A 72,089-nucleotide genomic window follows, 5' to 3' on the forward strand; every position below is an offset into this window, starting at 1 on the left:
ATGCTCCTTTAGATCCTAATGACATGCCACTATCTTCCTTGATTGAGAGTAGCAACGCTAGTTTGGACGTTAATTTTGTTGGTAGGAACAATTTTAGCAACAACAATGCTTTTAGAGGAAACTATGTTCCTTGGCCTTTTCCTAGTAACTCCTCTAACAATTATGGCAATTCCTACAACAACACTTATGGAAATCACAACAAATTACCATCTGATTTAGAGAGTAATATCAAAGAGTTCATCAACTCTCAAAAGATTTTCAATGCGTCCATAGAGGAAAAACTACTCAAAATAGACGATTTGCCTAAGAGCGTTCATAGGAAGTCTTGTGATATTGATGCTTTGAAAGTTAGACGTGCTCCTGCCAAGGTCAACTTGGATGAAACTTTAAAAAATGCGTGTCTCCATGAATGAGAGCAAAGAAAGAACCGCCCAAATTTGCGCTAGGCATGAATGGTTTAAAAGGGTGTGTTCTAGTGATGCAAATCACGAAGATCTTAAAGTGCTTGGTATGACTCCTCTTGAATCTTTGTTTTCGCGTGTCAAACCTATTGATGAAGGGGCTGGATATGAATTCACTTTGGTTGAAAAACGCCCCAATGATTTGGAGTCCACCTATCTTGATGATAAAGGTGTGGAGAGTGGAGTAGAAGAAATCAAAATATTGGGTAGTAATGAAACTCTCACTTTGGATCTCAAGGAATTCAATTATGATAGTTGCTCCTTGTTTGAATGCATTTCTTTGATGCAATCCATTGCAAACTCTCCACATGCTTATAGCCAAAGCAAAGCCTTTACCGCACATATCGTAGATTCTATGATGAAATCTCTTGAAGAGAAACTCGAATTAGAAGTCTCTATACCTAGAAAACTTCATGATGAGTGGGAACCTACTATAAAAATTAAAATCAAAAACTATGAATGCAATGCTTTGTGTGATTTGGGTGCTAGTGTTTCCGCGATTCCAAAGTCTTTATGTGATATTCTTGGTTTTCATGAGATTGAAGAGTGTTCTCTTAATTTCCGTCTTGCGGATTCTACTGTCAAGAAACCCATGGGAAGAATCGATGATGTTCTTATTGTTTCAAATAAGAACTATGTACCCGTGGATTTCATTGTACTTGACATAGATTGCAATCCTTCATGTCCCATTATTCTTGGTATACCTTTCCTAAGGACTATTGGTGCTATCATCGATATGAAGGAAGGGGATATTAGATTTCAATTTCCTCTAAAGAAGGGCATGGAGCATTTTCCTAGAAAGAAAATAAGATTGCCTTATGAATCTATGATGAGGGCTACTTATGGTTTGAGCACCAAAGATGACTATACGTGATTCCATCACCTTTTGCCTAGCTAAGGGCGTTAAACAATAGCGCTTGTTGGAAGGCAACCCAACGAATATATCCTTTTTCTTTCTGTTTTGTGTTTTCCACACTTTCATAATTCTGTTATGATTGTGTTTTTGTGTTTCTTTTGCGTTTGTGCCAAGTAAAACCGTTATGATTAGTCTTGGGGATGATCGTTTGGTCATGCTGGAAAAGACAGAAACTTTCTGCTCACGAAAAGAATTTTCTTTTTTTTTCTGTAAGAGCTTTTGAGTTGATTCTTTTTTGCTTATGATTGCTACACAAATTCTTCAGACTGTCGTAATTTTTCAGAAGTTTTCAAGTATCAGAAGTATACAAAGTATACAGATTGCTACAGACTGGTCTGCTGTTAACAGATTCTTTTTTTTTAGTTGGTTGCTTATTTTGATGAAACTATGGATAGTATCGGGGGATATTAGCCATGGAAGATTGAAAATAAAGTAACCCAATATCAACATAAATAGAATTTAAGTTTGCTACAGTACCTAAGGAAGTGGTGGTTTTGCTTTCTTATACTAATGTTATCACGAGTTTCTGTTTAAGTTTCGTGTTGTGAAATTTTCAAGCTTTGGGTGAAGTTCTTATGGACAAAAAGATAAAGAGTGGCCAGAGATCAAGCTTGGGGATGCCCAAGGCACCCCAAGCTGATTCAAGGATTCCGTAAAAGCCTAATCTTGGGGATGCCCCGGGAAGGCATCCCCTCTTTCGTCTTCAATCCATCGGTAACGTTACTTGGGGCTATATTTTTATTCACCACATGTTATGTGTTTTGCTTGGAGCGTCTTGTATCATAGGAGTCTTTTATTTTTGTTGTGTCACAATATTCCTTGCTGCACACCTAGAGAGAGACATGCACTCACCGTGATTTTGTCGAGCTTCACTTATATCCTTTTGTTAGACAATTCAGCTCACATGTGTTTCACTTATATCTTTTGAGCTAGATGATTTTGCTCTATGTGCTTCACCTATATCTTTAAGAGCACAGCGGCACGTGGATTGGTAGTTGACCTATGCTATGAAAGTAGTCTCAAAAGGGGTAGTTATCCAAAGGGATATGAAAACTTCCACCTTCATGTGCATTGAATAGTTAGAGAAGTTTGATTCATCTCAATTAGTTTTGAGTTGTGGTTGTGGTAATATTGAAGTTATACTAGTAAGGTGTTGTGGATCTAGAAATACTTGTGTTGAAGTTAGTGATTCCCGTAGCATGCACGTATGGTGAACCGCTATGTGATGAAGTCTGAGCATGATTAGTCTATTGATTGTCATCCTTTGTGTGGCGGTCGAGATCGCGCGATGGTTTATACCTACCAACCCTTCCCCTAGGAGTATGCGTTGAATGCTTTGTTTCGATTACTACTAAAACTTTTGCAACAAGTATATGAGTTCTTCATGACTAATGTTGAGTCCATGGTTTAGATGCACTTTCACCTTCCACCATCACTATCTTCTTTAGTGCCGTGCAACTTTCGCCGGTGCACAAAACCCACCATTAGCCTCCCTCAAAACAGCCACCATACCTACCTACTATGGCTTCTTCAAAGCCATTCCGAGATATATTGCCATGCAACTACCATCATGACATGTGCCACCACTTCTACATTGCCATTGCATGATCATAAGATAGCTAGCATGATGTTTCCATTGATGTCTATGCCATGCTAGATCATTGTCACGGTACACTACCAAAGGCATTCCATATAGAGTCATCATTGCTCTAAGTTTTGAGTTGTAAGTGTGATGATCATCAATGATGGAGCATTGTCCCATGTGAGGAAATAAAAGAGGCCAAAGATGCCCACCCAAAAAAAAAGAGGCCAAAGAGCCCACCAAAAAATGAGAGAAAAAGAGAGAAGGGACAATGCTACTATCTTTCCACACTTGTGCTTATTAAGCACCATGATCTTCATGATTGAGAGTCTCTCGTTTTGTCACCACCATATAGCTAGTGGGAAATTTTCATTATATAACTTGGCTTGTATATTCCAATGATAGGCTTCCTCAAATTTGCCTTAGGTCTTCGTGAGCAAGCAAGTTGGATGCACACCCACTAGTTTTCTTTAAGAGCTTTCACATACTCTTAGCTCTAGTGCATCATTTGTATGGCAATCCCTACTCATTCACGTTGATATCTATTGATGAGCATCTCCATAGCTCATTGATATGCCTAGTCAACGTGACCATCTTCTCCTTGTTTGTCTTGCAACCTCGACCACACTCCACACCACTTATAGTGCTAAAACCATGGCCCACGCTCATGTATTGCGTGAGAGTTGAAAAAGTTTGAGAAAGTAAAGGTGTGAAAACAATTACTTGGCCAATACCGGGGTTGTGCATGATTTAAATTCGTTGTGCAAGGATGATAGAGCATAGCCAGGCTATATGATTTTGTAGGGATAACTTTCTTTTGGCCTTGTTATTTTGAAATTTCATGATTACCTTGCTAGTTTGCTTGAAGTATTATTGTCTCCACGTCAATAGAAAACTATTGTTTTGAATCTAATGGATCTGAAAATTCACGTCACATAAGAGGAGTTACAAAGGACATCTATGCTAGGTAGCATGAAAGCATCAAAAATTCATTCTTTATCACTTCCCTACTCGAGGACGAGCATGAGTTAAGCTTGGGGATGCTTCATACGTCTCAAACGTATCTATAATTTTTTATGGTTTCATGCTGTTATCTTTTCAACTTTGGATGTTTTATATACCTTTTATAACTTTTTTGGGACTAACTTATTAATTTAATGCCAAGTGTCAGTTCCTGTTTCTTCTGTGTTTTTGACTCTTTTCAGATCTAATTTTGGAACAGAGTCCAAACGGAATAAAATCCCCAAAATAAATTTTTCTAGAACGGAAGAAGATCGGGGGACTTGAGGTCCAAGGCAGGGGGGGCACAGGGAGCCCACAAGCCCTGTTGCCGCGGCCAGGGGGGCCACGGGAACCAGGCTTGTGGCCTCCCTGGCGCTCCCCTGCCCTAGCTCTTTGTCCTATAAAACCCCTAAAATCGTAGAAAAAATCAGGGCATCCACGAAAACACTTTTCCGCCGCCGCAAGCTTCCGTTTCCGCAAGATCTCATCTGGAGACCCCTCCCGGTGCCCTACGGAGGGGACTTTGGAGTTGGAGGGCTTCTACATCAACATCATCGCCTCTCCAATGACTCGTGAGTAGTCCACTTCAGACCTACGGGTCCGTAGTTAGTAGCTAGATGGCTTCTTCTCTCTCTTGGATCTTGAATACAAAGTTCTCCATGATCTTCATGGAGATCTATCCGATGTAATCCTCTTTGGCGGTGTGTTTGTCGAGATCCGATGAATTGTGGATTTGTGATCAGATTATCTATGAATTATATTTGAGACTTTGCTGATTTCTTATATGCATGATTTGATATCCTTGTAAGTCTCTCCGAGTCTTGGGTTTTATTTGGCAAACTAGATCTATGATTCTTGCAATAGGAGAAGTGCTTGGTTTTGGGTTCATACCGTGCGGTGACCTTTCCCAGTGACAAAAGGGGCAGCAAGGCACGCATCGTGTTGTTGCCATCAAGGGTAACAACATGGGCTTTTCATCATAGATTTCAGATTGTCCATCTACATCATGTCATCTTGCTTAAGGCATTACTCTGTTCTTATGAACTCAATACACTAGATGCATTCTGGATGGCGGTCGACGTGTGGAGTAATAGTAGTAGATGCAGAAAGTATCGGTCTACTTGTTTTGGACGTGATGCCTATAGATATGATCACTGCCATAGATAACGTCACGACTTTGCGCGGTACTATCAATTGCTCGACAGTAATTCGTTCACCCACCGTCTACTTGCTTTCATGAGAGAAGCCACTAGTGAACCCTACGGCCCCCGGGTCTATTCACAACTATCGTCTCCACCTTTACTTTTACTTTGCTTTGTTTACTTTTTGCTTTCAGTTCTCACTTTGCAAACAATCTATAAGGGATTGACAACCCCTTCATAGCGTTGGGTGCAAGCTCTTTGTGTTTGTGTAGGTACTTGTGACTTGACGCGATCCTCCCACTGGATCGATACCTTGGTTCTCAAACTGAGGGAAATACTTACCGCCGTTGTGCTACATCACCCTTTCCTCTTCAAGGGAACACCAATGCAACGCTCCAAGGCCGCGGGGAAATCCTTTGCATGTTTGCCAAGGAAGTCCCTATAGGCGAAGCCCGTAGCAGAAGGATTCCTTGCGCCGTTGCGAGGGAAGGTCTGTTGTCGCAGTAGCACCGGGGCAGACGGCCGGGCCGGGGTCGGCATCGACATGGTCGGGGCAGAGGGGCGGGCGGGGGTTGGCGTCGGTGGTTGGTGCAGAGGAGGACGGCTGGCGTTGGGGTCGGGGTTAAGGGCGGGTGCGGCGTCGGCAGCGGGCATCATGGCGTGGGATCGAGAGAGAGTGGGAGATAGAGGAAGGAGTGGGGAGCCCTCGACAGGGCTATAGCCAACTTAGTTATAGCGCCTCTCTAGAAAACGTGATATAGCTAGGTTAGCCATAGAAGGGCCCGAGCCAACAAGCGCTACTCCTAACATTTTTTACTTTAAAATTATGTGGCTAGTTAGCTATAACCCTTGTTCTCCATAAAAGCGATACTGATAAGTTTTTTTATTTCTATTTCTTATCTTTCATTTTTTTTATTTCTTTTTCTTATCTTTCATTTTCCTTTATATTTTTTTTATCTTCCATTTGCATTTTTCTTTTTCTTTTTTCTTTTTCTTTATCTTTCATTTGCATTTTTCTTTTTCTTATCTTTCATTTGCATTTGTATAAGTTATAGGAGGGGTATAACTAGCTAGGGTTTGGTTTGTTGGAGCAATAACATCTTACCCTCTAGATAATAATTAGTGTATGCTATATATTACATCATTTGACCGCTAACGGTGTAAAGTATGGTATATAAAATACATACACGCGAATTATGATAGTTTGTGAGCTTGAGCGATGACGACGCTTCAGACTGATCTTCTTCATCCCTCTTTTGCTCGTTGTCGAATAATTGAGCCCATGGTCGTGACTTTTCCTTTTCCTTGGATTACGATCTCTCGTAGGTAATGTAGTCTTAATTCTTCTTCTAACATATGTTTCATCGTCATCAACATCATCTTTCCTCATCGGGTCATCTTATTGGTCGTAGTCTTCCTTGTTGGCGACTCCATCCATTCCGACGATGCTCCTTTGCCTCTCCTCGCGACAACACGACAAGGATTGCTCGGGTCGGTTATGAAGAAACATTGTGTCACATGTTTAGCGTGTACCAATGGCTCATTTTTTACGGTGGCGTTGACGGTACCACTATCAGAGTCAATACACACATGGTAGTGAAATGTCGGTTTTCGCTTTGTACGTTCTTAGCCCATCTGACACGGAACATTGTCGCGCTATGCAATCGAGAGTAGTCAAGCTCCTAGATCTCTTCGACCCTTCTGTAATATCTTTCAATTACGTTCCCGATCATGACTTCGATCGTCAACCCTGAGTTCAAGTTATCTCTGTTTATACCTTTGGCCTCCGTGTAGAACGTGTATATGTTGATATCATAGTTTTGATAAGTCGTGAGGTTGACCGACGAGCCATGTGCTAAGGCGTGTATGATTGTTCTGTCTAGACAGCCCTCTTCCAGGGGATTAGCCAGAACTCGCTCTTTGAACCAATGCAAGAAAGCGGAGTCGTGCTCTCTAATAACTTTAGCGTCCGTCCTGTGCACCCCACGGTCACGGTAGTTCTTTGCCATGGTCTCTTTGTGCAGTTTCAAGAAATCTTCTAGCACATCTAGGTGTTGTAGCACGACTAAGTTTGTTGTGTAAAAGTTGTTTTGTCGGCCCGAGCGGATCACATTCACACCCCTCAGACCGTTGATGTGACCTTCGCCTTCGAGCCTTTCATAGTGCTTGTTGATGGGCAAACCAACAACACGGCCTCTGGTGCCTAGATAACTCTTGCACAAAGATATGCACTCTAATTGGTCAGATATCCTCGGGGCTATGCTTCCATCCGGCGTGTCATGTTATGAACGAATCCTTTGATGAACCCATTCATCCTCTCTAACGGCATCAATGTCGGCCCTAGGTCGATGATGTCGTCCATGGTGTGGACACATAGATGCACCATGACATCAAAGAACGTGGGCGGGAAGTACATCTCTAGCTCATTTAGTATGACAACGATCTCTTCCTGTAGCCTATGGAGTTGCTTCATAGTGGTCGACTTTCAAGAGATAGCATAAAAAGTGGCATAGGTCAGTAAGCGTCTCACGACGTGTGAGTGTCCATAATCCCTCTAAGTGCAATGGGGAGTAACTGTGTCATCATCATGTGACAGCCGTGAGACTTCATCCCGCACAACTTTTTTTTCTTAGTGTCCAAATATCTGCTTATCTTCCCACAATATCCAGAACTAACTTTGATTTCGGTAAGGCACTCGAGCAATTGATCGACCTCCTTCGGATCTAAGGTAAAACAAGAGGGGGGAATATTGTTCTTCATTCTTGTTTACTTTTTTGCCCCTATCTTCCGTCTCCCTTTCCATCTCCGTCTCCGTCTCCTCCAACGACTTTTTACCCGACATTTCGAGATCTTTCCTCATACTCAAAAATTCCAAGTATTTTCTTGCCTTCGGCCCATCCTTCATCTTATCCGGCATGTTCATCAATGTTCCAAGCAAGCTCTCGAGGATATTCTTCGTGATATGAAATTGATCAAGGATATGAGGCATGTCGAGTTTGGGCCAGTACTCCAAGTCCTAGAAAACAGATCTCGTCTTCCATTCCTTTAGCAGCGGCTCTGGCGCCTTTTTCTTCGTCTTTCCCAACGAGGGGCACTCTTCCCAGTTCTTCAATAACTCATATATTTCGGCATAGCTATGCTTACATGGAGTACCTCGATGCTCAGCCTTACCATTGAATAGATTTCCAAGCTTTCCCCACGGGTCATCTTTCTCGAGCCATCTTCAATGCCCCATGTACACGATTGTCAAAGACCCATCATCTTTCGATAGTTGCTGAGAAGTTGTATCATCCATGCACCAGGTGCATCTGCAATATCTATGGCACACCTGGTCAGAGAGATAGTCCTAACCATGATAGTCCTGCATCGTTGTGATCAGCGCGGCTCTCATGTAGAAATACTCTCATTTGCTTGTGTCCCATGTCTTGGACGAAGTTGTCTATAAGATTTGTAGCTCCTCTTTTAGTAACCCGAGATATAGACTTATATCATTTCCCGGTTGCCTCGGCCCTTCAATAAGCATAGTCATGTGTATGTACTTTCCCTTCATGCGCTTCCAGGGGAGGTTGTACATCCATACAAACACGGGCCATATGCTATGATTGATGTTCTGGTTACCAAATGGATTCATGCCATCACTACTAGCGCCAAGCACGATGTTCCTTGCATCATCTACGAAAAATGAAATTTAGCATTTATTTCTCTCCACTGGCTAGCATCTGCGAGGTGTCTCGGTTTTGGATCACCTCCGTCATCTGGCTTCACCCTCTCCGTGTGCCAATGCATAAGCTTTGCTTCCTTAGGATCTACGAAATACCGTTGCAGACACAGAGTGATCGGAAAGTACAATACAACTTTCTCTGGAGCTTTCTTTCCGGCCTTCTTATATCGTGAAGCATTGCACTTTGGATAGATGGTTTTTCCGCCTGCTCGTTCTGATATATGATTAAACCTGAGAATGGTTATTAAAAAACTGGGTGTAATGGTTCGGTTCTTACTTTGGGTTTGATTGGTTCAGGTTTTATTGGGCTGAGATTTTTTTTAGTTTGGTTTTGGTTTGGGTATGTGGAGAAACCAGTTTGGATATAGTTGGTTATGGTTTAAACGGTTTGCTTATTAACGGTTATAAACTATGGGTCCAAACCGGTTTCTAGGCATTGGTTATATGCAATAATCAACGACGACCCAGAATGAGTATCTTTGACCCGCATGCATGTTGTAATGCACTATGTAATTATGTATTATGGGGAATGAGCACATGAAAATCGGAAGTGTTTTCTTATTCTTTCGCTAAGCAATTTAGTTTTAATACACTTGTTAGTGAGGTTTTCAGCCATGAGCATGTTCTTTTTTGCCTCTTACTGTGTGCTGACTGTATTTCAAGGATAACTTTGTTTCCAAACTGGTGTAGATGCACTTATGCCTTTTCTATCTCATTTGCTTCTTAACATGTCAATTTGTGCAATCATATGTACATTAAAGCAAACCCATAGTTATGTACTGGGTTTAAACCCATGGTTATGTATTGGGTTTAAATTAGTTTGGGTGGAAAAAATAGTGGGTTTGGTTTTGGTTGGGCTAAAAATAACATTAAATGGGTATGGTTCAAGTATGGTTTTGAGAGATAAATGAACGGGTATGGTTCAAGTATGAAACCATTCTCAGGTTTATATATGATGCATGCGTGATATCTAATGTGTTGCAGATCAAGAGGGCACATGATTTTCTTTACCTCCTCGACACTAGTAGGACATAGTTTTCAAGCAGGAAGAATCTTCTTTAGATACTTGAGAAGCTCATCGAGGCTTGCATCCGTCATATTTTTTTGCCTTCGTCTTTAGAAGTTCTAGCGTGAAACTCAAGCGGGTCACCTCGGAATCGCAACCATCATACAAAGGAGTCATTGAGTCTACATCCATTTGCGCCAGTTTTGACCTCCTCTCTAGTAGCAGCTCTGTTGCTAGTCGTCTTCTTGCAAAGCAGGCATCGAACATGTGGGTTCCGCATGGTTGAGCTTAGTAGCGACGAAGGTTGTGGCGTGTCCGTGTCTTCTCCGCCTTGGACTGCCACTTTGCCATCGCCATTTCCGAGGTCGTCTTTGATACATCTCCGTCTTATCTACTTTTCTGAACTCTTTTGCCCTTGTTTTGGACTCTAATTTGCATGATTTGAATGGAACTAACCCGGACTGACGCTGTTTTCAGCAGAATTGCCATGGTGTTATTTTTGTGGAGAAATAAAAGTTCTTGGAATGTCCTGAAAATTTACGGAGATTTTTTCTGGAATAAAAGAAAAATACATGCGCAAAGATCCACCGGAGGGGGCGTGCCAGTGGGCCACAAGCCCACAAGCCGCGGCCACCCCCCTAGGTCGCGCCGTGCAGGCTTGTGGGGCCCACGTAGCACCCCGTCCCCAAACTCAGCTCTATATCTTCCGTCTCGCCCGGAAAAAAAATCAGAGAGAAGGTTTCATCGCGTTTTTGCGATACGAAGGCGCCGCCACATCCTGTTCTTCATCTAGAGGGCAGATCTGGAGTCCGTTTCGGGCTCCGGAGAGGGGAAATCATCGCCATCGTCATCATCAACCTTTCTCCATCGATAATTCCATGATGCTTTTCATCGTTCGTGAGTAATCTCATCGTAGGCTTGCTGGACGGTGATGAGTTGGATGAGATCTATCATGTAATCGAGTTAGTTTTAACGGGATTGATCCCTAGTATCCACTATGTTCTAGATTGATGTTGCTACTACTTGGCTATGCTTAATGCTTGTCACTAGGGCCCGAGTGCCATGATTTCAGATCTGAACCTATTATGTTGTCGCCAATATATGTGTGTTTTAAATCCTATCTTGCAAGTTGTAGTCACCTACTATGTGTTATGACCCGGCAACCCCGGAGTGACAATAGCCGGAACCACTCCCGGAGATGACCATGGTATGAGGAGTTCATGTATTCACCATGTGTTAATGCGTTGGTCCGGTTCTTTGTTAAAAGGAGAACCTTAATATCACGTAGTTTCCATTAGGACCCCGCTGTCACGGGAGGGATGGACAGTAGATGCCATGCAAGTTCTTTTCCCTAAGCACGTATGACTACATATGGAATACATGCCTACATTAGATTGACGAACGGGAGCTAGTCACTTATCTCTCCGTGTTATAGCTGTTACATGATGAATCACATCCGTCACACTCATCCATCACCGATCCACTGCCTACGAGTCTTTTACTACTGGTCCTTGCTACGTTACTTTGTCTAGGCTTGTCCCTTGCTACAAAAGGGATTGGGCCACTTTGCTGCTACGGTTGTCACTTTGCTACTCTGTTGCTACTGCTGTTACTCTGCTGCTGCTACTGCTGTTCCTTGCTACTTCGTTGTTACTTGTTGCAAGATCTTTTCCGACACTGTTGTCGGGGAAGAATAGTTACTCGCCCACGTGCAACCTACTGGCGCCATTGATACAACAGTTGGGAATAATCTGTCGTCAACAGATCGTTTCTGGCACCGTTGCTATCATACTACTTTGCTACTGATACTTTGCTTGCAGACACTAATCTTTCAGGTGTGGTTGAATCTGACACATTCAGCTGCTAATACTTGAGAATATTATTTCGCTTCTTCTTTGGCGAACCAACAAATTTGGGTTGAATACTCTACCCTTGAAAACTGTTGCGATCCCATACGCTTCTGGGTCATCAGTCTTCTTCTTCGGGCCAATAATCGGTCATCTCTTCGTCTGGCTCCATGTCGTTATTTCCTGCCCCGTCGACATCCTCATCATCAGCATCATCTTCACTTATCCATCGAGTATGGCCATACATGAAACCATCCATGAGCACATGCGCCTTGTATTTACCATCCTTAAAGGAGTCCAGCCTGGCTCCTCCTTTGCATTTTCGACACGGACATAAAACATCATTTGGTCTTTTTTCATACATGTCGTCCACCGCGGATTACGAGTATCTTTCCAGCATCCTTCCATTGACCTTCATGATCACCTGCGCGGAGCAAAAGAATTATAACCACGTATGCATGCATGAATCAAATTCATACAAAAATTCAGCATGACCTTCCCTAAACATAGGACATATTGAGTTTGCCCAAAATTCGCCAAAACGGAATTGAATCGACATTTCGTCAAAACATAGGCAACTCATGTCACCCACATTTCAACAAATACATAATATAGGCAACTCACATGCCACACAATTCAGTATATTCATATCACGCATATATAGTTTCGGTCCTATCGCATGCACACATATTTCATGTTGCACAACTTATTTTTCCTCACCTATGTGTCGAGAAGGATATCCTCCCCCTTCTTATTTAGCTAGTAGCTCTAGATAGTGAGGTACCTACATATAACTCTAACTAGCTAGTGAGAGAGAGAGAGAGCTAGTGGACATGGGTGGATGGCAAAATAAAGAGATTAAGGAGGGAGGCCATTAATTAATGAAGGTGGGTGGATGGGGCAAATAAAGAAAGAGGGAGGAGGGAGGGCATTAATGGAGGGGTGGTGGAGGGGCAAAGAAGAGAAGGGGGAGGGGGCATTGAAAGGAAAAAACCAACAAGGATGTGCAAGAGGAGGGGGAGAAAGAAAGGGGGGGAGAAGAGGGGGGATATTTTCGCTGACCACCAACGCGTGCTAATAGTCACCAACCAAAATATCTACTGCTAAAAGTGCCCACCAAGTTTACACACAAAAGAAATAGCAGTAGCGCTTTGGCAAGACCACGCGCTACAGATCTGGGGTTAACAGTAGCATTGGGTTGACAACCGACGCTGCTAATATCTCTTGACATGGCGTTACCATTAGCGTGTCCAGAAAAAACAAACACTGTTGCTAAGTGTTAACACGCGCTACTGGTACTTACCAGTAGCGTTGGGACCCAAAACAGGCGCTACTCGTAAAGTTCTATGTGTAAACATTTTTTAATAGTGAAAGAACTCTAAATCCTACCGATAATATCAAGGAGAACATTCCGTATTTCATTTTAATTCACTGCTTGAGAAACAAAGACTAATTATAATTTTTTAGGAAATGATAGGTAAGATATCACAAATTACCACATCTAAATTTGATACGCAAGGCGCTACCAAGCAAGTTTAGATCTAAATTTTTGTGTCATATGGTACATTAATTGGGGTTGCGATATACATATATGTGATGTTTTTGTCTAGGAATTTTCACAACTTTAATTAGGCGGACAAATTTCCGTTTTGAAGCAGCCGATAAATTCTCCAGTAGTATAAGATATTTCCGCCCTCGAATTTCGGCAAAAAGCATCAATTCTCAAACCAACGTTTCATGCATCATGCATGTGCGGATTTAATTAAAGACGTATATATATGATCAATCAACCGACACAAACTTATTCATCGTACACAAAACTAATCCTCCCAATCAAGAGCATGCGATGCCGGAGGAGAAGGGCGCGAGGCTGAACTTGGTGGCCGACGCGTAGTTGAACTTGATCTTGTAGCCGTAGTACACCGGGGAGGCGTTGTTGAGGGTGCCGAGCTTGCCGTCGGCGTCAAGCCGGAAGAGCTGGGGGTCCACGGGCTCGGAGGACTTGAACCCAGGGGCAAGCAGCTTGACGTCCGTCTGTGTGCAGATGCACTTGTTCTCCACCTCCACGGCGTACTCCGGGTTCCCTCCGGCGTTCTTCCCCGTCGCCGTCTGGGTCACGTGAAGGTCCGACAGGGTGCACTTCGCACTGCCTAGACCACCAGAAAAGAAACAGGAGTTGATCAAAATCAGCATGAGGTTTGTCCGATTTGGATCAAGCCAGGCAGCGAACATGAATGAATGAGTGAGTACCTCTGTTGCAGAGGGAGAAGAGCATCAGCATGGCGAAGACCTTCATCACCTTGGCCTCCATTTTTTTCCCTCCTACTTTTGCTGTGCGTGTGAGTTGTGCTTGCTGTAATGCTATTCTGCGTCTTCTCTGCCGGCTATTTGTAGGCCTAGATGGAGCAGTTTTATGGTGCGGTTGATTACACCGTATTTACCTCTGTATCTGTATATAAAGTTTTTGATTGTTATTACGATTCCACAATTAAGGAACGATATATGCCATGCCAAGGATACGTTGGAAACCTGTGATTTCAGTATGTTTATTTGCCGATTGGTTCCCATACAATAGTTTCGAAAGATCAGTTACTATGATTTATTACTATTCCACAGCGCTCCTAATAACGCATCCGTATCACACTTGATTCTCCTAGATCTGGTCCGTTTATCTATCCGATTCTAGGGATCTTGTCAGGGCATCTTCAATGGTTGTAAGATAGTTGTTGGTAATTTTGACACATAAGATTTTTGATGATGTGTCAAGCAATAAACGAGGAAAGAGAGGAATGTTGTATGTAAATTAACCAACACCTTTGCACAAGCTCCAATGTAGAATGAGAGAGCACCTTATTTATTACCTTACATCTTATTGAGCAAACTAGATACTACCCATTGGAGTAGTTGTATGTTAAGGTGTTGGTTGATGACATGGCATATTTTACCAACAAGCTAACCAACATACTATTGGAGATGCCCTCACGCATGTGATGCCCTCGTTTCTACCAAAAGGAGAAGAGGAACGATAAACAGAGCCGGCAGGAAGAACTCTTCATCTTTTTCTTTTTTTTCTGCGAGAACGTATATATATAATTAATGCCCATATCTCCTTCTCTCTCTCTTCTCAAATTGTCTTGATTTGTGTAATTTGCAATATATGATTACGAATGTAATTTGCAAATATTCTTGTTACATTTGAATTTTACATGCCTTGCAAGCGAGTGTTTGACAAAAAACTATCACTTTGGGGGTATGCGTCCCACATAACTACCACTTTTTAAAAAGTGATCAAAAGCTACCAACATTTCTTACTTTTGTTACTAAAAACTACCACTTTTAGATAATGAACCTTTTGTATAATGTCCAGTTTAGACGATTTATACAAGTTTATTACATGAGGGGCCCATCTGTCAGGGCTGACATGGTGGTAAAGTCAACTCCATTTATTTTGACCATTCAGTTGATAGTTATTACAGCCTTGGTCCCAGTTCTGTTACAACATTCACTAGTAGAAAATAGGGCTTTGGTCCAGGCAAGATAAAAGATTTAATCTCAGTTCTGTTACGAACCGGAACCAATGGGTGCATCAGTCCCGGTTCATGAAGCCACGGCGCCGGTCGGGCCAGGGTCCCGGTTCGTTTGACCCCTTTGGTCCCGGTTCCGGACACGAATCGGGACCAATGGTCCTCGCTTCTGACGCAGCACCTTTAGTCTTAGTTGGTCGCTGGAACCGAGACTTAAGGTCAGTCTTCTGTCCCGGTTCTTGCCACCAACCGGGACCAAAGAGATGCCTATATACCCTTGCCCCTGCCCACCCGTCTCCTTTGTTTTTTGGGCGTGTGGTAGGTGTGCATTCCCTGCTTTGTTCACTGTTCTATGCATGCACATGAGGTGTTCGATGAAATCCCCGTCCCGTCCTCACCGTCGTTGATCGCCCGCGTCGATCTCGTTTGTTATTAGATAGATACTTGTATAAATTTATTACTTTTATTATTGTTTGCTATTATATAGTGTGATGGTTTTGGCATCCGCCCACGTCGGTCCTCGCCCGGCCTATGATTCAGACATGGTATATGTTGTATGTTATTTTATGAGAACTATATATGAACTTTATGTTGTTCTTAGGCTCAAGCACACTACACAGTTCTATAAAATTCTACCGCTTGGTGACCCCGTATGTCAATGAACACAAGAATATTATGCGCTCCAAACACCCGGAGCAGTGTGACAATTGGATTACATGTGAACACATCAAGACTTTCGGTAGTTGGTTGCAAACACGTCTCATGGTTGACAACACTGTTGAAGATGAACTGTACTCGTTGGTCAGGGGACCATCTTCGACTGTATTGACTTACAAAGGGTACGAGATAAATGTGAATACATTTTTCACGATCGCCCAAAGTGCAACATAGTTCTTTCAGGGAAAAGAGACATCGTGGGAGTGGAGGGCAAGACAGACATGTCTGAAGATTATGCAAAGTTTCAGGAAATTCCTCCCTACAAAGCGAAGGCGGACCCAAGCACCTTGTTAAGCAATGAAGATTATCCATGGTTACGGTGCAATAAGCAAGGGACACATGCGAAGAAAAAACGAAGACTTTCTCTCTGCACTTATTCAGATGATGGCTCTGATGATGGATTTGATTACGCAAAGAAATGAAATCCCTTTGTAGTAGATGATTTTTCGTCCGAAACCTTGATACTTCGAAAGAGATTGTCCATTTTGTATACGAAGTGCATCCAGTTTTTGCAGTAACCCTCTAAACTTTTTAGGACATTCTATGTGGGTGAAATGATGATACCATGCCAACTTTAAACCTTTTCAGAGTTCATTTGTACTACTTTTCAGTTCCAGGGTCATTTAGCTAAAAAATCAGTAAATGCACGAAAAATACCAAATGAAACGAGAAATGGTTGAAAATTGATGATGTGGTTTTGAATGGTGCATGTTTAATGCACAAAAAGTTTGGAGTTCAAATAAGTATAAAAAATGATATCTCTTTTGTAACAGATGAGTTTTCGTCTGAACCGTGATACTTCGAAAGAGATTGTCCATTTTGTACACAAAGTGCATTAAGTCTTTGCCGTAACCCTCTCAACTTTTTATCACATGCTATGTGGATGAAAAGATGATACCATGCCAACTTTCAACCTTTTAAGAGTTTATTTATAATGTTTCTCAATTTTACAGTGATTTAGCTAAAAAAATCAGTGTTTTGATGAGTTTTCATTTATAAGTAGAAAATACATGCATGACCAGTTAGAATAGAAAGGACAGCATCAACAAGTGTTCAATCATTTGTATGAAGAGTCAGAAGACCGACATAACGGAGTGTGTTCAATCACAAGCTCGTTGTGGATCGTCCATATGGTCCAGACTAGGGCCTCAACTCCGAGCAACCTAACGCTACAGGCGCCCGCGGGGCCGTCCTGGAATTCTTGGAAGACGTACGGGAAGCTGGAGTGCCACCATCCACCTTCCAAAACTTCCCGGAAGCAGGACCAAAGGAACTACGCGGACGAATTCTTGGAAGACGTACGGGAAGCTGGAGTGCCACCATCCACCTCCCAAAACTTCCCGGAAGCAGGACCAAAGGAACTACGCGGACGAATTCTTGGAAGACGTACGGGAAGCTGGAGTGCCACCATCCACCTCCCAAAACTTCCCGGAAGCAGGACCAAAGGAACTATGCGGACGAATTCTTAGAAGACGTACGGGAAGCTGGAGTGCCACCATCCACCTTCCAAAACTTCCAGGAAGCAGGACCAAAGGAACTACGCGGACGAATTCTTGGAAGACGTACGGGAAGCTGGAGTGCCACCATCCACCTCCCAAAACTTCCCGGAAGCAGGACCAAAGGAACTACGCGGACGAATTCTTAGAAGACGTACGGGAAGCTGGAGTGCCACCATCCACCTTCCAAAACTTCCAGGAAGCAGGACCAAAGGAACTACGCGGACGAATTCTTGGAAGACGTACGGGAAGCTGGAGTGCCACCATCCACCTCCCAAAACTTCCCGGAAGCAAGACCAAAGGAACTACGCTGACACACACACACACACACACACACACACACAGAATATGTGATTGGACCCTTCCTCAACATCACATAAGGGGCATATGCCATCGCGAGGACCATTGTGTTTGAGGACCTCAGTCCCGGATGACACTCTACCGCAAATCCATAGTCAGAGAAAGATTCTGATCTTGAGCGGTAGCCGGATCGACCAGATAAGTGACAATGGTTCCAGACCCGGCCTTGGCACGATGGCCCATTAATTATAGGGACCGTCTGGAGGCGAGTCTGAGCATTGCCAAGAAACCCGTTCTCTATGCCCGCAGTCAGTAAGCACTCCTGACAGTAACTGGCCAGCACGTCGGATTTTCACCTTTCTATTAGGAAATTGTTGGATCTAACTATCAGCCCAAATATTTATATTCTCGCCATCACCAACTCCTCACATATACCCTTCTTTAACTGTATCAACACTGGACATAATGTTTTGTCATGTATACGTCCGTCCCTTCTTCCTCCTTTCTTCTTTGGCACACACATCTTTCATCAAACAAATCAATGCATACCTTCATAGGGGATAAGTGTATATGTGTATGAACATTTTTGTTTTGACGGGATGTGTATGAACGTTCTTTTCATATACTAACAAACGTGCTCGTGCGTTGCAACGGAGAGAGAAAATCTCCCACATTTCAAGTAACCTATCCTCGTTGTCACTTCTCTAGACACCATCGTCGAGTGTGGTCACATTGTCCACTTAATCATGGTGAACATGATTCAACCCAAGGAGATGAATTCGGTCATTACAATTTAGCACGCCTCTTTTATGAATCTTGCAATCCCCGAAACTTGTAATATAACAGGCTTCATTAATGTCTTAGTTACGCTTGGTGAATACATCATCTCGACACGTACGTATACCGTTGCAAACGGGCAATGAAAATCAAAACCCGCTCTGTGTGTCATCGCGCACCATTTCTTATATCCAATTGTTAATCTATACCTACTAATAAAGAGTAGTTAAATGCTTCTTGATTCTGGTAATTTCGTTTGTTATCGTACCTCAGGTTGGGCAGCAGCCCTGGGCTAGCGAGTTGAGCAACACAACAGTTTATGTTTGCTTTGAGTTGAGCAACACAACAGTTTATGTTTGCTTTCTAACTCATACCTATAGTTTTTGGGCACTTCTAACCTATACCTAGGTAAAGGCCCAGTTGCCGCACAGGGGCGGGGCTGACACCCAACGCTGTGGTTGCGGAGCCTCCCACGACCATCTCGACCCCGACAAGCCGGCTCTCCTCCTTGACTCGTGTGCGTGTCCTCCGCCTCGAGCGGCAAGCGGCTGTGGAGTCGGTGGCATGCTCGTCGGCGCACACGGGCGGGGCGGACACCCAATGTTGTGGTGGCCTCTCTTCTTTGCTCCAATTTTTCGTGTATGTTCATATCTTTGTACAGACTCAAATGGCCAATTTTTTTGGTATCTTCAGATCGCCCCTCTTCATTTTGTGAGCCACGGCCAACACTTTCTTCATCTCCCTGGTTAAACATGAACCATATCACATCTTCCTTTTATTGGCTTGTTGATCATGTAACTCGTGAACGTATACAAGTTAGTAGGATTTAATGTAAAAAAGCAGGGTGATACTATTGATTTCCATCTAGGACTGGAGGTCCCAGGCTCGTTCCCTCTCGCGGTCAATGTTTTTCCGATCCGAGTATGGTGCGCGCGGAAGACGCTGACCGCGGGGAGGGGTGTTTCTGCAAAAGCGAAACGTTTTTTTTAGAAAAAGGACCACGGGTTGATTTCTCAAAAATAGAATGGTTTTTCTTGTAAAACAGCCGCGACGGTAAGCTGGCAAGAAACACTATTTGTTTTATTATTAGACTAGCAAAAGGGCCCGTGCGTTGCAACGGAAAAAAAAAATACCACACGTTTTTAATCTTTTTATAATCACTAGCAAAAGGGCCCGTGCGTTGCAACGGGAGAAAAAATACCACACGCTTTTAATCTTTTTATAGTCATTTCGATTTATTAAAATAATAAGCTAACTAACTAATGTAGTCAGTCCTATCCTATTTTGTTGAGAAATCAACCCGTCCATTGTTAATTCCACCATGATGAGAAATTGAGCGGGACAAGCAAAGAAAAACAAAGAGGCTACGTGAGTTGATCAATGGACTGTTATCTTATTTCACTCATGGGGTAGAGAATGTGGGATCAGATGACAAACTAAAGGTGGTGTTCCATTCTCTCTCTCTCTACAACAATGCAATCTTACATTCAATACATTCATTCATCAACAAACAAATTTCCACAAAACAAAATTTCTTGCCGTGCTAGCACACGGTTGGAGGCATGGGGAGGGGATCTCACCAGATGATGAGTTTCTGCCGGAGGAGGGGATACGATGAGGGTTAGGCGCCTCTATCTGGCCATAAGGAGTCGTCGTTGCCGCGCCATAACCTCGGAGTTCCCCGTGTGAGGCATGGAGGCCCGCCTCCACCTGCAAGTACTTCGCTCCGCCGCGCCTTATCCGCGCGCCGCCGCCGTTCTGCATCGAGCAGACGCATCATCCCAAGTCGATGTAGCTGTCGCGTTGATTTGATCCAGAAGCTGTGCTCGAGCGCCGAAACGGGGGCAGCAAGCGGGCAGATATACGACCGCGGAGGCAGGTGGGTTGAGATTAACAACAGTGGTGGTTGAGGTCGGCCGCAGCGGCGAGTGGTGTGACAGCGGCCTGGGCACATGCCAGGGTGGACCAGGGTCGACGCGATGCGCTCGAGCGCCGCAACGGGGGCAGTGAGCGGGGAAAGGTACATCCGCGGAGGCGGGTGGGTTGAGATCGGCAGCGATGGCGGTTGAGGTCGGACGCGGCGGCGAGTGGTGTGGCGGCGGCCTGGGCACAGGCCAGGGTAGCCCAGGGTCGACGGAGGAGGCGATGCGTACGGGTATAATTTTTGCAACGAATCATTTTTTTCCTTTTGCGTTGCAGATAAATGATGGAGCGCGGGTTGAATAACAAAAATTACACGGGCTTTTTTATAAAAATACTGTGGTGGGTTTTCCGACAGAAGCAATAACCGCTTTATTATTATTAGGTATAGATAGCAAAAAGGCCTGTGCGTTGCAACGGGAAAAAAAGAGGTCTAGCACCATAAGCAAGCATAACTCAAGGTCCCTTAGCAGACTTGCAGACACTAAATATTCAATGCTCGACAGGGGGCTAACGCTCACGGTTCCCTACTGACGCTGATAATGTGTATCATGCCCTACAACTCTTGAATTGCCATGGTCCTTAAGCTAGGACAAAAGTATATAGCAACATGAAAATTAAAAAGAGATCAACATGCTAAAGCATAGGACGTTCTGCAGAATGGAAATGTAAATCAGAAAAACAAAGACATTATACTGAAAGATGAGCAACATCGGATCAATTATCTAAATTATGATCAAACACTCTAGAGACATATGATATGGCAACAACACCGAGAATGTGATTGTTGTTCACAACAATGTGATTGTGCAGTACCTACTAAAGAACACATCTGTGACATGGAAGTAACTACCATATATATGTGGCCATCCTTTCTCTATGTGAGCAGATCCAAATCAACCAAAGATATCTGAAACCACTTGTGTCTCGGTACGCATATTTGTCATCGACATATTTATCATATCTTGATGCTTCACTCTTGATTCTCTTGAATCCATCATAATGGTCTTCTTGGCGCGGACTTTGTCCTTCATCTACTAAGAACCTGATGTCACGAAAAAGACCGATCAGCTTGTACACAAAACATTACATCACTAACAAATTTCTAAGATCAATATAAACTCATCGCAGTGAGAAGTCAGAGCATATCCAAACTGAGAAGAGTTAGAATATATCCAATTAATCCTAACTGAGAAGAGTTAGAACATATCCAAACTTCCTAGAGAGACGTATGTATTTCTAGGAATCTTAGGACGATTTACAATTATGTATGTAATGCCTCGGGAAAATCAAATAAAATAGCAGTAAGGGAGCTAGCTACCTCACCTTTGGTTCAATGCTGCTCAGTGTTGATGCCCAGGAGGAACATGCTGCCCAGAAACAAAAGCTGTGTTTTCATGGAAAAAAACTTGTTTGTAAGCGTGATTGTCCTCATCCTGGTGTGCCAACGTGCTCTCGTTGCGAGGCTTGGGGGCCATGGAGAGGACGTCGGCCAGAATGGCACACGAGCTTGTCAAGCTCGAGGATATGGGGCTTTGGTAGTGGCAAAAGGATGCACGTGTGGATGCTCCCTTAGCAGGCGTCGTTGTCGGCCTGCTAATCAACGTTCTTCTCTTGCTTTGGTTCTGCTATTATGCAGGCATGTGTTGCTTAGTTTTAATTTCCCTGTCATTCTTGGACCATGACTGATGAATCGCTACCATACATTTATATGATCTGCTAGTCCGTGCTTGTTACTCTTGTTTCTCTGCATTGTTTGCTGCAAAAATTAAAACTTTGAGGTGCAGATTCACAAGAATGTCTTGGCAATATTCAAAATATTTTATTTTGAGCTTTATTCATACGAAAAATGACATTGTAGGTTGGATTGCTAGCTCAAGGTGCTTCAGAGATATAAAAAATGAAAAATCTCCAAGGATCTTTTACCCACTGCACACACAAATGGGCACACAGCCAAAACTTATGTTCTTTTAGTCCTTTGGACAATGACGATACTAATATGCTGGAATTCTAACCTTAAGAAAACTCCCAATCGTCATTCTGTACGCACCTATACAGGGGCATTCTATGTACTTCTCCCAATCATCAATGTGTCGGGAAACTAATTATGGCCTGCATAAGGTGCCAGATACAAAAAAAATATGATGCACTTATTGTTGGAGTTACAACCAAAACAATCATTCATGCCCATCTTCTCTGGAGTTTGAGGCACAGATTGGTCTACTACGGGTACTTCAACAGTAGAAGGATTGAGATTCTCTATTGTTCTTATTAAAACCAAAAAGGAATAAGAAAAATAATATTGGATAAAGGTGTTACAATTCCTCTAACAAATTTCTACAACACTGGTATTACACACAACTCAATTATAAACACACCTGGGTCTGGAACTCTTGGCCAATTGATCTACCAACTTCAGCTTCCTCCTCTGCTGCTATCTTCCATATTTTAATCTCGTCTCCAGCAGTTGTGTTATGTCCATTATCAGAGCCTCAACCTGAAGAATGCATCAAACACAGTTATGTGATGCCTCGTTGACTCCAACCTTCTTAAGGGAAGTGGTATACTTGAAATACCATAATACACAGGAGTACGTTGTGCTTTTTCTTGCTATCGGGCTATGGCCGCCGCCATGTCCACGCAATCATGCATACTACAAATCTCAGGATTGATCTCAACTATCTCCTCCTTAACCGTGTAGTTGCAGATCCGGCCAGGCAGCATGCCACTGACAATGCCGCACTGGTGATCAGCATCCGGGCAACCTTGGCGATGGGGCTGCACCGTGCGATACACATGACTATTCTTGAGGACATTGTATCAAACATATGTCCTGCAACTTGATGCAAAAGCAAATCTCTTATGGCTGGGAAGAACAACGAACCAAAGGAACAACCAGAGCTTTCACCAGCAGGAGACAGGGAGGAGGAGCTGCGCTGTCACTGGGATGGAGCCGAGAGGAGATGTGTCCCAAGTCCCAACGTGGTCGGGGGCGGCGCGACTCACCGAGAATGGAGTAGGGAGGAGTCCCCGGGGTGCGTGGTCGGGAGGAGGCTAGCGCGCCGCACATCACTGGCGGCACAACCACGGCAAGGACAGGCGGCGGCAACGCTGCACGTCGAGCGTCACGGCCCTCCGGTACTCACAACGGCGGGGACCGATCGGATCCGGGTGGATCTGGCCGGGGTGGATCCATTTCCGACGGATATGGCCTGGACGCAGCCAGATCTGGCGAGATTGAGGGTCGGTGGCCCTCCCATAGGTCCCTAGTCAGCGAGAAAGAGGGAGAGAGATCAGAGGAGATCGAGAGGAAGGAGGAGAAGGGAGACGGGCGAGGCGGCGGAGCAGCAGGAGGTCCGGCGGGGCGTGACGGAGGTGTGGGGTCACCGGCGAGGCGGCTTGCGGGCGCGAGCGGTGCTTGGGTAGGAGGAAGCTGCGGGGGGCGATGCGGTCCGGTTCGGCCTGGCGGGTTACAGTGCTTTTTTAAGTGAAACGTTTCTCAGAATTCATTAAAGTAAGGACTGCGGGTTTAATTACCATAAAGCAGGAGGATTTTTTTACAAAACGATGGGACGGGTTTTCCGACAGAAGCAATGTCCTCTTTATTATTAGGTAAAGATTTTGATTTATTAAAATAATAAGCTAACTAACTAATGTAGTCAGTCCTATCTTATTTTGTCAAGAAATCAACCCGTCCATTGTTAATTCCATCATGATGAGAAATTGTGCGGGACAAGCAAAGCAAAACAATGAGGCTACGTGAATTGGTCAATGGACTGTTATCTTATTTCACTCATGGGGTAGAGAATGTGGGATCAAATGACAAACTGAAGGTGGTGTTCCATTCTTTGTCTCTACAACAATACAATCTTACATTCAATACATTCATTCATCAGCAAACAAATCCCCACAAAACAAAAATTCTTGCCGGTGCTTGACACACGGTTGGAGGCATGGGGAGGGGATCTCACCAGATGATGAGTTCCTGTCGGAGGAGGGGATCCGATGAGGGGAGCAAGGGTTAGGCGCCTCTATCTGGCCATAAGGAGTCGTTGTTGCCGCGCCATAGCCTCGGAGTTCCCCGTGTGAGCCATGGAGGCCCGCCTCCACCTGCAAGTACTTCTCTCCGCCGCGCCTTATCCGCGCGCCGCCACCGTTCTGCATCGAGCAGACGCATCATCCCGAGTCACTGTAGCTGTCACGTTGATTTGATCCAGAAGCTGTGCTCGAGCGCCGAAACGGGGGCAGCAAGCGGGCAGAGGTACGGCCGCGGAGGCGGGTGGGTTGAGATCGACAACAGTGGTGGTTGAGGTCGGCCGTGACGGCGAGTGGTGTGGCAGCGGCCTAGGCACAGGCCAGGGTGGACCAGGGTCGACGCGATGCGCTCGAGCACCGCAACAGGAACAATGAGTGGGGAGAGGTACGGCCGCGGAGGCGGGTGGGTTGAGATCGGCAGCGGTGGCGGTTGAGGTCGGCCACGGCGGCGAGTGGTGGCGGCGGCCTGGGCACAGGCCAGGGTGGCCCAGGGTCTACGGGAGGAGGCGATGCGTACGTGTATAATTTTTGCGGCAAATCGTTTTTCCTTTTGCGTTGCAGATAAATGATGGAGCCTGGGTTCAATAACAAAAATTACAGGGGCTTTTTTATAAAATTGTTGCGATGGGTTTTTCGACGGAAGCAATAGTCGCTTTATTATTTCATAACTAATAATAAAGCGGCTATTGCTTCCGCGACTGTTGCTTGATGTCCCGTTTCGGCGCTCGAGCACAGCTTCTGGATCAAATCAACGCGACAGCTACAGTGACTGGGGATGATGCGTCTGCTCGATGCAGAACGGCGACGGCGCGCGGATAAGGCGCGGCGGAGCGAAGTACTTGCAGGTGGAGGCGGGCCTCCATGGCTCACACGGGGAACTCCGAGGTTACGACGCGGCAACGGCGACTCCTTATGGCCAGATAGAGGCGCCTAACCCTTGCTCCCCTCATCGTATCCCCTCCTCCGGCAAGAACTCATCATCTGGTGAGATCCCCTCCCCATGCCTCCAACCGTGTGCCAAGCACCGGCAAGAAATTTTGTTTTGTGGGGATTTGTTTGCTGATGAATGAATGTATTGAATGTAAGATTGTATTGTTGTAGAGACAGAGAATGGAACACCACCTTCAGTTTGTCATCTGATCTCACATTCTCTACCCCATGAGTGAAATAAGATAACAGTTCATTGATCAATTCACGTAGCCTCTTTGTTTTGCTTTGCTTGTCCCGCTCAATTTCTCATCATGATGGAATTAACAATGGACGGGTTGATTTCTCAACAAAATAGGATAGGACTGACTACATTAGTTATTTAGCTTATTATTTTAATGAATTAAAATGATTATAAAAAGATTAAAAGCGTGTGGTATTTTTTTCTTCCGTTGCAACGTACATGTCCTTTTGCTAGTAGGTATAGATATAGATATAGATTAGAGAGATAAAGAATGTGTCGCGTGCCAATGTGTGTTTGTAAAAAATATATATATACTGGGCCTGCGTGGGCCCTTCTCGTAAGTTTGCGAGTCTCCGTGGGCCATCCCGCATCGATCGGCTGAGGCTGGATCGCCAAAATAAGAAGTAGAGAAAGCCCTAAAACTCGTCTAAAATTTCTTCCTCTCCCGTCCCGGACTGCTCCACCACCGCCACAAGGCCGCCTCCCTCTCCCTGCCACGTTCGCTCTAGCCTCCACCAGGCTGCTCGACTGCTGCGTCTTGCTGCATCATCGCTGTCCAAGATGAGCGACGAGGTGATATGGCACTGCCTCCGCCACAACCACTGCAGCTTCATGGCCAAGTTCGTCTGCGACACCCCTCAGCTTCCCTTCCCTGCCTTCTCTGTTGGTACTAGGGTTTTTGAGGGGATTGGTGGGGATAATCCTCACAGGGATCGGGTAAAATCCCAACCTTGACACACAATCCCTTCAAATCCTCCATTTATTCCCAATCCATTAGGTAGGGGTGGTGTATTGGGTATATATTGAGAAAAATGCATCAGAGTTTGAAGATTTTGTGGAAAGTACAGGGATGAAACATGTCAAATACACCGGAACCAAACGGTGTTTTTGGATGTATGGGGATTTAAGGATTTGACCGGGATAATCCCCACCAATTTTCTAAAATACACTAGTACCAAACAAGGCCTGATGATGAAAGTCGTTTCCGCAGGATCGAGACGGGGCTATTCTGCCGGAACCCCTACAACGCCACAGGCATTTGCAACCGGAGCTCCTGCCCCCTCGCCAACAGCCGCTACGCCACCATCCGGGACCACGACGGTGATTGCTTACTGCTTGCTGCACCACACCCCGCCCTCCTCTTCTTTCAAGTTTTAACCACCGATAGATGTTGATTTAGTTGAACAGCCGTACAACCTTGGTCTCCAGTAAGAGGGTCTCCACATTGCCTTGGTTTTGCACAATGACATGCTAATTTCAGTCATATCCTGTTAGAAGGATAAGTAGGCAACTGTTCAATGAATCACTTAACTGATGGAATAAGGTGTAAGACCGAATCACTTGTTATATATGATTATGAATACATACCGACAAATCCTGTAGAACTGGGACCCAGGACCCAGCGGAGCTTGAGTTCTGTGAGACGTTAAAGAAGTCATTAATGCATGATTCAGAAAACAAGTTTTCAAAATACAACTTTTGTGTCTTGTAGTACATTACAAACATGATTGAAGGAGCTGTCCCTGACATGCATGATCAACTGTGTGATGCCAAAGCAATCTTATTTTGCAACCAGTAGTTGTTGTTGGTCTGCAGAGGCTAGAGTGAATGGCTTTAAATTTTGGATGCTTCAGCCAGCCACTGCTTTAAATATTGTGGTCTGCATGCTTTAGTCATTGTGCTCTTAATTCTTTTTCGTCGGGAGGTATGCTTATCATCAAAAACACTTGTTGATGCTGTGCTTTCTATTCTAACCGGTCATGCAGGTATTTTCTACTTATACATGAAAACTGCGGAAAGAGCTCATCTGCCAAACAAATTATGGGAGAGAGTCAAACTGCCCAGGAATTATGAGAAAGCAATGGAAGTCATCGAAAAGCATCTCGTATGCATATATCTAGCTAGCTGCTGTGCTTTGTCACTTCATCTCAACGTGAGTCAAGTTAGCCTTATGGGCACCTATTTTGTTTCATTATGTAGGAACATTGGCCGAAGCTACTTGTGCACAAGATCAAACAGCGCCTTACAAAAATGACTCAGTATCGGATAAGGATGAGGAAACTTCAGCTTAAAGTGAGGTAAGCACTACTTCTTGTTTTAGTACCCCACAACATATTGTATTGTTGCCGTCATTTGCTCCTGAATTCTGGTTCTGACCTCATAGCAGTAAATGTGGATATATTTCTTTAAATATTACATCATGTATGTTTGAAGACGTAGTAATTGAATCATATTCAGTTTAACGCATTGTTCAAAATATCGTCAACAAATCAGTTAACTAGCCGATTAATCTCTGCTTGATGGGTCACCAAGTAGCCGTTTAGCGGGCCAATATTCCTATTAATACCCTACTCGTGAGTGGATCGAGCAGTTACCAGTTAACGATTTCCTGAACATTGATTTTACGTAGGTGCCATTGCTACGTTTGCTTTTCTTATATGGTTTGCCAAATTGGTGGAGTCTAAAAAGGGAAATACATTAGAGATCATAATAGAGGACATAAATTAGGATTGTCAGCAATGATCGTATGTCAAGGCTGAATAGTTATGCTAAATTTATTACATGTTCAGCCCACAAACTTACAAGTAGATCCTCTTTGGTAAGGCTTACTCTGTGTATATTTTCTACATCTTTTTTGTCAATAACATTAAAACAGTAGGTTTTGTTGATCTATTTGCCATTTATTTTATTTCTTGCTTGCGTCTACTTTGCGTGGACTCTACTACCCTGAGCAGGTGAACTCTCGCTGATCATGCTGAACCTTGTGGACGTATCTGTTATTGGGATTGCTCAGGCTGCTGTGCGAGTGCACTCACTTTAGCAAGCGTCGATTGCGAGTCGATGTGGGTTTGTTTGTTGGTTTAACCACACTTAGCGGACAATTTTTCACCTCTGGCGACTAGCCCACACCCATGCATGACTCTGCTTCAGCTTGTGACTTTGGCTTAATCCGATGTTATCTTGTCAAATCCTTTCATCCAGAACATAGTGTAGCCACCACCAAATGTCACATGTAGTCAATCGTGTGATTTATTTTCCTTCCTCGACGGATTTGACAGAGCATATTATCAACTGTTTTTTCGTCTGCACCTGGAAGAGGTGATAGCCTAAACTGACGCAGTCACTCGATACAGTCAGGGTTTGTTAATCCCCTGTCAAGCACTCAATGGGAGATTGAGATTTGCGTGTGGGCATGAGCTCTGTCTTGCCAGCACTGCTCATCAGTCTCACTGGTGGGGCAGCAACTCCACAGCTCCACTCCATCCTTTTCCCGATCAAGCTACTTCCTTGACCAATCAGGGGCCTGCCTAAGGCCACCTTTGGATGCGTAACTCAGGAATACGAAAGCCAAAATGCTTTCAAATCAGATGTTTTCTATATATTTCAAAATACTAATGATATTATAGTTACTGCAAACCTGTTTGTGACAGTACAGAGAAAAACAAAGATATTGACTAGTGATTACTTGAGGCTTATGGTATGACATTTGTGCCATTAACATGTAACCAGGTCCAGTCCTGTTTCTGACAGTACAGAAAAAACAAAAAAAAAATTGACTAGTGATTACTTGAGGCTTATAGTATGCCATTTGTGCCATTAACATGTAACCAGGTTCAGTTACATGCTGGTTCATACTGTTGATGTACATACTTATAGTGTTGACTTCTGACACATAAAAAGTTGCTAAACATATTCTTCTGCTCTGTTAGAGAGAAGATAATGACAGTCCCCAGAAAGAAGACTCAGCGTGATCTCCAAAGGTTGGAGAAAGCTGAAAAGGCTGCTCAACTAGAAAAGGTTATTTTTTGGATAATCACTATCACTGGTGTTTTATACATTGCCACGTTCTAACATCTTCCTGCTATCGGTCAGAGTATTGAAAGTGAACTAATAGAACGTTTGAGGAAAGGTGTTTATGGTGGTGTAATCCATAATGTCCCCTTCAGCCAGTTTGATACCATCCTTGACATGGAAAAAGATGGTCTGGCTCCTGAGTTAGAAGAGGAAGAAGTAAGCGCAGACCGATTATGAGAATTAAGCTAACTTTGTTATGTTGTGATTGCTCACAAGCTTTCCCATATATTGTGGATTCACTTACCAATACAGGAAGGTGAGATAGAGTATGTTGAAGGTGCTGATATCGAGATGGGTGAAATGGAAGACATGGAAGACTTCGAAGGCTTCGGTGGAGAAGGTGGTAAACATTTCCCTCGTATCTACTTATTTTGATTGGGAATTTTGTAGAATGCTCTGACTTGTGAAGATACCTTTTTTTTAATAATAGTGCCAACTACAAATCTGACCCCCAAAAAAATTTGAATTGATTGCAGATGATGGAGATGGAGATGATAGTTTTGATGAGCCATTTACAAGGAAGCCCAAGAGATCATGCTCGGATACGATGTCAAAGATTGGGTGGAAATCTACTAAAATTGTCGCCGAGGTAAAGCACTTGTTTATAATTATATATGAATATTCTTAATGTCATAGTACAAGGTGTCGCCTAAAGACATAGATAAAATAAAACACATCTTATTGTTTTGTCACATATTTGGTGTCCTACAAATAATGGTGGGGAATTAGTATTACACCTGTTCTCTTTATCTACATCGTTGAAAGTTCTTTGGACGATTTCTTCCTCATTGGAGAAGTTTCCCCAAAGCGTGCATCTGGGGCATACATAATATCATCGTTTCTTCTTTTCATAATGATTCCATTGTTCCGTAGGTTAACTCTGAATTAGCAGCACAATTTCTGCTGTAGTATAACTTTTTTTCTCGCCTTTTCATGACAGGTGGAACAAGATGAAGACAGGAATAGCAGGCTAAGGATGCGGATGTGATTCACCATGCACGGCGCCTTCAGTAACATGCATGCTGTTGATGATCGTGTAGTTTAGACAAATTTACTTTTATATTCTCAAGATAAGCTATTGAGTTTGTGCAATGGTTTATTTCTCTGCGAGCATGGAAACTGGCATGAGTTGTACTAACTTGGAAAAATATTCAGTCTCTATATCCAAAACCAGGTTCTTGCAAAGCTGCAGCGGATGTACGTTGTTAACATCAAGTTGTGTAATGAATTCATAAGAGTAAAATCCATCACGTTCTTGCAAAGTTGCACTGTTGGTCGTTTGAGTGTGTTTCTCTACCGTATCGCTCTTGTGGGCGCCCCCGGGAGGCAACCCTAGATCCGTCGCCTCCCCTCCCCTCCCCGCCCCACTCCACGCCGCTGGTATGGAGCATGCACGGGCGAAGCCCGTGCGTCGTTGGCGGCGGAGGGCCCCTTCGTCTCGTCGCTTGGAGGGTGCGACACATGTCGGCCCTTGCGGCCGGGATGTAGAGCTGGCGCCGGGCGCGGCAGCACATCGACGCTCGGGCGCGGGCCAGAGACGGGGGCATGGCGGTAGTGCGACTGGCGGTTTGGTGGTGGTGCAGGACGGTTGGTGATGACAGCGGCGACGGCTCCGTGTGTCCGCATCCGCTTCTGGCGCTACGGGTCGCAGGCGGCTTCTCTCGCCATGGTGATAGTGTGGGGGCGGCGCGGTAGCAGTGGATGTGGGTGTTCCCGTTCAGTCGAGCCCTTGCGGCTGGATGGCGGCGCTCGATGCGGGAGGGCCTCCCTGGTGACCTACCTCGTTGCGGCGGCAGGTCGATCTGGTCTCCCTCATCGGCGGGCGCACGTTTGCGGATGGCCTAGGAGAGAGTTGTGCCAGCTACCATGGTGGGGCGACACAAGGGTGCTCCCCCTTTTCCCTCTCGCTCGGTGGGGAGCTCGGTTGGTGGGATGGGTGGCCACGACGCGCACGTGTCACCTGTCGTCGGCACAGTGCCGGTCTGGATTCGTCCGCTCCCTTTTCTCCCCCGTTCCTCGACCACGGGCGGGTTGGCGCAGCTCTACCAACGGAGCGTCTGCAGGTGGCTATATTGGTCGAGGGACGTCGATTGATCCAAAGCCGGGGCCTTTGTGTACGTCTCGGGGATGTCTGGTTGTAGGGCGATGGCTCTAGCGGTGGGAGGCATAGCGTTTGTGGGCGGAGTGTGCGTCTCAGGTGCGAGCGAGCAACCATGGCCTCGCGGTGGCGTGGTTGAAGGTGGTTCACGGAGTTAGGGTGCGTTGGTAGGGGCTTGTGCCGGGGTACACCACTTGCTCAGTCCTTTCACTGGCCGACGGTGGTGGCGGCCATGGTCACCATACCCTTCCTGAATGCTCCATCGCGGTGCTCCCCCTCATGTTGTCTTGCTCCGTATGAAAACCCGATCTTCGTAGATTGGGTGGTGACGGCTATCTTGGTTGTACCTTTCTTGGAGTCACCGCTTAGGAGGCCTGCCTTCGATGTTGTCTGACTGACCTCGCTATTGTTGTCAGTGAGGTGGTGTGTCGGTACCTTTGTATCTTGCCTTGGATGTGTGTGTTGTGTGCCTTGTTTGGTCTCTCGGTTGTATTCGATGATTGTTGCTTTATAATATATAAAGCGGGGGGTGCTTTTACGATAATAGAAAAATAAAACGGCCCGGGCAAATGGCACAAGTACCACAAGCCTAATACCAGCACACTGAGAAATGCAGCAACCAATCCTTTACCAGGAGAAAACAAAATCGTCATAATACTAGCTAGCACATAGTTCATGAACAAGACATATGAACTCAATCTTCCTGGCTTTAGCTCCTACTAGGACACACGCCCAATACTGGCAGCAATATAAATTTCTTCAAAAAATCCAAATCTCACAAACTAAAGCTGAAAATGTTCTTGCCCCGTTGAACCATTTCAGCACCTTAGCACATCTAAACCATTCAACTGGGAAGTATTTAAGCTCCATCACATCCACCGGCAACACCTATATTTATACGTGTAAGAGGTCAGGCAATTCTGATAATTTTTAGGATAAGACCAAATGAATAAGAGAAAGTAACAGTGTCTCGGTCAGATGAAGCGACAAATGTAACTTGAGAAAAATAGCCATAAGAAGTTTTCTACATATGTTTATGAGACCACCTTTTGATTCTAGCAATAATAGCTAATCCAAAACATGTATGTTGTAAAATGCAAATAATATTCTGGAAAACTATATATTAAGCAACAACATAATGAATAATTTAGCCGGCGAAGTGACAATATAAAAAATTTCAAGGTTCTTCTGATGTGAATACCCCGTCATGTCAAGCGAACAAAAATTAAAACGCCCAAACTAATAGCAAAGTGATATCGGATACTCAACCTCAAATAAATTGAGCCTGATTAGAGATAAGAAATTCAATATATTTCCATGTGCTACAGATGTACTGGTCACTCACGGCAGGCGTCATTAACAAGTGTAATAAAAAATGTAGGTATGGATGCATATGAGAGCCATAATTATGGTGTTAAGACTAATAACAAGTTCAACAGAGATACATATACCAATAAAAGAATATGACTAGTGCAGAGGTCCAAATGCATGTGGGAACGGAGTTGCTTATTTGACAATTGATCTGATATATACAAAGAACGAATCAGCTACATTGAATGATATACATCGGAGGCCAGTTTCTTTTTCAAAATCTTCAAAAATAATATTTTTGAGTTTCAAAAAAATCGAAAAAATTCTTTGAAAACTAATACATATTTATGACAGATCTGGAAATTTTTGTGCAAAAATATTTTGATTTATAAAATCTAGGCCAAACAAAAACAAAAATAATTACCCATTTTCATTTACATATTTTATTTTATTTTGTATGCCATGTATGAAAGTGCATTGTCCTGAAACTTTTCTTGGACTTATTAAACATGTATTTATGTATGTACAATTTTTTTTTAGCTATATAATCAGTGGTGGAGCCAGCGTGTAGTCACGGTGGGCCATGGCCCACCCAGAATTTAAAGAATTTCATGTTAATATGTACTTATTTAGCCTAAAAAATCTGGTTAAGTTTTTTTTCCTGAGATGTGCACACCCTCCATTTCTCTCCTGGCTTCGCCACTGTATATAATTATGTTTTATTTAGACGAGCTCACTGGAGACCGCCCTCCATTGGTCATTTGCGGTACCATACTCCCAACCCAAGCAAGCATGGGCAGATCCTAGTGGGAACCGAACCGGGCCATAGCCCGTCCTTTTCTTTGCATTTTCTGTGAGAATTTGGTCTGAATTTGGCCAAATAATAAAAGATGGCCCACTAAGCAAGCTACTGGCACGCCCTTGGCCCGTTCTTGATTTTGTTTCATGCCCCACCACTACAAGCAAGTTTAATAATTTCCCTCAGGGGCATACATAAGGCTGGCCATAGTGGGGAGTAACATAGTAGTAACATCACACATTACAATGCAAATTTGCTTATGTGGCAGTGAGTTAATGAGGAGAGAGGTGCTTGTGGTAACTAGCTATGTTACAGTAACATCACACATACCAATACAAAATGAGTCTATATCCTAATTAATATGACATCCCACAAATGTTACTATCCACTATGGAGGTAGTAACATAGACCAGTAACATGTGCATGTTACTTGGCTAAGTTACTCCCCACTATGAGCAGCCTAACATGTTAACAATGGGTGGATGGATTATCTATATATCTGGCTCGATCCGCAAAAGAAGATAAGCTTGTTCGTCCCCTTTTTATCAATTCTGGATTGACAGTCAATCAAGTTAGAAATGCACTCCAAAACTCCCCTGGGCTTGGGTGAAGAACAACAATTTTACGGAGATAACACTGGACATGTAACATGCAACATAAGATCAATGGATTCTCAGATATCAATGGATTCATGACAACACCAGATATAGGAGTATAGTAGGGGAACTTCAGTACTTGATTCTCACCTGACCTGATATTTTATTTGCTGTGAATAAAGTTTGCCAGTTTCTTCATGCACCTACTACAACGCATTGGACAGCTGCGAAGCGTATACTAAGATATTTTAGAGGTGCTGCTAACATTGGTTTGACTTTTAGTAAGTCATCATCCACTCTCGTTGGTCCTTTTCTGATTCTGGTTGGGCAGGTTGTCTAGATGACAAGAGGTCTACTCGAGGGTTTGTGATCTTTTATGTACCAAATCTAATTTCGTGGTATGCAAACAAACAGACTATAGTTTCGAGATCCAGTACAAAGGCATAATATAAAGCTTTGGCAAATGCTACAACTGAAATTATATGGGTCCAGTCCATGCTAAAGGATCTTGGAATAAGACAACCTCAATCTCCATGTCTATGGTGTGACAATCTTGGTGCTACATATCTTTTTGTAAATCATGTTTTTCATGCAAGAACGAAACACATTGAAATGGATTTCCATTTTGTCAGACAAAGGGTTGCCAACAAACAACTGGAAATAAGGTTTGTCCATTCCAAGGATCAGATTGCAGATGGTCTTACAAAAGCTTACCTACCAAAGGTTTTGAAGCATTCAGGCGTAATCTCAACCTTTCAAGGTCGTGATTAAGGGATGGTGTTAAATCACGTAATGTAATGGGATAGGACTTGGTCCTACTTCCACCTATACGTGATAGCACAGGACTTCTGGTAGGATAGTTGGTTTTGGATACGTTGATTCTTTCCTATGTAAACCGACTATGTATCTCGTTGGTGTTTTCTCCACCTATACAACATGAAGCCGTCAGCCTCGATAAGGTGAGACGTTCTACCAAAACTAATATAGGGAATTCTACTATCTGCTTCCAAGAAGCAACTAGTTTTTGGTCAATTATTGTGGTCATGCAGAAGTTTTCACTTTCACACGATCCAGTAGCCAGCGGACCTTGACATGGGCCTAGCATCTTGAGCACCAAAGGTGTGGGGAAAAACATTATAGCTCCCATGTCATGCCATAAACCAAGAGTACTTTCGGTTGCTCAAGATTGACCACTCAAATTGATAAACCTACAAACAACAATTATGCCGATGAGTATGATTTACCATAACGAAATTCTCATCGTCCTTCCCAAGCTGAGTGCCAATTGGAAGCCAACTTAGCACAATCATGCACTGTGTTCTCTCTACCTAAACTACACTGAATTGTTCTAATGGGAGCACGTTTATACATCATCCAACTTAGGATACGTGATGCGCATGTAATACCAAGATGACATTAGTGGCCACCATCAAAGCCAGTGAGATTGAGCAAAGTGGATTTGTCCTTCGTAGCAAACAACCAGTAGAGCTTTATTACTCATGACAATATAATCACTTCCATCCAAAAATTAGGACGATAAGTATGAGTTACTACATGACGGTCTGGTGGAGGTGGTTGTTGGCGCATGCTCATTGTGGCTCGTCAACTTTAGATCCAAAGACTTGAAGATAATTTATGCTTAATGGTCTAATGGCTATAATATTAAGGGCGACATGGTAATGTAGGTGCAGTGTTACTAGTCATTTTATAATAAAAAAGAATAAGGTGATTGCAGTCTCCCTTCTTTATTAAAAAGAAGGGTGAAGCTTCCATGGCGTCCACCAATACCATGTTGGTATTAAAGGCACATGTAAATGTGTGCATCCTATGCTTGGGGATGGTATATAAATGAGCACTCATGAGAACACATTAGTGTAGTATAGGCAGAGAGAACACGATACATCAGAGTCTATGACCTCTCGTGAGCTTTCATGATGAGACTATATGCTCTAGGCTAGCTACCAACTAGTGCATGTATTTATGCACCGGGCTTGGGAAGGATCGAGAATTTGGGTGCGGTAACTCATACTTATCGTCGTAATCGTTGCTAGTTGGTTTCTCAATTTGAGCAACCAATTATGAAAGCTTGAGACTAGTCTGGGTCCGGAACGGCATCATGGGAGCTACTAGTGTTTTCTTCACATACTATGTATTCTTTGGTTTCTAGGTCGGCACCAAGGTCCGGTAGTCTAGATGATTGTAGGTGAAAGATGTTGTGTGACATTTGCCGTTGCAAGTAGTTTCGACGCCTTGGAGCATCATTTTCCTGCTTGGTGGCACCACCTTGAATCCCCTCCTCTACTTAGACCCGAAGTTTTTACATAAACCGACACATACGGTGCTAGTGATGCTGCACGACAATGCCTCCATGAGTTTATGGTTCGATCCAGAAGCATTATGTGCCTTACATCCTCTAGCTAATGCTTGCCGCCACTTATTCCTTACAAGGTCTCCCTTGATCTGCCAAATACCTGTACTATTTGCAAGAATCAAGCAAGAGTCTTCTTTAGCTCAGAAGTTAGTTTTTTTCTCTTGTAAGTTGTTTGATAGTGTGTTCTAAGCGCTGATGGGTTTATTAATTTAAAGTCGGGCTCATTACGAGCCTTCCATCCGATGACGTAGAGAATATTGTGAAATTTATATCATTACATTTTATCACATATATAGTGCTTTTTATCTTAGTCCTATATATTTACTAATTGGAGGAACTGTTTGAGGTAGGTTCAACATGTTTAATCTGAAGCAATCCACGCATGTCCTCGTTTTAACCACTGGATCGTCATTTCAAGCCATGTAGACACTCCTAGAGTCCCGGCTGGGCTCCAAGCAAGCATGCCTACACCCATGCCCTCCGGTTGCTTCCTATTGTATCTCTTACCATCGTTCTCTATCGGGAAATGGTACCCAAATGAGATCATGATAACCAATAGTAGTCATTGATTCTGCATTTTGGTGTGCCAATTAAATTTTATATAGGATTTACTCCTCGTACCCAAACTCCCTTGCCTGCGCTGGTGGAATACAACGAATGGCATGAAAGGGAACTTCTGGAGTCGAATCAACAATTCCATAAATGGAAACAAAATATTTAAAACTAGATTTATAATAGTCTGACTTTGAAGAAAACATTATTAAGGAGGGCCTGTACACATAAAGCGCTTGGATGCACAACCATGTTGTCTTGAGGAATCTGAAGGCTTCCAAGTAAAGAGCTCCACAACCATGTCAGAATCTGAAGTGAACTATGCTGTCTTGGGGAAGCTGAACTACTTCCCTTGCTTAGGTATTAAAATGCATCTTGTCACATTACAAACTTAATGCACATGTTCAGCAAGTTTTTCCACATAACCTATATACACAGTGCCGACCACATTGGTGGAACACAACGAACTCGGTAAGGAATAGGGACAGCAGCATCCCTTGACTACTTCACCTGCAGAAAACAAAAATGCTAATCCGTTAGTAAATAATGATGCATGCAGAACCTGATATGCCTATGCAGCATACATGGTTACAGAAAAAAGCCTATGAGCAACATGTGTGTGCAAGCTGGTAAAACGTAACAGATATCATACTCTTGGCTATATCTCCTAGGATTGCAAATGACAGCGAAATAAACCATCGAAGCCTTTTTTGACAATGTAAATTATTCGGGTGGGATAGTTGAATGCTACTAATGTCGTGCTTTCAGCTAGCTGAATCTGGCAAAACCAACGGAGAACTCTAGGCATGGCCAAACAGGTACAAGCAGGTGACGTTAATTAACAGCAACACCACTAGATGTAACATGTGGATATCATTTGCGACCCAAAAGGGACAGTTATTTTGCCTTTGGCGTCGCCGTCGTTTTTAATTCGTTTGTGTGCTATTGACATGCATGAATCCCTATAGCCCAACGGGAAATAGTTCATGGGATGCAGGCTGCATGCGCTGGGCCGCTGGCAGACAGATATTCTTATGCTCTGTTACAGAGAAGATAACGACAGTCCCCAGGAAGAACACTCAGCGCAATCTCCGAAGATTAGAGAAAGCTGAAAAGTGAAAAGGCTACTCAACTAGAGAAGGTTATTTTTTTCTTCTTCTGATAATCTATATCACTTGTCTATCCTACATTGATCACATTCCCATGTTCTAACATCTTCCTGCTATCAGTCAGAGTGCTGAAAGCGAACTGAAGGAAAGTCTAAGGGAAGGTGTCCATGGTGACATTTATAATTACTCCTTCAATCAGTTTGATACTATCCTTGACATCGAAAAAGATTATCTGGCTCCTGAGGTAGAAGAGGAAGCAGTTAGCACAGTACGAGTATGGGACATAAGCTAACTTTGTTATGTTCTCACTGCTCACAAGCTACCACACATATTGTGTGGATTCACTTGCTAATACAGGAAGCTGAGACAAGAGTATGCTGAAGGTGCTGATATCAAGATGGGTGAAATGGAAGATATGGAATACTAGGCTTCGGTGGTGATGATGGTCATCATTTCCCTGGTTTCTACTGATTTTAATTGGGCACGAGTGCTCTGCCCTGTGAAGATTCCCTTTATCTGTGTTCCCTAGATAATGTAAAGAAGTTTTACATTTTCTGAATTATTGGGCTTGAAATATGTTCATGATGCAGAAATATTAATTTGGACAAAATGGTTATTTGGCATAGTAGTGCGAACTGCATATCAAACCACCATAAAAATATAAAATGATTGGAGATGAAGATGATGGTTTCGATGAGCCAGTAGCAAAGAAGCCCAAGGGACCATGCTCCGATTTAAGCTCATAGATTGGGCAGAGGTCTATGAATATTCTTGATGTCATGATACATTGTGTCGCCTAAACACATAGATAAAAAATGAAACACGTCTTATTGGTTTGACACATATTTGGTGTCCAACTACTAGTGGGGAATCTGTATTATGCTTTTCTCTTCATCTACATTGTTCTTCACTGGAGAAGTTTCCCCAAAGCATGCATTTGGGGCATAATATTAACTTTTCTTTCCGAAATGCTACTAATGTCTAGATTTCAGCTAGCCGACTCTCAAACAGAAAAACCAAGGAGAACTCTAGGCATGGCCAAAGAGGCACAAGCACGTAATATGAACAGCAACAACGCTATATGCAACATCTGGATACCATTTACAACCCCAAAGGGACAGTCATTTTGCTTTGGCATTACCCTCGTTTAAAATTTGTGTTGTCCTATTGACATGCAAGAATCCGTATAGCCAATTCAGCAATAGTTTGTGGGATGCACACCGCCTGTGTTGGCAGCCAGATATTTCGATACAAAAACCAAACAATCTATATCTCACAAACTATATCTTGAATATGTTGTTACCTTTAGGGATTGAGCCGCGGGCTGCGGCGGAAGCATATTACGGTGCCACCCTCCTCGCTCGCGTGGACTTGGGGATGGAGCCGCGTGCTGCGCCCGCGGGTGGTCACCCCGGCGCCCTCCTCGCCGATGGGGATCTGGGGGTTGAGCCGCGAGCTGCGTCGGCGGGTCGCTCCGGCACCGTCCCCGCTCACGGGGGTCTGTGGGTGGAGCCGCGGGCTGCGGCGGAGGGCCATTCCGGCGGCCTCCTCACTGGTGTGGATCTGGGGAGGACGGAGACGTTGGCTGCGGCGGCGGGCCGTCTCCACTCTCCACGCCCTGGAATGGAGACGCAGCCTCGACCTATCACACTACAAAACCAGGCGCAGCGAGGTTTGAGATTTTTTTATATATAATTATGCAACTTTTCTTTCTGGCAGTACTGGGATGGACGCGTCCGTCGCAGCTCAGTGTCAGATGCACGGACAGCACTCGAATGGGCCGATCCAAAGGGACGGCGATTTCATCGCTTTTTATCCGCTTTGGATCGACCGTCTGTCCGGCGTACGTCCTGTTTTAGCTATGAATCGGCAGCGCACCCAACGTGACGACCCATATGTGCCGACGTGGCCGGCTGACCGTCATATTTTGCATGAATTTGCATAGTTCGAATCAAATAACATAATTTGGTCCGAATAAAATAGCATAGTTATTACAAGCCGAATAAAAATAACATAGTTCTCACATCACACACGGTATTGCAAACGGATAAAAGAAGATAAAATCTATTGGTTGCCAACATGAGCCCACATATGCTCAACCAAATCATTTTGCAGTTGCACGTAAGTTTCCCAATCACGCATGTCTTGATAAAATTGGGTGAATTGTTCAAATGTTGCCGCTCCTCCATGCTCAGGCACAACATTCTCACCCTGAAACTGAAAACCTTGATCGTACAGACGTTCCGGGCGCTCGTCTTCTACGATCGTATTATGCATGATCACACAAGCACTCGTCACCTCCCATAGTTTCTGCGTGCTCCAGGTATTAGCAGGATACCGTATGATGCCCCATCGAGATTGCCAAGCATCAAAGGCACGTTCGACATCCTTCCTAGCACCCTCTTGCTCTTAGGCAAATCTTTTCCTCTTCTCTCCGACAAGGTTGGGTATTGTCTTGACAATAGTGGTCCACTGAGGATTAGATATCGTCACCCAGGTAGTATCCTCTGTCGTAGTTGTGGCCGTTAACAGTAAAGTTCACCGATGGGCTATTGCCTTCGGCAAGCCTAGCAAACACCGGCGAGCACTGAAGCACGTTGATATCATTGTGTGATCTGACCATGCCAACGAAAGAGTGCCAGATTCAGAGATCTTCAGACGCCACGGCCTCTAGTATGGCAGTGTAAGCCTTGACATGGCCCTTATACTGCCCTTGCCAAGCAGAAGGGGAGTTCTTCCACTCCCAGTGCATGCAGTCTATGCTACCAAGCATCCTTGGGAAGCCCCTGCTGGCATTCATCGCCAATAAACGGGTTGTATCTTCAGTAGTCGGCTCTCTCAAGTACTCAGGCCAAACACAGCAATAACAGCCTTGCAGAACTTATACAGGGATCCTAGGCAAGTAGACTCGCTCATACGGACGTACTCGTCAATGAGATCACCGGGTACTCTGTATGCAAGCAATCGGATGGCGGCAGTGCATTTCTCATAATAGGAAAAACCTATCTTGCCAACGGCATCCTCTTTGCACTTGAAATAGTCATCATAGCCGACCACCCCCTCTCTAATACGGTTGAAAAGATGCCTACTCATATGGAAACGACGACGAAATTTTTAATGTTTGAACAACGGGTTTGTTGTATCAAAATAGTCCTTCCAAAGAAGGAAATGCCCGCTCTCTCAGTTGCGATTCAACGCCGGAAGGTGGCCCGGAATGGAGCCACGGAACAACGGATGCTGGCTACTGAGGTGGTGATGGATCAACATGGCAGCCAATATCTGTTCCTCGTCATCGGACGACGAATCGTCGGAGTCGCAAAGGAAATTGTGAAAAAAGAACTCGTCGGCGGAGTCCATTTTGTACCTTGACAAATTGTTGAACAGCTGGCGGGCTTCGACGAAGGAGACGGCCGGCGAACGGAGTCGCGGCGTGCACGGACCAGCTAGTTGCCCTCTAGCATCCGACGAGTGGGCCGGTGTCCGACGAGCGTGCGAGTGAGGATTTGGCCGGGCGGGGAGGCGGCTTCTTGGTCGGGTTAGGCTGTGTGGTGGGGGGAGCGGGAGTGACAAGCAGTCGGCTCCCCGGTGGCAAGACGACGACGACGGGCGACGTGGGAGTGGGCGGCGTTGCTGGGCAGATGTGGAGGCACCGGCAGCTGGCAGAGTCGCGGGCAAAAATGGGCGGCGACATCGACGAGGAAGGAGGTGGGCGAGGGTTGGATGGGGGGAGGCCAATGTGCCACTGGCCAACGGGTCTGGGGAAGGAGAAGGCGAGCGTGCGCTTGTCCGTCGCGTGTCTGCGCCGACGCAAATCCAGCTAAAAAATGGGCCGGGAATGGGTCGCCCGCGGACGAAAACTGGACGGGCGTCCGTTTGCGTCGGTGCGTTGGGCCGCCTTTTGTGTGGGACAACGACGAAAGAAATGGGTCGTCCCAATGGAGTTGCTCTTAAATCTCCAATGCAGCAAAAATCCCGCGATTGTGACACCCCGACACCGACGCCCCAGAAGATTCCCCCTTTATTCCGTTTTCGTCGTGTGTTTATTTTAATTGTGGCATCGTCATCGCATCATCTGCATTGCATCGGCATCTCCGTCGCCGCCAGTTTTCAAAACTTGCATCCGTTGTTAGTTGCCGGTTCTCGTCGTCGCCCGTTCTGAGCCCGACCGCACTCGCACGCGCCCGCGGCATCGTCAAAATCTTGTTTTAAAAGTGTGTGTAAAACTTTCTCTGATTGGGTTGGAACTTGACGTGCGGTCTTATTTTAATATAGATAGGCCGCCAGTCAAATTTCGTCGCAATCGGAGTCCGTCTGGTACTCGAACGGTCGACCGTAGCAGCGCCGTCTTCGGTCTATCGTCAGACATTGTTCGGTGTTTTAAAATCGCGTTGCCGCGCCGCACCGTTTCCCTCTCTTCCCCGGCTAACCTACTCTACACAGCCACTTACCCGTCCCCGCGTGCGAAACCGTGAATATGGGACAAGCAGTGTACGTAGTGGGCACATATTGTTTGAAACATTCACCCTCTGTGATTTTGGAATGCAGCTAACAGTTTTTTCTTCTGAAACAAACAAAAACAAGAGATTGGAATATGCACAGCTAGTGGTAGTTGTTATCGAGTGCCCTGCAAGGCTGCAACTAGTATATTCAACAGAGAGCAGGTTTTGCAGCACCACCACATCCATATGTTTATTTCAGGAACTAGTGTTGTAAGACCTGCTCTCTGTTGGTACTGGCTGACTAAATCAGGAATAACGCAACCGAGTACCTGTTGCGATACGTGAAGGGTACTAGGGTAGGCTTGTCGGAATTTGTTCTTTGATGAATCCTTCTCGTTAAGGCCATCCCTCGGTAGTTCCTAGTCTTGTACACTATGTATGTTGCATAATAAATGTGTTTTGCCAAAAAAATTTACTAAGATCTGTCAACAATACTCGCAACACGTCTTGCAAGCTGAAATTCAGAACACTGGAGACTTCTTTCTTCCGATGATCATTGTTACATACTTGACCATATTGCCGCTAAAAACCAACTTGTGCACTACTTGGGAAACATGGAATTCTCAGACTTATGTATTCAAAGACATGTTGCTATATTAAAAAGTTGGCTGGACCAAGGCACATGATAAGTTGTTTCAGATAGGCCAAAATGTACATACCTAGTTAAGGTGGAATATGATTGTATCATGGTGTGTAAAACATAAACACTACTACCATATTGACATAATTCAACAAGCTCACTGAGAAATGCTCTCGAAATAGACTTTCCCCCCTTTATAAATAAAGGCACAAACGGCCAAACTGATACAAAAAAGATCAAAAAGCTCTTTCCCCTTCCTCCCTCCCGAGGCGCTCCCACGGGTGCCCCTGAGAGGCAACCCTAGATCCGTCACCTCCCCTACCCTCCCCCCCCCCCCACTCACCGTTGTTGCTAGGGAGCGTGCGCGGGTGAAGCATGTGCGTCGTTGGCGGCGGAGGGCCCCTTCATCTCATCGCCTGGGGTGCGACACTGGCCGGCCCTCGCGGACGGGATGCAGCATTGGTGGCCGGGCGCGGCAGCACATCGACGCTCGGGCGCGGGCCAGTGACGGGGGCATGGCAGTGGTGCGACGGGCGGTTTGGTGGTGGTGCATGCCGGTTGGCGATGACGGCGGCGACGGCTCCGTGCGTCCGCATCCGCCTCTGGCGCTGCGGGTCGCGGGCGGCTTCTCTCGCCATGGTGATGGTGTAGGGGCGGCACGGTAGTGGTGGATGTGGGTGTTCCCATTCAGTCGAGCCCTTGCGGCTTAACGGCGGCGCTCGACGCGGGAGGGCCTCCCAGGTGACCTACCTCGATTGCGGCGACAGGTCGATCTGGTCTCCCTCGTCGGCGGGCACACGTTTGCGGATGACGTAGCAGAGAGTTGTGCCAGCTACCATGATGGGGCGACACGAGGATGCTCCCCCTTTTTCCCTCTCACTCGGCGGGGAGCTCGGTTGGTGGGATGGGTGGTCACGACGCGCACGTGTCACCTGTCGTCGGCATGGTACCGGTCCGGATTCGTCCGCTCCCTTTTCTCCCCCGTTCCTCGACCACGGGCGGGTTGGCGCAGCTCTACCAGCGGAGCGTCTAGGGGTGGCTATATCGGTCGAGGGGCGTCGATTGATCCAAAGTCAGGGCCTTTGTGTACGTCTAGGGGATGTCTGGTTATAGGGCGATGGCTCTAGTGGTGGGAGGCGCGGCGTTTGTGGGCGGAGCATGCGTCTCAGGTGCGAGCGAGCAACCATGGCCTCGCAGTGGCGTGGTTGAAGGTGGTTCACGGAGTTAGGGTGCGTTGGTAGGGGCGAGTGCCGGGGTACACCACTTGCCCAGTCCTTTCACGGCCGACGGTGGTGGCAGCCGTGGTCGCCATACCCTTCCTGAATGCTCCATCGCGGCGCTCCCCCTCATGTTGTCTTGCTCCATGTAAAAACCCGATTCGTGGGATGGGTGGGATGGGTGGCCACGACGCGCACGTGTCACTTGTCGTCGGCACAGTGCTGATCCGGATTCGTCCGCTCCCTTTTCTCCCCCGTTCCTCGACCACGGGCGGGTTGGCGCAGCTCTACCAGCGGAGCGTCTGCGGGTGGCTATATCGGTCGAGGGGCGTCGATTGATCCAAAGCCGGGGCCTTTGTGTACGTCTCGGGGATGTCTAGTTGTAGGGCGATGGCTCTAGCGATGGGAGGCACAACGTTTGTGGGCGGAGTGTGCGTCTCAGGTGCGAGCGAGCAACCATGGCCTCGCGGTGGCGTGGTTGAAGGTGGTTCACGGAGTTAGGGTGCGTTGGTAGGGGCGAGTGCCGGGTACACCACTTGCTCAGTCCTTTCACTGGCCGACGGTGGTGGCGGCCATGGTCACCATACCCTTCCTGAATGCTCCATCGCGGCGCTCCCCCTCATGTTGTCTTGCTCCGTATGAAAACCCGATCTTCGTAGATTGGGTGGTGACGGCTATCTTGGTTGTACCATTCTTGGAGTCACCGCTTGGGAGGCGTGCGTTCGATGTTGTCTGACTGACCTCTCTATTGTTGTCAGTGAGGTGGTGTGTCGGCACCTTTGTATCTTGCCTTGGATGTGTGTGTTGTGTGCCTTGTTTGGTCTCTTGGTTGTATTCGGTAATGGTTGCTTTATCTCTATTATTAAAGGGGGATCTGCCGTCGTCGTGATGGTTCAACCTCGTACAACCTCCCCCTCTTACCGCTAGCCTTTCCACCGTTCCACTGTTTTTTTTCAATTCCTCCATAAACCAAACGATTAAATACAGAAAAAACCGGTTTACACGAAAACCCTCTACATGACCACGCACCCACGTCCTCAAACTGCGAACCGCTCCTCTCGCGCAGCAGCTCGCCGCCGCTCGCCCCCGTCCCCCGCACCGCTCGGTGCCGCCGCCACCCCCACGCCGCCACCGTGCCCTCTCCCTTCCCGCCGGCCCTCCTCGCCACTGCGCCCTCTCCCTCCCCGTCGGCCCTCCGCGAGTGGGCAGCCACCGCCGCCGCCGTCGTCGCTTCTCACCGTCACGGATTTGTTGCTGCTGCAACGCCCGAGGTCGCCGAGGTGAAGGACCTTGACGCCACCCTCCGCGGGGAAGGTGGGTTCGGGTCCACCGGCGTTTGAGATCTCAACCTTGTTGTTGATGGATCGATCTAGATAAGTTAAGAGTATCTATTTAGGATGGTGATGGATGGAAACCTTCAGATGTTAGCCTGTAGATCAGGGTTTCTGTTCACCTCCTTCCCTGCCCGTTGTCGGCCCTATGACACATACTGGACTACGTTTCGAGGTTTGCAAGTTCTTGATCGCCAAATGATGGTTCATCAACACGAGCAGAGAGAGAGACACCTCACGCTGCCCCGTAATCTTGTACTTCTCAAATCAGTCAAAGGTTGCTTCATTCCTTTCTATGTCTATAATCGATGGTTGCTTCATTCCTTTTTACCTGCATGTTTACCTTTAAATATATTTTTTCTCGAAATATTCAGTTTTAAATTCTTGATATTTTTCTTTTAGTTTTCCTGAAACTCAGGCAACCAAGACCACTGTGTTTCTTTTCCTTTTATTTGTTGGTCATAGTTTTCCTGAATCATCATTTTCTTCATTAGTTGTAACTGATAGAGTAAGGTGTGGTTGTTTGCTTCGATCAAGTCCAGTTCCATTGTCAAATGACATTTATTCAGTCTTGTTGATGACAGTACCAGTAGCACAATGATTCAGTATTGTTGATGTCCAAAATTCATTCCTCTTGCTATGCAAATTCAGTTCATGTGTTGTCCAAATTTCAGCGTTTAGTTGTGCAAAAAATCAATTTGTTTGATGTCCAAATTTCAGCGTTTAGTTGTCCAAAAATTCAGTATATATGGTGTCCAAATTTCAGTGTTTTGTTGTCCAAAAATTTAGTGTATTTGCTGTCCAAATTTCAGTGTTTTGTTGTCCAAAAATTTAGTGTTGGTGTTATGCAAATTTCAGTGTATAGGCTATCTTATACGCCGTCCAAATTTCAGTATACTTCCCATGCTATTTTAGTATTTTGCTCCCATCTATCAAATGCTTTGCTGCATTTCATCAAGTGATTTCAGTGCACCAAGGTTGGCTTTAACCCTCTGTGCTCTTTTCTTTTCCTAGGCACCCATGGGGTGAAATTGTTGCAAGGATGAATTTGCTGATCTCATAATATCAGGTGAAGAAGAATTGGATGGGTGATGTGACAGCCCGATGTCGACGTTCCAGAAGATTCCCTTTCCTTCCCGTTTTCTTCGTGTGTCTATTTTATTTTGTCGCATTATTCGCATCATCTGCATTGCATCGGCATCCCGTTGCCGCCCGTTTTCAAAACCTGCACCCGTTATTAGTTGCGGGTTCTCTTCGTTATCGTCGTTGAGCGTTTCGAGAACAACCACACACGCACGCGCCTGCGACATCGTCAAAACCTTGTTTTTAAAGTGTGCGTAAAACTTTCTTTGATTCGGTTGAAACTTGACGTGTGGACTTATTTAAATTTGGGTAGGCCGCCTGTCAATTTTCATCGCGATCGGAGCTCGTTTGTTACCCGTGCCGTTTATTATATAGCGGCACTAGAGCCGGTCAATTGTCGGACGTTTCAGTATTTTAAACTCTGTCACCGGGTTGTCCGTTTTCCCCCTCTTCTATGCCTAGCCCCCTCGTTTGTCTATTTATAGACCCCGTGCTTATTTTAGACAGCTTCCCTCAAATCCCTCCTTGTTTTCCGCGCCTACCTACCCCTAACCCTAATCCCGCAGCTCTCTCTCCTCCCACCAGCCCCAGCCGCCGTGGGCCCGCCGAGCCCGTCCGAGGCCCGCCCGGGCCCGGATCCCGCCGCCGCAGCCCCCCTGCTCCCGTCAAAGCCCCTCCATGGCAGCGCCAAGGCCGCCTCCCGCACCTTCCCCGTCGCCCTGCCTGCCCGAGCACCCGTCGCCCTGCCTGCCCGAGCACCCCCCCCTCACTGGTCGCCGCGCCGCCGCCGGTCGTCTTGGCCGTCAGGCCCCCCTCCTGCGCCGCCCCGCTGCATCTCGCCGCGCCGCCTTCCTTCATCCTTCTTGCCTCGGCCCGCTGCTTTGCACCACCGGCCGCCGGGAGAAGCTCCTCGCCGCGTCTCCCGCTCCTTCCGTCGCCGGGAACGGCGCCCCTCGGCCCAGATCCGCTCGGATCCGGTCTCGCCCCGTCGGCTTCCGTCTTCCCGCGCCGTGCCCTCGCTGCCCGGCCCTGCTAGCCGCCGCCGCGTTAGGATCCTGTTCGAGGGAGAGCTCCAGGGTGACGAGCGCCAGCAACGCCAGCGCCTGGGCCTCCTCCCGCATCGCCCCTGGCCGCAGCGCCCAGGCCGCGACGGCCCAAGCCACGCCGGCCCAGACGGGCTCTGTCAGCTCGGCCTCCACCGCCCCAAGCCGCAGCCTCTCCTCCGTCCAGGCCGGCCCAAGAGGCATGGTGAGCGCCCGTCTTATCCCCGCCTGTGCGTTTGTTAGATATTGTGCGCTCATGCCTGTTTGGGTCCTGTTGCAAATTCGGCCCAACAGTAATTTAGGATTTTCCAAATTAGTGGTATTCCAGGAATTAGCTAAATATTTAAATGTGTGTAATTTTTTATCCGTGTGTCGAAATGAGGCGTGTATCATACGGATTTCACGTAGTTTCTCGTGTAGAACACGTTGGCGCAACTTGCATATTTATTTGACGTTGTTTAGCATGCCGTATGCATAGTTTAGCGTGCTGTCCTAATATGTTTTGCCCGTAGTTTATTTTTTCTTGCGGTCTGGATTGCTCGAATGCCTTAGATAAAATGTTCATGCTCTAGGGACCCATTTGCCATGTATTTTAGAGCGGTCAATTGTATTTTTACGTGTAGGGATTTGCCGGTAATTTATTTTCCCGCGTATAGGTTATTTTTTTCTCGCATTTATGTGCGGCATTATTTTGTGTTGCAAACCCCACATATTTTATATGTTTTCGGGGTAGAAAAATCCATGGGAGATATTTTATATGCGATTTTTCTGTGCAATTAGTTTTAGTTTTTGAGGAAATTAGTTCGCGAGATATTTTGCTATGTTGCCCTTTTGTTTAATTCGTAGGATTTATTCCGTGCGTCGTTTGACGGAGTTGTCAACTAGGGAGTTGTTCTTGGGTGTTTAGTCTAGCCCCTGGTATTTTTAGTTGCAATAGAAATGCATGTTTAAGTGTGTTTTTATTGCTCTCAAGTTGCTAGAAATAGTGCTGTTTTAGAGGAGCTGAAATATTTCTAAGTCTGAAATCTGTTATATTTTGTTGCTGTCTTGTCTTGCTTGCATCTTGTGATCTGTAGCTCTTTTGAGGTTGGTCCAATGGAGTTAGTTGTATCCCTTGTGTTTCTCTAGCATGCTGTAAATTTTCATGCCATTTGGAGTCCTGTATCTATAGGTTTTGCTGTTGTCAATATAGCTTCAGATCGAAAACTGCACTTTCATGAAGTGCTATTTTCACTAAGTCTGAAATAGTGTGTGCGATGCCATGTTGTGTCTTCTTTTCCTAGTGTTCCTTGCTGCCATGATAGTTGTTGTTAGTTGTATGTAGTAGTGTTTCTTGCCCTCTTTCGTGTCATGCCTTGCTTGAGTTTATCGGAGTTGTGTAGCTCGTAGTTGTGGGGCGTAGAAGATGCTATGTGGCTGATTTTGACAGATTGTAGTGATTTCTTGTTTTGCTCGTAGTTTGTGAACCGTAGCTCCGATTCGATCGTGTCCTACATGAAGCTTGCTTAGAATCTCATGTAGTTTCTTTTTCTCTTGCTGTTTGTATGTTTAGAAGTGCTCGTGACCCCCGTTGCACACATATTGCTTTCATGCCATCATATCGTGCGGTGCTTGTATCTTTTGATCCGTAGCTCCGTTGGAGATGATCTCTATGTGTAGTTTGCTCGAAATGACGCGTAGAATCACGAGAACCTATTTGTTTTGCTGTTTAACAACTAATTAAACGTGTTAGTTCAGATCTGGGCAGATTTGTAAATTAACATGTGAGGTCGTCTCGGAGATGCTATATGTCATTTCCGACCTCACCTAAAATGCCTAGATAGGTAGTTTAATTTCCGCTTCACCTCTTGCATGTTTAACAACATTAATTTTGCCGTGTAAATAACCGGGAGTGAACTAAATAACGAGTTGCATATTGAGCTTCACTTAACGTGTAGTGTTTGATTGTTGTGATTGTCATGCCTTGCATTAGACCGTTCATGCTTCATATGTGTTGTGCATCATGTGGTGAATTTCGTGCGTTGATTTGTGTTTCCGGTTTGCTTCGTCTCGATAGAGTTCCGCAGCGTGTCGGATTGTGAGGACCCGTTCGACTACGTCGGTTCGTCTGCTTCACGGAGGCATTCTTCTTCCAAGCGGGATCTCAGGCAAGATGACCATTTCCCTAGATACCATTACTATCATTGACATGCTAGTTTTATCGCTTCTATCGATTATGTCTCGTTGCCTACCACATGTTAAATATCAGCCTCTCAACAATGCCATGATCACCTTCAACCTGTATGACCTAGCAAACCACTGATTGGCTATGTTACTGCTTGCTTAACCCGTTGTTAGCGTTGCTAGTTGCAGGTGCAGATGCGTCCATGTGATAACATGGGTCCCTTGTCATATCGCCATATTTAAATGCTATTTAATTTAATGCACCTATATACTTGGTAAAAGGTGGAAGGCTCGGCCTTTCTAACCTGGTGTTTTGTTCCACCTTTGCCCACTTAGTTTCCGGCTACCGGTGTTATGTTCCATAAATGAGCGCTCCTAACACGATCGGGGTTGTTATGGGGACCCCCTTGATAATTCGTTTTAGATTAAAGCTGGTCTTGCAAGGCCCAACTTTGGTACTACATTTGCCTAACAACCTAATAATAATGCATAGGGACCCGCCGGCACCCGCGGACTAATTTAATCAACCCCCGGGCCAGTGCTCCTCATGAGTGTTGGTCCACCCACCTAGCAGTCGGCGGTGCCACCACGGGGCAACTCGAGGTTTGGTTCCCGTCCACTTTGCATAGACGGTGTGTCCTGAGAACGAGATACGCGGCTCCTATCGGGTTCGTCGACACACCGGGTGGCCTTGCTGGATTAGTTTTACCTTTGACGAGATATCTTCTGCATCGGGATTTCGGTGATGCTTTGGGTAATCTTAGAGTTGAGGTTTTCCACTAGGGAATCCGACGAGATCGCGAGCTTCGTGATTGAGGATTTCTATGCGACTTGTGGTAATTTGTGATGGACTAGTTGGAGCACCCCTGCAGGGTTAAATCTTTCAGAAAGCCGTGCCCGCGGTTATGTGGCAACGTGGAAGTTTTGTTTAACACTGGTTCTAGATTACTTGAAGTTAACTTAATTAAAATATGCCAACTGTGTGCGTAACCGTGACTGTCTCTTTCGTGAGTTCTTTCTCCGATCGAGGACACGGTGGGGTTATGTCTGACGTAGGTAGGTGTTCAGGATCATTCATTTGATCATCAGTAGTTCACGTCCGTTATGCGTAGATCTTCCCCCTCTTACTTCTTGTACTCGTAAGTTAGCCACCAAATATATGCTTGGCCGCTGCTGCAAACTCACCACTTAACCTTGCCTCATCCATTAAGCTTTGCTAGTCTTGATACCTTTGGAAATGAGATTGCTGAGTCCCCTGTGGCTCACAAATTACTACAACACCAGTTGCAGGTACAGGTAAAGGTTACTTGACGCGAGCGCGTTGATTGTACATTTGGAGTTGCTTCTTCTTCTTCTTCTTCTTCATCGATCTAGGATGGGTTCCAGGCCGGCAGCCTGGGATAGCAAGGATGGACGTCGTTCTTATTTTTCTCGTTTGTTTTCGTCCGTAGTCGGACCCTGCTCTTACCCTTGATTATTATGTAATGTACTGAAGCGACTCTCATGTAGCTTGTGGCGAGTGTAAGCCAATTCGGTATATATATCTCTTCTTTTCAGTACATGTACTTGTAACGATATCCATTCTTGCGACACGACGAGATGCGCTTCTATCCCTGACGAGGCCTTCGTGCCAAATTGAGGATAGGGTCGCATCTTGGGCGTGACAGGTGACCCCTGCGTTGCCAACAACATGGCTTGGGATAGGTTGACCTGCAGCTACGCCATTGCCAGCTCTCCAAGGATCGTAACAGTGTAAGTAGCCTCTATTTGTGCGCAATATTATTAAATTAAGCGGCATCATAGAAGATTATATGACCATATATAGTGCGGTGAAACTGATCCACTGGGTATTTGCTTTCTCCAGAAACATGTCCTCCACTGGTCTTAATGGTGATATATCGTCTTCTTTCGCAACTCTCAAGGTTGTCCAATACTTGTATGTTAAGAGTTGTAGATATATTTTGTCCTTTGTTTGCTCTTTGCATTTTCTTTTTGCAAAAGATTTGTTTGTAGTTTTTTTGGGCTACAAAACTTGTTTTAGAATATTGGTTTCATATGTTTCAGGGATCCATCAAACAATAACTTGACATGCTCAATTCCACATGCCCTTTCACAGTTGACTTCACTTACTGTGTTGTAAGTTGAGCAATTTTTCTCAAATTTTTATGTTTCCCTTCATGATTTACATTGAATCATCCGAATAAATGTATTGTTTGTGTATACAGAGAGTTGTCAGGCAATAAGCTCAATTGATCAATCCCCCCAGACTTCTCAAAAGAATTCAAGATGGCTCCCTGAGCCTGAGGTAAAGAAAATCCATTTGGCACAACTCATGTACTGTACTACTCCTACTTGATAATTTTCATGAAGTGTCTTAATTTCGTTATTTCGTTAGTTATGGAAACACAACAAAAGAATCCCCGTGAAAATAATCATGAAGTGAAAGAACATAGCAAAAGAACACAGTCGAGCAAGCTTGGGAGGTGATCAAGGAACTTCACCAGGCGTATCCAATCTAAATTTAACTCCTTTTGAGGTGTACACGATCTAAACTTAACTCCTTTTGATTTTGAGGTGTACTTGGAAGAGGCACGCACGCGGATATGGTTGCCGGAACTTCTGGCGAGGGAGGCGAGGGAGGCAGCATCAGGCTATCACGCCCAAGATGCGACCCTATCCTCAATTTGGCACACGAATGCCTCGTCAAGGATAGAAGCGCATCTCGTCGTGTCGCAAGAATGGATATCGTTACAAGTACATGTACTGAAAAGAAGAGATATATATATATATAAAGTATTGGCTTACACTCGCCACAAGCTACATCAGAGTCACAGCAGTACAATAGATAAACATCATGATGAAGAGCAGGGTCCGACTACGGACGAAAAACAAATGAGAAAAGAAGAACGACGTCCATCCTTGCTATCCCAGGCTGCCGGCCTCGAACCCATCCTAGATCGATGATGAAGAAGAAGAAGCAACTCCAAATGAACAATCAACGTGCTCGCGTCAAGTAACCTTTACCTGTACCTGCAACTGGTGTTGTAGTAATCTGTGACTCAACAATCTTATTTCCAAAGGTATCAAGACTAGCAAAGCTTAATGGGTGAGGCATGGTTAAGTGGTGAGGTTGCAGCAACGACTAAGCATATATTTGGTGGCTAATTTACGAATACCAGAAATAAGAGGGGGAAGATCTATGCAGAGCGGACGTGAACTACTGATGATCAAATGAATGATCCTGAACACCTACCTACGTCAGACATAACCCCACCGTGTCCTCGATCGGAGAAGGAACTCACGAAAGTGACAGTCACGGTTACGCACAAGTTGGCAAGTTTTAATTAAGTTAACTTCAAGTTATCTAGAACCAGTGTTAAACAAAGTTTCCACGTTGCCACATAACCGAGGGCACGGCTTTCCGAAAGATTTAACCCTGCAGGGGTGCTCCAACTAGTCCATCACAAATTACCACAAGCCGCATAGAAATCCTCGATCACGACACTCGCGATCTCGTCGGATTCCTTAGTGGAAAACCTCAACTCTGAGATTACCCAAAGCATCACCGGAATCCCGATGCACAAGATATCTCGTCAAAGGTAAAACTAATCCAGCAAGGCCGCCCGACGTGTCGACGTACCCGATAGGAGCAGTGTATCTCGTTCTCAGGACACGACGGATGGAACTAGCTACGAGTGCCAAACCTCGAGTTTCCTCGCGGTAGCCCTGCAGACAGACCGTTTGGGACCAACACCATCAGCACTGCCCCCCCTGTTTATGTAAAATTACTCCTCGGGTAGCGGTAACTCCCTATGCATTACAGTATTATCAAAATTATTATGTTGGGCAAATGTACAACCAATGTTGGTCCTTGCCAGACCAGCTTTAATCTAAAACGAATTATCAAGGGGGTCCCCATAACAACCCCGATCGTGTTAGGAGCGCTCAATTATGAAACATAACACCGGTAGCCGAAACTAAGGGAGCAAAGGTGGAACAAAACACCAGGCTAGAAAGGCCGAACCTTCCACCTTTTACCAAGTGTATAGGTGCATTAAATTAAATAACATTTAATATGATGATATAACAAGGAACCCATGTTATCACATGGAAGCAACTGCACCTGCAACTAGCAACGCTAACACAGGGTTAAGCAAGCGGTAACATAGCCAATCAGTGGTTTGCTAGGTTGAACAGGTTGAAGGTTTTCATGACATTGTTGAGAGGTTGATATTTAACATGTGGTAGGCAACGAGACATAATCGATAGAAGCGATAAAACTAGCATGGCAATGATAGTAATGGTATCTTGGGAAATGATCATCTTGCCTGAGATCCCGCTTGGAAGAAGAATGCCTCCGTGAAGCACACGAACCGACGTAGTCGAACGGGTCCTCACAATCCGACACGCTTGCGGAACTCTATCGAGACGAAGGAAACCGGAAACAAGAATCAACACACGATATTCATCACACGATGCACAACACATATGATGCATGAGCAGCTGAATACATGCAAGTCACGGCATGGCAAATCACACAATCAAACACTACACATTAAGTGAAGTTCAATATGCAACGAGTTGCATATTGACGAAACTCCACGCTAATTATTTAGTTCTATCCCGATTAGATACACGACAATATTAAATGTGGTTAAACAAGGCAAGAGGTGAAGCGCAATTTAAACTACCTATCTAGGCATTTTAAGTGAGGTCGGAAATGACATATAGCCTCTCTGAAACGACCTCACATGTTAATTTACAATTCTGTCCAGATCTGAACTAATGCATTTAATTAGTTGTTAAACAGCAAAACAAATAGATTCACGCGATTCTTCGCGTCAAGACAAGCAATTTACACATAAAGAACATCTCTAACGGAGCTACGGTTCAACAACTACGAGCAAAACAAGGACTGGCTACAATCTGCCAAAATCAGCCACATAGCATCTTCTACGCCCCACAACTACGGGATACACAACTCCGATAAACTCAAGCAAGGCATGAAACGAAAGAGGGCAAGAAGCACTACTACAAACAACTAAAAACAACTAGGATGGCATCAAGGAATACTAGGGAAAGAAGACACAAAATGGCTTCCCACACACTATTTCAGACTTAGTGAAAATTACACCTCATGAAAGTGAAGTTTTCGATCTGAAGCCATATTTATAACAGCAAAATCATAAGCTACAGGTCTCCAAATGGCATGAAAATTTACAACATGCTAGAGAAACACAAGGGGTACAACTAACTCCATTGGACCAACCTCAAAAGAGCTACAGATCAAAAGGTACAAGCAAGACATGACAACAACAAAATATAACAGATTCCAGACTTAGAAATATTTCAGCTCCTCCAAATCAGCACTATTTCTAACAACTTGAGAGCAAGCAAATCACACATAAACATGCATTTCTGTTGCAACCAAAAATACCAGGGGCTAGTCTAAACACCCAAGATCAACTCTCTAGTTGACAACTCCGTCAAACGAAGCACGGAATAAATCCTACGAAAAAGACAAGAGGGCAACATGGCAAAATATCGCGCGAACTAATTTTCTCAAAAGCTAAAACTAATTGCACAGAAAAAATATGTGGGGTTGTAACACAAAATAATGCCACACATAAATGCGAGAAAATAACCTATACGCGGGAAAATAAATTAGCTGCAATCCCTACACGCAAAAATACCAATGACCACTTTTAAATACATGAAAAATAGATTCCTAAAACATGGGCATTTATTTAAGGCGTTCGGGCAATCCGGACACGCGCGAAAATAAATACGGCGTCTATCCTATCTAGACAGCATGCTAACCTATGCATACGACATGTCAAACAACGTCAAATAAATATGCAAGTTTCATAAACGGATTCTATACGAAAAACTACATGAAAAATATATACAAATCATCGCGAACGGATGTACGGTTTAAAAGTTACGGGAGTTTGAATGAACGTCTATTTTCTGGAATATATACTAAATCCGAAAAAATCCCTAAATAGCTAAACGGGCTGAACTGGGCGCAACATAAAAAAAAGGGCACATGCGAGGGACTGGCTCACCCTGGCCACTTGGGCCGGCCTGGTGCAGGGGGCTCGGGGCCCAGGCGGTGGAACGAGTTGGTGGGCCGAGGCGGGACTGGTGGCCGGCTGCGGCGTGCCTGGGCCAGGGAGCTGCTGGTCACGCGCGGGCGAGCGCTACCGCGGGGCGACGGGAATCAGCGTAATAATTTCTCTCGATTTGCATCCTCGGGTAGCCTGAAGGTGAAACAAATGGTGACCTAGGGACATCTTTAGAATCTACTCTCTTCGTCCCGTAATATAAGAGCATTTTTTTACACTAATATAATGTCAAAAACGCTCTTATATTATGGGACGGAGGGAGTAAAAGCTTCATATTAACACCTTCACCCTTTTGCCACAATTCAGAGATTGTAACTTTGGCCACAATCCGAAGCAAATTCTGCAGTGAACTCCAAGAAATCTAATACAGCTTACACAGATTTGGCTTTGGCTGCACTCCTTCTCATCACTTTATATATAAACCCATGATTTTCTACTCCATCTCTGCATCCAAGAGATGAAGCTCTTCACTGTCATATTTTCCTACGTCCTCCTCCTTGGCCTCTATACACCACCAAGCCTGTCAGATAGTCCACCTCTGCAAGATGTGTGCCCTATGGCACCTCAGAGTGAACGGAATCCGTTCATGAACGGTTACGTCTGCAAGCATCCTAGCACCATACTTGCTTCTGATTTCAAGACATTGCTTCTCAACCATGCCGGGAAACTAGACAACATGGTCCGTTCATCTACAAACATCGTCACCGCCGCCGAGTTCCCTGGCCTCAACACCCTTGGTATGTCGATGGCACGGACCGACATCGACCCCTATGGCCTAGTGCTTCCCCACTCTCACCCAAGGGCGTCTGAGATGATGTTTGTCCATGATGGCAGCGTGCTGGCCGGTTTCTTTGACACAACCGGTAAGCTGTTTCAGAAGAGACTGTGTGAGGGGGATGTGTTCATCTTTCCCCGTGGCTTGGTTCACTTCATGATGAACTATGGTTTTCGCCTTGCGACAACATTCTCGGTTCTCAACAGCCAGAACCCTGGTGTGGTTGGAATCACCCATGCGATGTTTGCACCAGATTCAGATGTAGTTGAGGGGCTGATGGCCAGAATGATGAAGTTCAGAGATATGGAAATCCCTGACAATAAAACTACTGATTTTCCATGGACTTACTGATTAATTATGTAACTAGTGAAGATAGTGGATCCAATTATAATGAAATTTATCCATGGATGATGATTTCACGTTTCAATCTGGTTTTGCATGCATATGGACAGAATTTCATTCTAGTAATGTTCTATACTCGGTGATGTAAATACCATGTGATGTACTAGTTGATTAATTTCTGTAGGATTTGGACCACATCCTTCTAGCTGTTTACCTTACAGGTTGCTTGTGTAGCCTGGATCCTTGTCGTGATAATAATAATAATAATTCTGGACGCTATGCATTATCTTTCCATGGTGTTGTTCCTATCTCATTACTGTTGCACTAGCACACCCAAGTTTTGCAATCTTATCTAAGCTGGGACATGAGATTCCTGTCAAGCGACATCGAGCCAGTCTCTTTGGTTCAGCATCACCAAGGTTGGCATCCTCCAAACTGTAGGTTCTTAGTCATGCTTTTCCTTTTGCTTTACTCAGTGGAACTCCATGCTGTTATTTTAGTGTTGTTCTCTTTGCTCCTTGCAGTCGAGGAGGCCCCTTTCCTTTCACTGCGTTCTTTTTCACTTTGCAATCTCCCAGGGTAAAGGACATCAAGGTAAATAGGACTACTCGGCCAATAGTGATCCAGCTTTACCGCGGTACTCGTCTCAACAAGGACTTAAAAAACCCTCATGTTGTCTTTTTTTTTCAGAAAGAGAGGAACGCCCTCGGCCTCCAATAGTCTTACACACACGGACCCATTACGGAATTTTATGTGATTTTCTTCTAACTAATCTCTCTCAAAAAAAAAAATCTCTCTCCTCCCTGATTTTCAGCGGTGGTGGGGCCCATCCTCCCTGTGAAAATTATAGATTGGCTGACTATTGTTGTTGTTGTATTCCTTCTGGTGCCTTCCTTGTCTCTCCTTGTCCCTCCTCTATTCCCTTCTGGTGCCTTCCTTGTCTCTCCTCTATTCCCTCCCGCAGTCACAGCGGGAGTGGCGGGGACGCTAGTGACGACGCGGACGCTGTTGACTGGAGTTATTGCCAATGAGTTGTTGTAGACGTAGCCATGAATGTCAATGTCGAGGTAGCCGATTATGGTGATGTAGCCGTGGTCGAGGTAGACGTGGTCAATGTGTGATCGTCGTGGATGACGAAGCCGCACAAAGCCGGAGGCGCAAAAAAAAGCGCTATGACGGAGCTGCAGACGTGGACGATGCACCTTGCGGATGTCAAAGGGTGCCGTCGGCGATGAGTCCTCTGGTTTTGCCAGGACCGGAGGAAACCCATCGAGCACACATCGGTTTTGCCAGAACCGTGAGGCCGTGTAGGGGTCGTCACTATTGTGACGCCGTGTCGATGCAGTCGTGCCGTCATGGACGACGTGGTCGATGCCAATGTCGTGATGCGGTCATTGCCGTCGTCGAGGTCGCGTCTTGTAGAAAAAAATCTGTCAGAGGATGCTAGGTGTTCATCTTGTGGACAAGGCGGCGATGGTGTGTTGACGAAGATGTTGATGAAGACCTCGGTGATGAAGATTTGGAGATGGCATCGTAGCAGTGTGTCGATGATAATGTGTCGCTTGAAGGCGTCCCTTGTGTTGAGTAAATAGGCAATTTTCCGAGTAGATTAATCCATGAAATAATTACTAACATGGCATTAACTAGGTTCATGACATACTGATCACGGAGTATAATAGCAAGTACTACACATATAGCAGAAACATCTACGAATATAGGCAGTACTACTAGTGCAGACAAAAACAAGAGAGACGTGGTCCGAACCCACGTCCGAGTCGGTAACAGCCCACGATCCAACGTCTCGGTTCGTGCCGTGTCCGTTACGTATTCTTCGTTCCTGACCGGCAAAAATAAGCGCGTAGGTATGAGCTCGGCTCGGCTCATTCCCGCAACCCGCGACGCGTCGTGACGAGGCATGGCGTGGGGTGGCGGGCGGCGGAGGAGGAGTGCGCGAGGGCACCTTCTCTTCTCACTCTCAAATAGCATGTGGAAGAGAGACCCTTATAAAGGGGTTCAACTTCTCCTCCACTAGCGGGGTGGGACTAAACTTCCCACCACCTTGTCATGCCACCACCTACATGGGCCCTTGGAGATTTTTCTGAAATTCTCTAATGGGCCTAAAGCCCACTACCAATTTCAACAATCCCCCACCAGATCTCAAGGGCACATCATGTTCCCTCGTTCCAATTATTGTTTTAATATACCAGCATTTCAGTGAAGACCTGTTAAGGTTGAGCTTCACCTAGAGCAAGCAGCTACACCCCTTTACAACTGAACAATGGACTATGCCTTGAATTATCAGTTTGGCGTAAAGGAGCTTCACCACAAGTCTTACTAGTACTAGACTGCCGAAGGTGATCCCTCGGGTGGAGCATATTAGTCACGCTCCTGGCCTATTGATGAGTTTACTAGAGATCACCCAAATCTCATAGAGTGTGACCAGCAGTCAAGCTCATATAGGTGTGTTCCTTCAAAGATCGCTCTATAGGACATCATCTTGCTTACACATAAGCTTTAGAACACATTAAGACAGTTGTCATCCTACCATACAGTATCCGAGAGTACTGCATCTCCAACAGAGTGGGTTAGTAAAGTTACTCTCCTCAGTTCACCACTGGCTTGTTTTCCCAGGTCCTACTTCACGGGATCTCCGATCATATAGGTTGGGTTACTACCATGGCAACTCATGTGGGTCTCATACCCATCTCCCTCGATGCACTATCTATCACAACACGTGATAGCCCTTTAGTAAAGGGATCTGCCAGATTCTTAGCCGTTTGGATGTAATCCAACGCTATCACTCCGGAGTTTCTCAAACGTCTGACAGACTTCAATCTCATTCTTATATGTGTGTTGGACTTCATATTGTCCTTTGAACTCTTCACTTTAACAATAACTGTTTGATTATCGCAGTTCATAAGGATAGCCGGAACCGGCTTCTCAACCACAGGTAAGTCCATCAAAAGATCTCGAAGAAATTCTGCTTCGACACCAGATGTGTCTAATGTTGTTAATTCTGCTTCCATTGTCGATCTCGTTAAGATCGTTTGCTTGCAAGACTTCGAGGAAACAGCACCACCCCCAAGAGTAAACATATACCCAGTAGTGGCCTTCATCTCATCAGCATCAGATTTCCAATTCGCATCACAGTACCTTTCAAGTAGCGCATAATTCTTTCAACAGCACGCCAATGAACATCGCCCGGGTTTGCAACAAACCGGCTAAGTTTGCTCACAGCAAACGCGATGTCAGGCCTCGTTGCACTAGCTAGGTACATAAGAGAACCGATAATTTGACAGAATCTCAATTGATCTATAGTTGTGCCTTTAAACTTTCTAATAAGCACACTAGGATCATATGGTGTTTGAGAAATTTTGCAGTCTGAATATCCAAAGCGACTCAAAATCTTCTCAACATAGTGGGATTGCAGAAGTATAATCGCACCCTCATCATCTCTCAACAGCTTGATGTTCAACATAACATCAGCCACCCCAAGGTCCTTCATCTCAAAGTTTTGAGACAGAAAAGACTTAACCTCCTCAATTACTTTGAGGTTGGTTCCAAATATCAGTATGTCATCAACATACAAGCACAATATAACTCCTTTGTCCCCACCATGGCGATAGTATACACATTTGTCAACTTCATTAACAACGAAGCCAACAGATGTCAGAGTTGTGTTAAACTTCTCATGCCATTGCTTAGGTGCTTGTCTCAGACCATATAAAGATTTCAGCAACTTACACACCTTTCCTTCCTGACCTTCTATCACAAAGCCATCTGGCTGTTGCATATAGATTTCCTCATTTAGCTCTCCATTCAGGGAAGCCGTCTTAACGTCCATTTGATGAACTAGAAGACCATGAGAGGCCGCCAGTGAGAGTAGTACTAGAATGGTGGTCAGTCTAGCCACAGGTGAGTAAGTATCAAAGAAATCTTCTTCTTCTTTCTGGGCATAGCCCTCGACCACAAGCCTTGCCTCGTACTTTTCAATCATACCATCGGGCCTAAGCTTCTTTTTGAACACCCACTTGCATCCCAATGGTTTGCAACCATAGGGACGATCAGTGATTTCCCATGTCCCATTAGCCATGATGGAATCCATCTCGCTACGGACCGCAGCTTTCCAGTAATCAGCATCTGGAGAAGCATACGCTTCTGAAATAGAAGTGGGATTATCATCCACAAGGTATACGAAGAAATCATCACCAAAGGTCTTTGCAGTCCTTTGTCTCTTGCCCCTACCAAGGGTTTCCTCGTCATCCTCCTCGGGATTATCATCATGTGTTTGTTCATAATATTCCATAGGAATGGCAGGTTCAGGAGTTATCTCAGATTCCTGTCTAGAAGTGCTTTGCATATCTCTCATGGGAAATATATCCTCAAAGAATGTAGCATCCCTCGACTCCGTTATTGTACCGACCTTCACGTCAGGTACCTCAGATTTCACTACTAGAAATCAATAGCCTACACTATTCTTAGCGTATCCCAAATTAACGCAGTCTACAGTCTTTGGTCCAAGCTTACGCTTCTTGGGGATCGGTACATTGACTTTCGCCAAGCAGCCCCAAGTACGCAAGTACGAGAGCGTCATCATTCTCTTCGACCACTCCTCGTAGGGAGTGACCTCGTTATCTTTTGTAGGAACTTTATTCAGGACATGACACGCGGTCAATATAGCCTCCCCCCACCATGCCTTGGATAAACCCGATGTATCTAACATGGCGTTAACCAAATCAGTTAGAGTACGGTTTTTTGCTCGGCAACCCCATTTGACTAGGGTGAATAGGGAGGCGTCCTCTCATGAATAATGTCGTGTTTCGCACAAAATGAATCAAATTCGCTTGAGAAGTACTCTCCACCACGATCAGACCGGACTCGTTTAATTTTCTTTTCAAGTTGATTCTCAACTTCTGCCTTATAGATTTTAAAGTAGTGTAGAGCCTCATCTGTAGTACTTAACAGATACACATAGCAATATCTAGTGGAATCATCTATCAATGTCATGAAATATTTCTTTCCACAGTCAACACACCATTCATCTCACAAAGATCAGAATGTATGAGTTCTAATGGTGCCAAGTGTCTCTTCTGTGCAGCCTTGTGAGGCTTGCGAGGTTGGTTTGCTTGCACACACGAATGGCACTTAGAACCTTTGGCTAAAGTGAAAGTTGGATTAAATTCAGTTTTGCTAGCCGCGGCATAACACCGAAACTTATGTGACAAAGACGTGAATGCCAAACTTCAGATTCATTAACACTCGAATGAATATTGTTCACGACTTTATTCCAAAAATCTGCAAGAGAAAGGCGGAACAGACCTCCGCATTCATAACCTTTTCCAACGAAAAGTCCATATTTCATAACTACTACTTTATTAGACTCGAATACCAACTTAAACCCTTCTCTACACAGAAGGGAACCACTAACGAGATTCTTCTTGATGGCGGGGACATGCTGCACGTTCTTCAGCTGCACGATCCTTCCTGAAGTAAACTTCAGATCGACCGTGCCAACACCAAGAACAGAAGCACTTGTGCCATTCCCCATCAACACGGACCCGCGACCGGTGGCCTTATAAGAAGAGAACAATGATAAGTCAGCACACACATGAATATTTGCACCCGTGTCCACCCACCAATTGGTGGACTGACAAACTGTAAATACAGTAAGTAAATTACCGTACCCAGATACACCACTTTCATTGTTTCCCACAATCATATTGGCAGACTTGGAGTCCTGCGCCGGCTTCTTGTACTTGTTTGGGCATTTGTTCGCCCAATGTTCCTCTGAACCACAAGTATAGCAGCCATCTCCCTTCTTATTCTTCTTGAAGGGCTTCTTTCCCTTCTTCTTGAAGTCGGTATTCTGTTGGACATAATTCTTTCCCTTGGGCTTGTGGGAATTGAAGTTCCTCTGATGTACCATATTGGCAGCAGAAGAGCTTTCCACCGCTTTTCCATTGGAGTCCTTTGCTCTCGAGTTCTGCTCAACACTCAGATGGCCGATGATGTCCTCTACTGAGAACTCACGCCTGTGATGTTTCAGAGTTGTAGCAACGTTCCTCCAGGAATTAGGGAGCTTAGCAATTATACAGCCCGCGACAAACTTGCCCGGAAAATTGCACTTAAGAACCTCAAGTTCTTTAGCTATGCATATTATCTCATGAGCCTGTTCCAATACAGAACGGTTGTCAACCATCTTGTAATCGTGGAACTGCTCCATAACATACATCTCACTCCCAGCATCGGTGGCCCCGAATTTAGATTCGAACGCCTCCCACAAGTCCTTGGCAACATCATATGTAAATATGCATCAACCAGCTTATCTCCGATCACGCTAATGACTGCTCCAAGGAATAGGACGGTGGCCTCCTTAAACATCTTCTCCTGTTCAGGAGTGATAGTTTCCGTAGGAGTGACACCGACTACCCAGAACACGTTCATAGCCGTGAGCCATAAGGTGGTTCTCATTTGCCAACGCTTGAAAAAAGTACCGGTAAACTTATCCGGTTTCAGTGCAGCAGCAAAACCATTACTCGAAAAATTCCTACACAAATTAGGTTTTTGGATTGTTGAGAAAATAGGCAATTTTCCGAGTAGATTAATCCATGAAATAATTACTAACATGGCATTAACTAGGTTCATGACATACTGATCACGGAGTATACTAGCAAGTACTACACATATAGCAGAAACATCTACGCATATAGGCAGTACTACTAGTGCAGACAGAAACAGGAGAGAGATAAACATATCATACCCTCCGATCGGCCAATTGGCCGTAGTAGCAGCGGTGGCGGCGGCGGCATCCTCTGTCGCCTTCTTCTCGGCTTCGGCCTTCTTGCGGACGAGACGGTCAGCTTCGCTTGGTGAAGACATGGCGATGACGAGGGCGACGTGGACTTAGACGAAGCAGACGGACGGAGGCGAGCAGTCGCGTGCTAATCGCCCCTCTCCCGTACAGGAACCGGAGAGGCGGGGTTTCGGAGGCCCGCTCTCCCGTCGACCTTGTACGCGGTAAACGGGACGGAGTCGCCGGCGGCAGCAGCAGCAAAAGGAACGAACGCGTGAGGCAGATGCGATCTGATTCTCGTGACGGCTAGGGTAGGCGATAGCCTGCTTATAAAGGCGGCTGGGTGGAGAGACGTGGGCCGAACCCACGTCCGAGTCGGTAACAGCCCACGATCCAACGTCTCGGATCGTGTCGTGTCCGTTATGTATTCTCCGTTCCTGACCGGCAAAAATAAGCGCGTAGGTATGAGCTCGGCTCGGCTCATTCCCGCAACCCAAGTCGCGTCGTGACGAGGCGTGGCGTGGCGGGCGGCGGAGGAGGAGTGCGCGAGGGCACCTTCTCTTCTCACTCTCCAATAGCATGTGGAAGAGAGACCCTTATAAAGGGGTTCAACTTCTCCTCCACTAGCGGGGTGGGACTAAACTTCCCACCACCTTGTCATGCCACCACCTACATGGGCCCTTGGAGATTTTTCTGAAATTCTCTAATGGGCCTAAATCCCACTACCAATTTCAACAATCCCCCACCAGATCTCAAGGGCACATCGTGTTCCCTCGTTCCAATCAGTGTTTTAATATAGCAGCATTTCAGTGAAGACCTGTTAAGGTTGAGCTTCACCTAGAGCAAGCAGCTACACCCCTTTACAACTGAACAATGGACTATGCCTTGAATTATCAATTTGGCGAAAAGGAGCTTCACCACAAGTCTTACTAGTACTAGACTTCCGAAGGTGACCCCTCGGGTGGAGCATATTAGTCACGCTCCTGGCCTATTGATGAGTTTACTAGAGATCACCCAAATCTCATAGACTATGACCAGCAATCATGCTCATATAGGTGTGTTCCTCCAAAGATCGCTCTGTAGGACAGCATCTTGCTTACACATAAGCTTTAGAACACATTAAGACAGTAGTCATCCTACCATACAGTATCCGAGAGTATTGCATCTCCAACGGAGTGGGTTAGTAAAGTTACTCTCCTTAGTTCACCACTGGCTTGTTTTCCCAGGTCCTACTTCACGGGATCTCCGATCATATAGGTTGGGTTACTACCATGGCAACTCATGTGGGTCTCATACCCATCTCCCTCGATGCACTATCTATCACAACACGTGATAGCCCTTCAGTAAAGGGATCTGCCAGATTCTTAGCCGTTTGGATGTAATCCAACGCTATCACTCCGGAGTTTCTCAAACGTCTGACAGACTTCAATCTCATTCTTATATGTTTGTTGGACTTCATATTGTCCTTTGAACTCTCCACTTCAACAATAACTGTTTGATTATCGCAGTTCATAAGGATAGCCGGAACCGGCTTCTCAACCATAGGTAAGTCCATCAAAAGATCTCGAAGAAATTCTGCTTCGACACCAGATGTGTCTAATGCTGTTAATTCTGCTTCCATTGTCGATCTCGTTAAGATCGTTTGCTTGCAAGACTTCCACAAAACAACACCACCCCCAAGAGTAAACATATACCCAGTAGTGGCCTTCATCTCATCAGCATCAGAGATCCAATTCGCATCACTATACCCTTCAAGTACCGATGGGTATCCCGTATAGTGAAGCCCGTGGTTGACAGTACCTTTCAAGTAGCGCATAATTCTTCCAACAGCACGCCAATGAACATCGCCCGGGTTTGCAACAAACCGGGTAAGTTTGCTCACAGAAAACGCGATGTCAGGCCTCGTTGCGCTAGCTAGGTACATAAGCGAACCAATAATTTGAGAGAATCTCAATTGATCTACAGCTGTGCCTTTAAACTTTCGAATAAGCACACTAGGATCATATGGTGTTTGAGAAATTTTGCAGTCTGAATAACCAAAGCGACTCAAAATCTTCTCAACATAGTGGGATTGCAGAAGTGTAATCCCACCCTCATCATCTCTCAACAGCTTGATGTTCAAGATAACATCAGCCACCCCAAGGTCCTTCATCTCAAAGTTTTGAGACAGAAAAGACTTAACCTCCTCAATTACTTTGAGGTTGGTTCCAAATATCAGTATGTCCTCAACATACAAGCACAATATAACTCCTTCGCCCCCACCATGGCGATAGTATATACATTTGTCAGCTTCATTAACAACGAAGCCAACAGATGTCAGAGTTGTATTAAACTTCTCGTGCCATTGCTTAGGTGCTTGTCTCAGACCATATAAAGATTTTAGCAACTTACACACCTTTCCTTCCTGACCTTCTATCACAAAGCCATCTGGCTGTTGCATATAGATTTCCTCATTTAGCTCTCCATTCAGGAAAGCCGTCTTAACGTCCATTTGATGAACGAGAAGACCATGAGAGGCCGCCAGTGAGAGTAGTACTCGAATGGTGGTCAATCTAGCAACAGGTGAGTAAGTATCAAAGAAATCTTCTTCTTCTTTCTGGGCATAGCCCTTGGCCACAAGCCTTGCCTTGTACTTTTCAATCGTACCATCGGGCCTAAGCTTCTTTTTGAACACCCACCTGCATCCCAATGGTTTGCAACCATAGGGACGATCAGTGATTTCCCATGTCCCGTTAGCCATGATGGAATCCATCTCGCTACGGACCGCAGCTTTCCAGTAATCAGAATCTGGAGAAGCATACGCTTCTGAAATAGAAGTGAGATTATCATCCACGAGGTACACGAAGAAATCATCACCAAAGGTCTTTGCAGTCCTTTGTCTCTTTCCCCTACCAAGGGTTTCCTCGTCATCCTCCTCGGGATTATCATCAGGTGTTTGTTCATAATATTCCATAGGAATGGCAGGTTCAGGAGTTATCTCAGATTCCTGTCTACAAGTGCTTTGCATATCTCTCATGGGAAATATATCCTCAAAGAATGTAGCATCCCTCGACTCCGTTATTGTACCGACCTTCACGTCAGGTACCTCAGATTTCACTACTAGAAATCAATAGCCTACACTATTCTTAGCGTATCCCAAATTAACGCAATCTACAGTCTTTGGTCCAAGCTTACGCTTCTTGGGGATCGGTACATTGACTTTCGCCAAGCAGCCCCAAGTACGCAAGTACGAGAGCATCATCCTTCTCTTCGACCACTCCTCATAGGGAGTGACCTCGTTATCTTTTGTAGGAACTTTATTCAGGACATGACACGCGGTCAATATAGCCTCCCCCCACCATGCCTTGGATAAACCCGATGTATCTAACATGGCGTTAACCAAATCAGTTAGAGTACGGTTTTTCCGCTCGGCAACCCCATTTGACTGGGGTGAATAGGGAGGCGTCCTCTCATGAATAATGCCGTGTTCCGCACAAAATGAATCAAATTCGTTTGAGAAGTACTCTCCACCACGATGAGAGCGGACTCGTTTAATTTTCTTTTCAAGTTGATTCTCAAGTTCTGCCTTATAGATTTTAAAGTAGTGTAGAGCCTCATCTTTAGTATTTAACAGATACACATAGCAATATCTAGTGGAATCATCTATCAATGTCATGAAATATTTCTTTCCACCTTTAGTCAACACACCATTCATCTCACAAAGATCAGAATGTATGAGTTCTAATGGTGCCATGTGTCTCTCCTCTGCAGCCTTGTGAGGCTTGCGAGGTTGCTTTGCTTGCACACACAAATGGCACTTAGAACCTTTGGATAAAGTGAAATTGGGATTAAATTCAGTTTTGCTAGCCGCGACATAACACCGAAACTTATGTGACAAAGACGTGAATGCCAAACTTCAAATTCATTAACACTCGAATGAATATTGTTCACGACTTTATTACAAAAATCTGCAAGAGAAAGGCGGAACAGACCTCCGCATTCATAACCTTTTCCAACGAAAAGTCCATATTTCGTAACTACTACGTTATTAGACTCGAATACCAACTTAAACCCTTCTCTACACAGAAGGGAACCACTAACGAGATTCTTCTTGATGGCGCGGACATGCTGCACGTTCTTCAGTTGCACGATCCTTCCCGAAGTAAACTTCAGATTGACCGTGCCAACACCAAGAACAGAAGCACTCGCGCCATTCCCCATCAATACGGACCCGTGACCGGTGGCCTGATAAGAAGAGAACAATGATAAGTCAGCACACACATGAATATTTGCACCCGTGTCCACCCACCAGTCGGTGGACTGACAAACTGTAAATACAGTAAGTAAATTACCGTACCCAGATGCACCACTTTCATTGTTGCCCACAATCATATTGGCAGACTTGGAGTCCTGCGCTGGCTTCTTGTACTTGTTTGGGCATTTGTTCGCCCAATCTTCCTCTGAACCACAAGTATAGAAGCCATCTCCCTTCTTATTCTTCTTGAAGGGCTTCTTTCCCTTCTTCTTGAAGTCGGTATTCTGTTGGACAGAATTCTTGCCCTTGGGCTTGTGGGAATTGAAGTTCCTGTGATGTACTATATTGGCAGCAGAAGAGCTTTCCACCGCTTTTACATTGGAGTCCTTTGCTCCCGAGTTGTGCTCAACACTCAGATGGCCGATGATGTCCTCTACTGAGAACTAACGCCTCTAATGTTTCAGAGTAGTAGCAAAGTTCCTCCAGGAATTAGGGAGCTTAGCAATTATACAGCCTGCGACAAACTTGCTCGGCAAATTTCTCTTAAGAACCTCAAGTTCTTTAGCTATGCATATTATCTCATGAGCCTGTTCCAATACAGAACGGTTGTCAACCATCTTGTAATCGTGGAACTGCTCCATAACATACATCTCACTCCCAGCATCGGTGGCCCCGAATTTAGATTCGAGCGCCTCCCACAAGTCCTTGGCAACATGCATATGTAAATATGCATCAACCAGCTTATCTCCGATCACGCTAATGACTGCTCCAAGGAATAGGACGGTGGCCTCCTTAAACATCTTCTCCTGTTCAGGAGTGATAGTTTCCATAGGAGTGACACCGGTTACCGAGAACACGTTCATAGCCGTGAGCCATAAGGTGGTTCTCATTTGCCAACGCTTGAAAGAGTACCGGTAAACTTATCCGGTTTCAGTGCAGCAGCAAAACCATTACTCGAAAAATTCCTACACAAATTAGGTTTTTGGATTGTTGAGAAAATAGGCAATTTTCCTAGTAGATTAATCCATGAAATAATTACTAACATGGCATTAACTACGTTCATGACATACTGATCACGGAGTATACTAGCAAGTACTACACATATAGCAGAAACATCTACGCATATAGGCAGTACTACTAGTGCAGACAGAAACAGGAGAGAGATAAACATATCATACCCTCCGATCGGCCAATTGGCCGTAGCAGCAGCGGTGGTGGCGACAGCATCCTCTGTCGCCTTCTTCTCGGCTTCGGCCTTCTTGCGGACGAGACGGTTAGCTTCGCTTGGTGAAGACATGGCGATGACGAGGGCGACGCGGACGTAGACGAAGCAGACGGACGGAGGCGAGCAGTCGCGTGATCGCTCGCCAAAAACCTAATCGCCCCTCTCCCGTACAGCAACCGGAGAGGCGGGGTTTCGGAGGCCTGCTCTCCCGTCGACCGTGTACGCGGTAAACGGGACGGAGTCGCCGGCGGCAGCAGCAGCAAAAGGAACGAACGCGTGAGGCAGATGCGATCTGATTCTCGTGACGGCTAGGATAGGCGATCGCCTGCTTATAAAGGTGGCTGGGTGGAGAGACGTGGGCCGAACCCACATCCGAGTCGGTAACAGCCCACGATCCAACGTCTCGGTTCGTGCCGTGTCCGTTACGTATTCTTCGTTCCTGACCGGCAAAAATAAGCGCGTAGGTATGAGCTCGGCTCGGCTCATTCCCGCAACCCGCGACGCGTCGTGACGAGGCATGGCGTGGGGTGGCGGGCGGCGGAGGAGGAGTGCGCGAGGGCACCTTCTCTTCTCACTCTCAAATAGCATGTGGAAGAGAGACCCTTATAAAGGGGTTCAACTTCTCCTCCACTAGCGGGGTGGGACTAAACTTCCCACCACCTTGTCATGCCACCACCTACATGGGCCCTTGGAGATTTTTCTGAAATTCTCTAATGGGCCTAAAGCCCACTACCAATTTCAACAATCCCCCACCAGATCTCAAGGGCACATCGTGTTCCCTCGTTCCAATTATTGTTTTAATATACCAGCATTTCAGTGAAGACCTGTTAAGGTTGAGCTTCACCTAGAGCAAGCAGCTACACCCCTTTACAACTAAACAATGGACTATGCCTTGAATTATCCGTTTGGCGTAAAGGAGCTTCACCACAAGTCTTACTAGTACTAGACTGCCGAAGGTGACCCCTCGGGTGGAGCATATTAGTCACGCTCCTGGCCTATTGATGAGTTTACTAGAGATCACCCAAATCTCATAGACTGTGACCAGCAGTCAAGCTCATATAGGTGTGTTCCTCCAAAGATCGCTCTGTAGGACAGCATCTTGCTTACACATAAGCTTTAGAACACATTAAGACAGTAGTCATCCTACCATACAATATCCGAGAGTATTGCATCTCCAATGTAGTGGGTTAGTAAAGTTACTCTCCTCAGTTCACCACTGGCTTGTTTTCCCAGGTCCTACTTCACGGGATCTCCGATCATATAGGTTGGGTTACTACCATGGCAACTCATGTGGGTCTCATACCCATCTCCCTCGATGCACTATCTATCACAACACGTGATAGCCCTTTAGTAAAGGGATCTGCCAGATTCTTAGCCGTTTGGATGTAATCCAACGCTATCACTCCAAAGTTTCTCAAACGTCTGACAGACTTCAATCTCATTCTTATATGTTTGTTGGACTTCATATTGTCCTTTGAACTCTCCACTTTAACAATAACTGTTTGATTATCGCAGTTCATAAGGATAGCCGGAACCGGCTTCTCAACCATAGGTAAGTCCATCAAAAGATCTCGAAGAAATTCTGCTTCGACACCAGATGTGTCTAATGTTGTTAATTCTGCTTCCATTGTCGATCTCGTTAAGATCGTTTGCTTGCAAGACTTCCACAAAACAACACCACCCCCAAGAGTAAACATATACCCAGTAGTGGCCTTCATCTCATCAGCATCAGAGATCCAATTCGCATCACTATACCCTTCAAGTACCGATGGGTATCCCGTATAGTGAAGCCCGTGGTTGACAGTACCTTTCAAGTAGCGCATAATTCTTCCAACAGCACGCCAATGAACATCGCCCGGGTTTGCAACAAACCGGGTAAGTTTGCTCACAGAAAACGCGATGTCAGGCCTCGTTGCACTAGCTAGGTACATAAGCGAACCGATAATTTGAGAGAATCTCAATTGATCTATAGCTGTGCCTTTAAACTTTCGAATAAGCACACTAGGATCGTATGGTGTTTGAGAAATTTTGCAGTCTGAATATCCAAAGTGACTCAAAATCTTCTCAACATAGTGGGATTGCAGAAGTGTAATCCCACCCTCATCATCTCTCAACAGCTTGATGTTCAAGATAACATTAGCCACCCCAAGGCCCTTCATCTCAAAGTTTTGAGACAGAAAAGACTTAACCTCCTCAATTACTTTGAGGTTGGTTCCAAATATTAGTATGTCATCAACATACAAGCACAATATAACTCCTTCGCCCCCACCATGGCGATAGTATACACATTTGTCAGCTTCATTAACAACGAAGCCAACAGATGTCAGAGTTGTATTAAACTTCTCATGCCATTGCTTAGGTGCTTGTC

The 72,089-nt window shown here is 45.3% G+C and overlaps 3 protein-coding genes and 2 long non-coding RNA genes across 12 annotated transcripts; 2 read left to right on the forward strand and 3 right to left on the reverse strand.

Annotated features, from left to right (window-relative positions):
• Positions 1–13,354: 13,354 nt before the first annotated feature.
• Positions 13,355–14,069, reverse strand: LOC123439318. The gene is made up of 2 exons (XM_045116052.1): positions 13,928–14,069; positions 13,355–13,827 (listed from the first exon to the last, which is right to left on the reverse strand). The coding sequence occupies exons 1-2, from the start codon at positions 13,986–13,988 to the stop codon at positions 13,511–13,513; spliced, it is 378 nt and encodes a 125-aa protein (XP_044971987.1). The 5' UTR covers positions 13,989–14,069; the 3' UTR covers positions 13,355–13,510.
• Positions 14,070–21,080: 7,011 nt separating this feature from the next.
• On the reverse strand, positions 21,081–23,870 carry LOC123442649. Of its 8 annotated transcripts, none has more exons than XR_006630504.1 (5): positions 23,418–23,870; positions 22,988–23,244; positions 22,790–22,908; positions 21,738–22,170; positions 21,081–21,456 (listed from the first exon to the last, which is right to left on the reverse strand). It is a non-coding gene; the product is annotated as an uncharacterized LOC123442649 (long non-coding RNA). The 8 variants fall into 8 exon arrangements; XR_006630506.1 differs by having other exon boundaries at positions 22,988–23,250; XR_006630510.1 differs by adding an exon at positions 22,427–22,523 and having other exon boundaries at positions 22,988–23,870.
• Positions 23,871–26,127: 2,257 nt separating this feature from the next.
• On the forward strand, positions 26,128–30,613 carry LOC123439319 (protein MAK16 homolog). The gene is made up of 9 exons (XM_045116053.1): positions 26,128–26,237; positions 26,609–26,718; positions 27,384–27,502; positions 27,598–27,695; positions 29,328–29,415; positions 29,491–29,628; positions 29,725–29,803; positions 29,949–30,061; positions 30,413–30,613. The coding sequence occupies exons 1-9, from the start codon at positions 26,179–26,181 to the stop codon at positions 30,458–30,460; spliced, it is 852 nt and encodes a 283-aa protein (XP_044971988.1). The 5' UTR covers positions 26,128–26,178; the 3' UTR covers positions 30,461–30,613.
• Positions 30,614–37,346: 6,733 nt separating this feature from the next.
• LOC123439320 lies at positions 37,347–40,058 on the reverse strand. The gene is made up of 2 exons (XR_006630064.1): positions 39,612–40,058; positions 37,347–37,709 (listed from the first exon to the last, which is right to left on the reverse strand). It is a non-coding gene; the product is annotated as an uncharacterized LOC123439320 (long non-coding RNA).
• Positions 40,059–56,809: 16,751 nt separating this feature from the next.
• On the forward strand, positions 56,810–57,736 carry LOC123439321 (germin-like protein 11-1). The gene has a single exon (XM_045116054.1). The coding sequence runs from the start codon at positions 56,810–56,812 to the stop codon at positions 57,476–57,478; it is 669 nt and encodes a 222-aa protein (XP_044971989.1). The 3' UTR covers positions 57,479–57,736.
• The last annotated feature ends 14,353 nt before the right edge of the window (positions 57,737–72,089 follow it).

The sequence above is a fragment of the Hordeum vulgare genome, chromosome 3H, assembly GCF_904849725.1.
Source record: "Hordeum vulgare subsp. vulgare chromosome 3H, MorexV3_pseudomolecules_assembly, whole genome shotgun sequence".
In the NCBI taxonomy this organism is placed as follows: Eukaryota; Viridiplantae; Streptophyta; class Magnoliopsida; order Poales; family Poaceae; genus Hordeum; species Hordeum vulgare.

Coding starts and splice junctions, on each gene's coding strand:
- LOC123439318 (XM_045116052.1), bottom strand. CDS start 13,988: ATGGAGGCCAAGGTGATGAAGGTCTTCGCCATGCTGATGCTCTTCTCC. Junction 13,828..13,927: donor CTTCTCCCTCTGCAACAGAG/GTACTCACTCAT, acceptor CTGGTGGTCTAG/GCAGTGCGAAGTGCACCCTG.
- LOC123439319 (XM_045116053.1), top strand. CDS start 26,179: ATGAGCGACGAGGTGATATGGCACTGCCTCCGCCACAACCACTGCAGC. Junction 27,696..29,327: donor AAACTTCAGCTTAAAGTGAG/GTAAGCACTACT, acceptor CTGCTCTGTTAG/AGAGAAGATAATGACAGTCC. Junction 29,804..29,948: donor GGAAGACTTCGAAGGCTTCG/GTGGAGAAGGTG, acceptor AATTGATTGCAG/ATGATGGAGATGGAGATGAT.
- LOC123439321 (XM_045116054.1), top strand. CDS start 56,810: ATGAAGCTCTTCACTGTCATATTTTCCTACGTCCTCCTCCTTGGCCTC.